This window comes from Coregonus lavaretus (genome assembly GCF_964263955.1).
Source record: "Coregonus lavaretus genome assembly, chromosome: 3".
Lineage (NCBI taxonomy): Eukaryota > Metazoa > Chordata > Actinopteri > Salmoniformes > Salmonidae > Coregonus > Coregonus lavaretus.
The window spans coordinates 382,032-445,336 of NC_139990.1; the positions used below are offsets into that span (position 1 = coordinate 382,032).

General features: G+C 45.9%; 2 protein-coding genes and 1 pseudogene across 3 annotated transcripts; 1 reads left to right on the forward strand and 2 right to left on the reverse strand.

Annotated features, from left to right (window-relative positions):
• Nucleotides 1-978: 978 nt before the first annotated feature.
• tmem200b (transmembrane protein 200B) lies at nt 979-2,307 on the reverse strand (the record flags this gene model as incomplete). Its single annotated transcript, XM_084157151.1, has 1 exon — nt 979-2,307. The coding sequence occupies one exon, from the start codon at nt 2,305-2,307 to the stop codon at nt 979-981; it is 1,329 nt and encodes a 442-aa protein (XP_084013277.1).
• A 14,694-nt stretch (nt 2,308-17,001) lies between these two features.
• Nucleotides 17,002-41,409, reverse strand: LOC311126971 (uncharacterized protein). The gene is made up of 6 exons (XM_084158696.1): nt 41,183-41,409; nt 28,887-29,092; nt 26,737-26,849; nt 23,485-23,702; nt 18,429-18,494; nt 17,002-17,985 (listed from the first exon to the last, which is right to left on the reverse strand). Exons 1-6 carry the CDS (start codon nt 41,287-41,289, stop codon nt 17,463-17,465), a joined length of 1,233 nt encoding a protein of 410 aa, XP_084014822.1. The 5' UTR covers nt 41,290-41,409; the 3' UTR covers nt 17,002-17,462.
• A 15,099-nt stretch (nt 41,410-56,508) lies between these two features.
• LOC311119222 (XK-related protein 8-like) lies at nt 56,509-59,055 on the forward strand (annotated as a pseudogene). Its single transcript has 3 exons — nt 56,509-56,672; nt 57,761-57,948; nt 58,240-59,055. The product of its transcript is annotated as an XK-related protein 8-like (transcript).
• The last annotated feature ends 4,250 nt before the right edge of the window (nt 59,056-63,305 follow it).

The following is a 63,305-nucleotide window of genomic DNA, read 5'->3' on the forward strand; positions in this document are numbered from 1 at the left end:
ATTGTGAGTGAGCCCACTCCCTTGTTAACGAGAGAATCATTGACATGATGTCAGCTGGTCCTTCTGTGGCAGGGCTGAAATGCAGTGGAAATGTTTTTTGGGGATTAAATTCATTTTCATGGCAAAGAGGGACTTTGCAATTAATTGCAATTCATCTGATCACTCTTCATAACATTCTGGAGTATATGCAAATTGCCATCATAAAAACTGAGGCAGAAGACTTTGGGTAAATTAATATTTGTGTAATTCTCAAAACTTTTGACCACTACTGTAGATTACACATGACATCTCTATCAGCATGCGCTTGTTTTGGTCTCTGGGACATATGTTTTATTTTACTAGCTGTTATCAGTAGCACATCTGGGGCTCGCCGGATTCGAGTAGTTTGGTTTTTAAATAGATTACACAGTGAAGACAGTCCCTCATTAGAATGGGTTTCTACCTCCCACATTCGGATGTGCTTGCTGTGTCCTGGAAACAAGTAATGCTTTGGCAACGAAAGACAAATTGATTCCTGCACATTGCTGCCAAGTGCCAAGCCTAACTGCCACCCAGTAAACAAATTGGCAAATTGCTCCAACTCATCTTTGACAGTGTGGAGTATTGTTCCCCTCTTAAAACAGAATGTCTGCCAAACTGATCCAATTCATCTACAGTCCTCCAACACTTGTGTTTATATATCCACACCATGGAAAGTCCGAGAAACAGGATTTCTAAAGGTTTGTATCTTTAGATTGGAAGCTGCTCGACACTGTACTGTGTATCCCAAGTGAGAGGAATTCAGAGTGACACATAGAAAGGTTTCTGTTATAACCTCCTTCAGGAGTCAGTGAAAATAGAGCACAATTATGATCCAACCGAAAAAGCTCCTACTCCCGGTAGTCGATATATCATGAGGATCTTTCTTTATAAGCTGGTTTTTAAAAACAGAGGGCCCTGATATGGGGCCATATTGAGATATGGGGCCTTTACTGGCTCTCACTGGAAAGGCCCTGAACCGAAACTCTTATCCCACAGAGAACACTGCTGCTCCAACTGGTCTAGCAGTCTGTCCACCGAGTCCTCCTTATTGTCCAGCTTCAGGTACCTGCGGGCACAGCCCAGGTCTAACCGGGGCCAGCTGCGGTGCCTCTGCTCCTCTACGGGAGTGAGCTCCGGGGGCTCCACAACTCCACCTCCACACCCAACCATGTTCACACACACCTCCACATGAGCTTGGGCTGCACTATCTGTGGGTCCCCCGGGCCGCATGACCCCTTCCTGTAGACTTATTACAGTCTGGGGCCTGTGAGGGCCGGGGTTAGTCCTGTAGCTAAGACTGTGGGAGCGCCTGGGCAGCATGGCTGTGACCTCCGACCTCTCCCAGTCATCCCCTCCCAGAGTGGACATGGAGCTGGCTGACACCAGGCAGTTGTTGAGTTTAAAGAGGTGAGCGGGCTGGGAGTCTGGGCTGGAGCCCCCTACCCCTGGCTCACCACCACCACCCCACCGCGTGTTGAAGTCCGTCTTGCTGGAGTTGCAGGAGTTGGAGTGGGAGGAGTGGAGGGAAGGGGTGGAGGCTGACTCCTGGTGGTGTAGAGCCTCTGTCTGTAAGGTGGCCTGCTGGTACGTACAGTCAGCTGCCCTGTCCTCCTCCCTGCTGTCTCTGGTCGTCTGCAGCAGGGGCTCTGAGCTGGCCAGCTGCTGCAGATAGAGGATGTTAAGGTGGGCGGCGGGCAGACTGCTCACCCACTGGTAGTGTCTGGCCATGGAGTTGGCTGCTGCCATGTCTGAGAGGTCGGCCGAGGGCACGGCCGCCGACACCGAGCAGATGACGCTCCGCATCTGGGCCAGCAGCATCTGGGTCTCCCTGTCGCGGTTCTCGTACAGCACCGTGTTGGCACAGATGAGGATGAACAGCCCCACGCCCATGATGACCGGTCCCAGGAGCTTCATCCTCTCACTGTGGATCAGACTGGCCGTGGTCAGGAGTCTCCAACCGGATGACTGGGGCTCAGAGACACCCCCACCTCCACCTCCTGCTGCCCCGTCCACAGAACCAGAGCCTTGTTGTCCAAGTCCAAGGAGCTGTGATGATCGGTGGGTCCGGTAGGGCCAGTACCCAGCCACTGCCAGGGCCGTGCCCACCACCACCACAATGACCCCCAGCACCAGGAAGGCTCCTGGCATGGAGCGGATCCGCAGCTTGCCTTGGATAAGGCCCTCCTTCTTCTTCCGGCCCCGCAGGCTGAAACCAGACATCCGTTGGTGTGGGGAGGGAGAGCTTGGCGTTGGGCCCCCTGGGGCCCCGGCCTTCTGGGTCTTCATGGTGCGGCTCGGTTCAGCGGCCTATCGGAACACTGTGGAAGGAGAGCAGGTTAATAGAAGAAGAGACTGCTGAAGTGGCTTCTACTTCCTGTATAGTCTTTCTACTGTGGTAGATATTGTTCACCTCGCTCCCCGTCTTTCTGCTATGTTTTGTTTCTCTTTTTAATGTAAAGTGTGTTGTGACTCCTGTTAAATGCACTTTAAATAAACTTGGGACTTGACACTGCCGAAGCTGCACTGTATCCTGTAAACTATGAACTCCTTAGCCTTGTAGAGGATCATTATCATCTGTTCTGTTCTCACTTTCATACTGTGGATCCTTTGTTGCTCTATTGTTCTACTGTAAAAATAGCTTCTCAGGCTTTTGATGTGCGACATAACCAACTGTTTCCCTGTTGAAATACTTTGTTAAAAATGTTAAAAATGTTTTTATTTAAGAGAGAGATAATAAAGGTATTTCGTTAATGTTTTTATTTCTTTGGAGATAAAACTATTTTTTTTTTTACCACGTTTTGCATACAGTAACTGCACTTTTTTTTTCTATTTTAATCTTCACAGAAAATCATTAAAGTTAGATAACTATTTTTAACGAACCATTCCAAACCTTTCAGGTCGTTGGCGAGCTTGTAAATTCCAAAAGCTACAAACAAAACCTGGGGAAACACTCTCTCACGTGGCGTTCTACTTGAGTGCCCACATGACCACAAACAAGGTGAAACAGCTTCAAACGCTTTACCTGCAATTAAGCTGCTAGGCAACAACCTTTAAAAACCTTGTGTCTCTAGTACCAAGCTGATGACGTAACACTCAAAACACATGAAAGTCAAGTAAATCTTTAAAAACTTTGATTGTCCCGTTCATTGAAGTAAAAATCTTCTGCATCCCAAATGGCACCCTATTCCCTACAGAGTGCACTTCTTTTGGCCAGAGCCCTGTATAGCGAATAGAGAGCAATAGTAATGGTGTCTTTTTGTAGGCACTAACTCCTCCATGGTTCATTGGACAAAGCCTATGGGGAAATTAATGGAGTTTTTGTAGGGTTTTTGGATAAACACCTAAAATAAAGTCTGTGGTAAACACAGGCTTAGGAGATCTTATACGTTTCGTTCTATGAGATCGTCTTCATCAGCTAACGTCACCATTTTGTGAATTTTGAAGCATTTTTGTCATAAAAAAAAAAAGCACATAAAGCAGATAAAGGCTTCATAATTCATAAAGGTAATGTTAACTGACTGATATTACCTCAGAACAAAAACGTTTAAGATCTCCTAAGCCTGTGTTAACCTCAGACCTTATTTTCGATGTTTATCCCAAAACCCTATTCTTTCCTCGTTCATTGTCCCCATAGGAATGGCTAAACAAACAATTTTTTAGGACTACAAGCAGACTATAGGGTGCCATTTGGACGCAGCCTCGTTCTGGTCAGATAACACCAAGAAAAACAGCAACGCTGTACTTAAATGGTGGAACTGGCACATGATGAAGGCATGTCTTATCCACTGTTTGGTAAATATTCATACACAGAGACAGATGGGGGCCACAGGCCACATCCTTTGGCTTGAGTTTATCAAAGCCCCTTTAGATATGGTTTAGAATGAACGATGAAACACGGCCCAGCTTCATGGGCTCCGTACTGGTCTCCCAAAGGACTTCTTTATTCATAAACTGTAAATGAAATGGCAGCGTCTGGTAGCAGCAGTTGTGGTGTTTGTGTAGCATGAACGTATACAGTTGAAGTCAGAAGTTTACATACACCTTAGCCAAATGCATTTAAACTTAGTTTTTCACAATTACTGACATTTAATCCTAGTAATAATTCCCTGTCTTAGGTCAGTTAGGATCACCACTTTATTTTAAGAATGTGAAATGTCAGAATAATAGTAGAGAGAATGATTTATTTCAGCTTTTATTTATTTCATCACATTCCCAGTGGGTCAGAAGTTTACATACACTCAATTAGTATTTGGTAGCATTGCCTTTAAATTGTTAAAATTGGGTCAAACGTTTAGGGTAGCCTTCCACAAGCTTCCCACAATAAGTTGGGTGAATTTTGGCCCATTCCTCCTGACAGAGCTGGTGTAACTGATTCAGGTTTGTAGGCCTCCTTGCTCGCACACACTTTTTCAGTTCTGCCCACACATTTTCTATAGGATTGAGGTCAGGGCTTTGTGATGGCCACTCCAATACCTTGACTTTGTTGTCCTTAAGCCATTTTGCCACAACTAAGGAAGTATGCTTGGGGTCATTGTTCATTTGGAAGACCCATTTGTGAACAAGCTTTAACTTCCTGACTGATGTCTTGAGATGTTGCTTCAATATATCCACATAATTTTCCTTCCTCATGATGCCATCTATTTTGTGAAGTGCACCAGACCCTCCTGCAGCAAAGCACCCCCACAGCATGATGCTGCCACCCCCGTGCTTCACGGTTGGGATGGTGTTCTTCGGCTTGCAAGCAACCCCGATGGTCATTATGGCCAAACAGTTCTATTTTTGTTTCATCAGACCAGAGGACATTTTTCCAAAAAGTACGATATTTGTCCCCATGTGCAGTTGCAAACCATAGTTTGGCTTTTTTATGGCGGTTTTGGAGCAGTGGCTTCTTCCTTGCTGAGCGGCCTTTCAGGTTATGTCGATTTAGGACTCGTTTTACTGTGGATATAGATACTTTTGTACCTGTTTCTTCCAGCATCTTCACAAGGTCCTTTGCTGTTGTTCTGGGATTGATTTGCACTTTTCGCACCAAAGTACGTTCATCTCTAGGAGACAGAACGCGTCTCCTTCTTGAGCGGTATGACAGCTGCGTGGTCTTATGGTGTTTATACTTGCGTACTATTGTTTGTACAGATGAACGTGGTACCTTCAGCCGTTTGGAAATTGCTCCCAAAGATGAACCAGACTTGTGGAGGTCTACCATTTTTTTTCTGAGGTCTTGGTTGACTTCTTTTGATTTTCCCATGATGTCAAGCAAAGAGGCACTGAGTTTGAAGGTAGGCCTTGAAATACATCCACAGGTACACCTCCAATTGACTAAAATGATGTCAATTAGCCTATCAGAAGCTTCTAAAGCCATAACATAATTTTCTGGAATTTTCCAAGCTGTTTAAATGCACGGTCAACTTAGTGTATGTAAACTTCTGACCCACTGGAATTGTGATACAGTGAATTATAAGTGAAATAATCTGTCTGTAAACAATTGTTGGAAAAATTACTTGTGTCATGCACAAAGTAGATGTCCTAACCGACTTGCCAAAACTATAGTTTGTTAACATGAAATTTGTGGAGTGGTTGAAAAAGTAGTTTTATTGACTCCAACCTAAGTGTATGTAAACTTCCGACTTCGACTGTATGTGTGTGTGTGTGTGTGTTTGTCTGTGTATGTCCAGTTCAAGTGTTCAGCAGTCTGATGGGTTGTAGATAGAAACTGTCTCTGAGCCTGTTGGTATCAGACCTCTGACAGTAAGGGAGAGAACAGCTCATGGCTTGGATGTGCGGGGTCCTTGATGATGCTGCTGGCCTTCCTCAGGCACTGTTTCTAGTAGATATCCTGGATGGGTGGGAGCACAGCCCCAGTGATGTCCTGGATGGGTGGGAACACCGGTCCCGGTGATGTCCTGGATGGGTGGGAGCACCGGTCCCGGTGATGTACTGGGCCGTCTTCACCACCCACTGGAGGGCCTTGCAGTCGTGGAAGGAGCAATTCCCATACCAGGCCATGATTCAACCTGTCAGGATGCTCTCGATGGTGCAGTGGTAGTATTTGTAGAGGACCCGGGGCGGCATGCCGAATTTCTTCAGCCGCCTTAGGAAGTAGAGACGCTGTTGCGACCTGTTGACAAGAGTGGTGGTGTTGGTGGTCCATGACAAGTCCTCAGTGAAGTGGACGCCGAGGAACTTAAAACTCGTGACTCTCTCTACTGCAGTCCCGTTGAAAATGGATCGGGGCATGTTCCCTCCTCTGCTTCCTGAAGTCAACAATCAACTCCTTTGTTTTGCTGAAGTTGAGGGAGAGATTTTTGTCATGACACCACAATGCCAGTTCACTTACCTCCTCCCTATAGGCTGACTCATTGTTGTTGGTTATCAGGTCTACAATGTGGCGTCATCAGCAAACTTGATGATGGAGTTGGTGTCGTACAAAGCCACGCAGTCGTGGGTGAACAGGGACTACAGCAGAGGACTGAGGACACACCCCTGGGGGGCCCCTGAGTTAAGAGTCAGTGTGGAGGAGGTGTTGTTTCCCCATCCTCACAGCAAATGGTCTGCCCGTCAGGAAGTCCAGGATCCAGTTGCAGAGGGTGGTGTCCAGACCCAGGGCTCTGAGCTTGGTGTTGAGCTTGAAGGGAACAATAGTGTTGGAACGCTGAACTGTAGTCAATGAAGAGCATTCTCACATACAGAAATCTTGCTTGTTTGTAGGTGACCAAATACTTATTTTCCACCATAATTTGCAAATAAATTCATTAAAAATCCTACAATGTGATTTTCTGGATTTTTTTTTCTCATTTTGTCTGTCATAGTTGACGTGTACCTATGATGAAAATTACAGGCCTCTCTCATCTTTTTAAGTGGGAGAACTTGCACAATTGGTGGCTGACTAAATACTTGTTTTCCCCACTGTAGGTGTTCCTCTTGTCCAGATGTGCTAGGGCCGTGTGAATAGAGATGGAAATGGCATCATCTGTGGATCTGTTGGTGAGGAAGGCACATTGGAATGGGTCCAGTGTGCCTGGCATGCTGACCTTGATGTGGTCCGTGACCAGACTCTCGAAGCACTTCATGATGACTGAGGTGAGCGTGACGAGGCAATAGTCATTTGGGCGTGTCATCTTGTTTTTCTTGGGCACTGGAACAATGGTAGTCTCCTTAAAGCAGGTGGGGACTACAGTCTGGGACAGATTGAAGATGTCCGAGAAGATGCCCGCCAGCTGGTCAGCACACACTCTGAGGACGCAGCCAGGGAAGCCATTTGGCCGGCGGCTTTGTGAGTATTCACTCTTTTGAGAGTTTTCCTCACGTCAGCCTCGGAGAGCGAAAACACCTGGACATCCGGAGTAGCGAGAGTCTTTGTTGAGGGCTCGGTATTGTCTGCCTGGAAGCGAGCATAGAATGTGTTAAGCTGGTCTGGGAGGGAGGCTTCGGTGGGCAGCGCACAGCTGGATTTGCCTTTGTGGTCTGTACTCCAAAGAAAGAGAGGAAATTAAGGTGACTTTTTGCACTGCTTTTAAAGTGTCTCATTGTCTGAACTACATAACCCCCAACCTCAGTCATCACTGATTTGAAGAGAGAGTCAGTGGAATGCTCGCGAGTGGAATCTGGAATTTGGAATGTAAATGTATTCAACTAAACATTTGAACGCCTGGCCACAACGCCCCTGGCCACCATGCTTCTGGTCACCATGCCCCTGGCCATCATTTCCCTGGCCACCATGCTCCTGGCCACCATGCCACTGGCCATCATTCCCTGGCTGCCATGCTCCTGGCCGCCATTCCCCTGGCTGCCATGCTCCTGGCCACCATTCCCCTGGCCACCATGCCACTGACCACCATTCCCCTGGCCACCATGCCCCTGGCCATCATTCCGCTGGCCACCATTCCCCTGGCCACCATTCCCCTGGCCACCATGCCACTGACCACCATTCCCCTGGCCACCATTCCCCTGGCCACCATGCCCCTGGCCACCATTCCCCTGGCCACCATGCCACTGACCACCATTCCCCTGGCCACCATTCCCCTGGCCACCATGCCACTGACCACCATTCCCCTGGCCACCATTCCCCTGGCCACCATTCCCCTGGCCACCATGCCACTGACCACCATTCCCCTGGCCACAATGCCACTGGCCACCATGCCCCTGGCCACCATGCCACTGGCCACCATGCCCCTCTGATGTATTCTCTGGGTTTGAAGAACTTTGAGAAGAGAAAAACTAACAAACCGTCCCCCAGAACTGTGCAGCCGTTTTCATTGACCTGGCCAAGGCTTTCGACTCTGTCAACCACCGCATTCTTATTGGCAGACTAAATAGCCTTGGTTTCTCAAATGACTGCCTCGCCTGGTTCACCAACTACTTCTCAGATAGAGTTCAATGTGTCAAATCGGAGGGCCTGTTGTCTGGACCTATGGCAGTCTCTATGGGGGTGCCACATGGTTCAATTCTTGGGCCGACTCTTTTCTCTGTGTGTATCAATGACGTCGCTCTTGCTGCTGGTGACTCTCAGATCCACCTCTACGCAGACGACACCATATTGTATACATCTGGCCCTTCATTGGACACTGTGTTAACAAACCTCCAAACGAGCTTCAATTCCATACAACACTCCTTCAGTAGCCTCCAACTGCTCTTAAACACTAGTAAAACTAAATGCATGCTCTTCAACCGAACGCTGCTTGCACCCGCCCACCCGACTAGAATCACTACTCTAGACGGGTCTGACCTAGAGTATGTGGACAACTACAAATATCTAGGTGTCTGGTTAGACTGTAAACTCTCCTTCCAGACTCACATTAAGAATCTCCAATCCAAAGTTAAATCTAGAATCGGTTTCCTATTTCGCAACAAAGCCTCCTTCACTCATGCTGCCAAACATGCCCTCGTAAAACTGACTATCCTACCGATCCTTGACTTCGGCGATGTCATTTACAAAATAGCCTCCAACACTCTACTCAGCAAATTGGATGTTGTCTATCACAGTGCCATCCGTTTTGTCTCCAAAGCCCCATATAATACCCACCACTGTGACCTGTACGCTCTTGTTGGCTGGTCCTCACTACATATTCGTCGCCAAACCCACTGGCTCCAGGCCATCTATAAATCACTGCTAGGCAAATCCCCGCCTTATCTTAGCTCATTGGTCACCATAGCAACACCCACCCGTAGTCTGCGCTCCAGCGGGTATATCTCACTGGTCATCCCCAAAGCCAACACCTCCTTTGGCCGCAATTCCTTCCAGTTCTCTGCTGCCAATGACTGGAACAAATTGCAAAAATCTCTGAAGCTGGAGACACTTATCTCCCTCACTAACTTTAAGCATCAGTTGTCAGAGCACCTTACCGATCACTGCACCTGTACACAGCCCATCTGAAATTAGCCCGCCCAACTACCTCATCCCTATATTGTTATTTATTTTGCTCATTTGTACCCCAGTATCTCTATTTGCACATCATCTCTTGCACATCATTCCAGTGTTATTACTAAATTGTAATTATTTTGCACTATAGCCTATTTTATTGCCTTACCTCCATAACTTGCTAAATTTGCACACTGTATATTATATGTATTTCTGTTGTATTTTTGACTTTGTTTTGTTTTACCCCATATGTAACTCTGTGTTGTTGTTTTTATCGCACTGCTTTGCTTTATCTTGGCCAGGTCGCAGTTGTAAATGAGAACTTGTTCTCAACTGGTTTACCTGGTTAAATAAAGGTGAAATAAAAAATAAAATAAAAAGAAGAGGAACGACTAGATGTGTCCAATTCAACTGGTCTGAAATAACAAACTGTACTCTGGCAGGAGTCTCAGAGCCAGGGTCCTCTCTACTCTCAGCCAGGGTCCTCTCTACTCTCAGCCAGGGTCCTCTCTACTCTCAGCCAGGGTCCTCTCTACTCTCAGAGCCAGGGTCCTCTCTACTCTCAGAGCCAGGGTCCTCTCTACTCTCAGAGCCAGGGTCCTCTCTCCTCTCAGAGCCAGGGTCCTCTCTACTCTCAGAGCCAGGGTCCTCTCTACTCTCAGAGCCAGGGTACTCTCTACTCTCAGAGCCAGGGTCCTCTCTACTCTCAGAGCCAGGGTCCTCTCTACTCTCAGAGCCAGGGTCCTCTCTCCTCTCAGAGCCAGGGTCCTCTCTCCTCTCAGAGCCAGGGTCCTCTCTACTCTCAGAGCCAGGGTCCTCTCTACTCTCAGAGCCAGGGTCCTCTCTACTCTCAGAGCCAGGGTCCTCTCTACTCTCAGAGCCAGGGTCCTCTCTACTCTCAGAGCCAGGGTACTCTCTACTCTCAGAGCCAGGGTCCTCTCTACTCTCAGAGCCAGGGTACTCTCTACTCTCAGAGCCAGGGTCCTCTCTACTCTCAGAGCCAGGGTACTCTCTACTCTCAGAGCCAGGGTACTCTCTACTCTCAGAGCCAGGGTCCTCTCTACTCTCAGAGCCAGGGTACTCTCTACTCTCAGAGCCAGGGTACTCTCTACTCTCAGAGCCAGGGTACTCTCTACTGTGGCATGTAATTTACAACACAACTTTGGATCCCGTCCTGATTTGGTTTGGCTTATTTGACCTCAATGGAGATGCAGGGCTGGTTTAGACAGCCACTGTGTCCCAAATGGCACCTCATTCCCTATGCTCTGGTCAAAAGTAGTGCACTATAAAGTGAATAGGGTACCATTTGGGACACAAGAGAGCAATTCAGTTCAGTCAAAGAGATGTTGATCAATTAAGGCCCTGTACACACTCGGGTTGTACAACTGATGCATTTGACACAATGGTTATGATACAACAGAGACTTTGCATGAACCAAGATGTCTACACAATCATTGTTTCCACAATGTTTGTGTAGGGCCTAATCATTTTTTTGCAGAAAAACTCACAAGCATTGTGTCAAATGGGTTGTACTTGTGTCCAGACCAGAGGGATGTAGGTTTGAATGCCTTCTGAGTGATCTGGATAGTTAAAGTTGCACTATGCAGAAATCGCTCCGCCATTTCCTGGTTGCAAAAATTCAAATAGTTCGCCTAATTCCAGTTGATGTGACAAAACAAGCAATATTGTAAATAATCATTGTTCCATCTAAACCACTGTGAAATATTTTTTCCATACCAAAAATATTGTATTTTAGCTGTTTGAAGCTGGTGTACAAAACCGAAAGTAAAAGACGCAAGAGCTAAACTTAAGAACGGGAAGCATAGAATTTATTTTCTTTTTGTACCTTTATTTAACTAGGCAAGTCAGTTAAGAACAAATTCTTATTTATAATGACGGCCTACCCCGGCCAAACCCAGACGACGCTGGGCCAATTGTGCGCCGCCCTATGGGGACTCCCAATCACTGCCGGATTGTGATACGGGGTCTGTAGTGACGCCTCTAGCGCTGAGATGCAGTGCCTTAGACCGCTGCGTCACTCGGGAGCCCAATTTCTCGGGAGAAATAGAGCACATAGAATAGCTGTACCACTTCTTAGACTTGCTTTCAATGAGAATGACAGATCTATAACTAACATTTCTATGTGCATTTGGTCTGGTCGCCCACAAGGTTACTTATTGCAGCTTTAAAAGCTGCTGATACTGAATTACCTCAGCTATCGGCCGAATGAAAGCATTACAGCATGTACTGCTGATAAATTGATCTGAGAATAGTTGCCTGGCTGCCAGGACCAAGAACATTCCCTCTAGATGGCTGGCTGCCTGGAGCAAGAACATTCCCTCTAGATGGCTGGCTGCCAGGACCAAGAACATTCCCTCTAGTTGGCTGGCTGCCAGGAGCAAGAACATTCCCTCTAGATGCCTGGCTGCCAGGAGCAAGAACATTCCCTCTAGATGCCTGGCTGCCAGCAGCAAGAACATTCCCTCTAGTTGGCTGGCTACCTGGAGCAAGAACATTCCCTCTAGATGGCTGGCTGCCTGGAGCAAGAACATTCCCTCTAGATGCCTGGCTGCCAGGACCAAGAACATTCCCTCTAGATGGCTGGCTGCCAGGAGCAAGAACATTCCCTCTAGATGCCTGGCTGCCAGCAGCAAGAACATTCCCTCTAGATGGCTGGCTGCCTGGAGCAAGAACATTCCCTCTAGATGGCTGGCTGCCAGGAGCAAGAACATTCCCTCTAGATGGCTGGCTGCCTGGAGCAAGAACATTCCCTCTAGATGCCTGGCTGCCAGGAGCAAGAACATTCCCTCTAGATGCCTGGCTGCCAGCAGCAAGAACATTCCCTCTAGTTGGCTGGCTACCTGGAGCAAGAACATTCCCTCTAGATGGCTGGCTGCCTGGAGCAAGAACATTCCCTCTAGATGCCTGGCTGCCAGGACCAAGAACATTCCCTCTAGATGGCTGGCTGCCAGGAGCAAGAACATTCCCTCTAGATGCCTGGCTGCCAGCAGCAAGAACATTCCCTCTAGATGGCTGGCTGCCAGGAGCAAGAACATTCCCTCTAGATGGCTGGCTGCCAGGACCACTGCCAGGACCAAGAACATTCCCTCTAGATGGCTGGCTGCCAGGAGCAAGAACTATCCCTATGCTCATATGTCCACTGATCATAAATGAGTGAGGCAAACCAGACCTCACCTTTCATTAGCTAGCTGTTTTTCCCACTCTCACTTTTAATGAGTCAGGAATAAGCAGTACCACATAACAGTGGAATAAGATCAATCTTTTGTTTGAATTCTGTAAGAAATATATGAAGTTATATAAGTATTAGCTAAAGTGCCTTTGGTCCCAAGACAGCCTCTTATAGCAGGGAGAGAATGAGACCGAACCTTTGACAGTCCACTCTCAAAATGCAAGTCACTTGACAGTTTCTGCGTTTTTACTGTTTTACTTAGGGCAATATTCTTCTTCTGAATCCTGTTCCTAGACATGTATGACGCACGGCAAATATTTATTTTGATGATTGCCAAGATCATTGCCTATGCAAAAGAGGTCCACATACTATGTAGGAGTAGAGCCATGCGTCGTGCTTTCAATATCTTTCTGTTATTATATATATATATATATATATATATATTTTAAATCTACACTGATTAGCATACAACTATTGCGTGCAAAACGCTATTATGCGCACTCCAAATTAACTATATCATATTCGACTACTTTATCAATTATCTGTATAATAAATGGAGTATATAATATCCCACCTTGAAGACCCATATTGGGAAAATTTTACAGATATCTAAACCCCCTCGCAAATAACGGTTCTATATCGGTCGCGTCATAGCAGCCTACGGCGGGGGAAAACGATGGAGTGTTGTTACATTCCTTCGGTACATACTGTTTATACATTGCCTAGTCTCATCGTATTTTCATTTCCTCTAAATACAGCTCAAATCTCCCAAATAACCTACAGTTGAAATAGGCTAATAGGTGAGTGGAAACCAGACGGAGACAGCTTCACTGATTGTCCTGAACTTCAGTAGATGCGCGGTGTCAAAATATAATCTCTCTCTTCTGTCCTACCAGAAAAGGCTACAATGTTTCAACGTGAATTGTCTGAAGTTGGCGCTCTCCTACAAAGATTCCGCAACACTGTAACAACAATCTTTCTATAACCGGTTGATAGCCTACTTTTGAATGTTTATACCGGGGAAAGTTATAGCCTACTTGCCTTTGATGCAGAATTCTTCGGTTCTATTCATTGTCCCCCGACACATATTGATACAGTATCGTTTGGTTTGTTCTGTCATGTAGCCTTAAGATCTTGTCGGTGAAGCAATTTAATTTGCCTATAATTTAATCCCAAACCGAAGGATCAAGGATGCGTGTGGTTCTGCTGTTCGCCGTCTCCTATGAGCTCGATCTCTTTATTCAATACGTTTCTGGTTCGTTACTGGGGGGAAAAGACGCATTTTCAAAAGCATTAGGCAAAAATGACGCTACATGTGCCGCCCCCCTCACAACACTGTCCGAACCTTCCCACTGCTACTTTCCTTGGCGCTTCCATTCCTTCAAGAGCAGTGATACTATGCGCACTGCACGTTCATGGAAATGGGGCAGGCCACTGTTGCAGGATTATTCCATATGCGCACTGACTGTTGTCTGACTGACCGACGACCATAATCGTAGCCAACCCTTAGAAGTGGTCTAAAAAAATATTTTAATATGGAAGGCTAAACTCATTTATAACGTAGACTTATAAACAATCTCAGAACTATTCCCATGCTTTTAGTGACATGAAACACCATTAATGGCCTCCACCTAGATAAAATCACTGTAGACTTTTAAATATAATTAATTGGTGGTCAAGTTGTGGTGCCTGGTAACTCTATCAGATAAATATGCCAATGTAATATGGCCCTACTACTCACTGTAATGAGCTTTAATTGCTGCAATTGCTGCGAGTTAATTGTGATAATTAAAACCAAAACATTGGAAGGGAATACATTTTATTCCCATGGTTACTCATCGCTAATTAACATTGACAGTGAGGGCATTTCTGAATACAGGACTGTCAAATTAGTACTGCCATCTTGTGGCTAAGCAGGGGCACATACCCCAAACCTTTATGGTCAACAACAGAGCCACACTGTGGAGGTGTCATAATACCCATAAAACCTAGCGGTCAAACAGGGAAATGGTTCCGATCGTTTTTCCACCATTCATTTTCCCCATAGAGGATTTTAGAAACAGTTAAAATAAGGGCTGTTTCGCGTAGGCTTACCCTGGCGTGACGTTTTGATAACCATGTAAATCTCTCAGACAAGGTGACTTATCAATATATTGGTCTCTATTTACTCAGATTTGAAAATGCTATTTAACATGAAAGTAGACATGATAAACTACAAATCCCTGCGCGTCATCTCTAGCTGACACCTTTGCGAACAGGTATTGTGTCAATTTAAAACTTGCACAAGACAGTCCACAGAATTGTCCATTTAAAGAAATGTAGCCAATTTATTCATTAATACATTTAGCTAACATTAGATAGCTAAGAGATACTTACTTTTGCCTCGATTAGGCAGTATCATCCAGATAATGGCATTTATACACTGCTCAAAAAAATAAAGGGAACACTTAAACAACACAATGTAACTCCAAGTCAATCACACTTCTGTGAAATCAAACTGTCCACTTAGGAAGCAACACTGATTGACAATAAATGTCACATGCTGTTGTGCAAATGGAATAGACAAAAGGTGAAAATTATAGGCAATTAGCAAGACACCCCCAATAAAGGACTGGTTTTGCAGGTGGTGACCACAGACCACTTCTCAGTTCCTATGCTTCCTGGCTGATGTTTTGGTCACTTTTGAATGCTGGCGGTGCTTTCACTCTAGTGGTAGCATGAGACGGAGTCTACAACCCACACAAGTGGCTCAGGTAGTGCAGCTCATCCAGGCGAGCTGTGGCAAGAAGGTTTGCTGTGTCTGTCAGCGTAGTGTCCAGAGCATGGAGGCGCTACCAGGAGACAGGCCAGTACATCAGGAGACATGGAGGAGGCCGTAGGAGGGCAACAACCCAGCAGCAGGACTGCTACCTCCGCCTTTGTGCAAGGAGGAGCAGGAGGAGCACTGCCAGAGCCCTGCAAAATGACCTCCAGCAGGCCACAAATGTGCATGTGTCTGCTCAAACGGTCAGAAACAGACTCCATGAGGGTGGTATGAGGGCCCGACATCCACAGGTGGGGGTTGTGCTTACAGCCCAACACCGTGCAGGACGTTTGGCATTTGCCAGAGAACACCAAGATTGGCAAATTCCCCACTGGCGCCCTGTGCTCTTCACAGATGAAAGCAGGTTCACACTGAGCACGTGACAGACGTGACAGAGTCTGGAGACGCCGTGGAGAACGTTCTGCTGTCTGCAACATCCTCCAGCATGACCGGTTTGGCGGTGGGTCAGTCATGGTGTGGGGTGGCATTTCTTTGGGGGGCCGCACAGCCCTCCATGTGCTCGCCAGAGGTAGCCTGACTGCCATTAGGTACCGAGATGAGATCCTCAGACCTCTTGTGAGACCATATGCTGGTGCGGTTGGCCCTGGGTTCCTCCTAATGCAAGACAATGCTAGACCTCATGTGGCTGGAGTGTGTCAGCAGTTCCTGCAAGAGGAAGGCATTGATGCTATGGACTGGCCCGCCCGTTCCCCAGACCTGAATCCAATTGAGCACATCTGGGACATCATGTCTCGCTCCATCCACCAACGCCACGTTGCACCACAGACTGTCCAGGAGTTGGCGGATGCTTTAGTCCAGGTCTGGGAGGAGATCCCTCAGGAGACCATCCGCCACCTCATCAGGAGCATGCCCAGGCGTTGTAGGGAGGTCATACAGGCACGTGGAGGCCACACACACTACTGAGCCTCATTTTGACTTGTTTTAAGGACATTACATCAAAGTTGGATCAGCCTATAGTGTGGTTTTCCACTTTAATTTTGAGGGAGACTCCAAATCCAGACCTCCATGGGTTGATACATTTGATTTCCATTGATAATGTGTGATTTTGCTGTCAGCACATTCAACTATGTAAAGAAAAAAGTATTTAAGATTATTTCATTCATTCAGATCTAGGATGTGTTATTTTAGTGTTCCCTTTATTTTTTTGAGCAGTGTAGTTCTGTATGATAACCACATTAGCGTTTCAGTTTTTGGTGGGGTAAATACAGGCAAATACATTGAAAAGCCACATTGTCCTAGAGATTTACACTGTTATAAAAACATCATGCCAGGGTAAGCCCACACGAAACACAGCCTTTAAGTGTTTCTACAATCCCCTATGGGAAAAATAAATTGTGGAGAAACAATTGGAACCATTTCCCCCCGTTTGACCGCTAGGTTTTATGGGTATTATGACTCATACTGTGCTACTCTATATGCTGACATTCTTGTTGCCCCTATAGTTGTGTAGGGTTTAGCTCTGGTCCAGGGTGTCACGCTTAAACACACACTCCACCCTGGAGCAGAGACGTTGGTTCCAACAGTACTAACCTCAGCACCAATTTGATCAGTATGCTATGTTCGTGCAACCCAAATTATTTTAGAAACCAAAAAGACAACTCCATTTCGAGATCAGGATTTTTATTTTATTTTTTAAAACTGGTAAAAGGATTTTCCACAAAGTGAAAAGATGCAACAGAATAAAAACAACCCCACCCTGCAACAACATTGACAGCACGGTATGCTTAAGTACGTCATAAAGGTTAACACACTTACTACAGCACTTTTAAAACTTCATTTCTACTTACAAAAATCTATCCAAGCAAATACCCTCGAACTTACATTTTCATATTTTACAAACACCTCAATTAAGAGAGACAACGCTACTGGAAAAATATGCAGAATGACCGACAAGCACTGTATATTTAAAAGAAATGGGGGAGAGTGTGTGAAAGACACCTCGAGCATGAGTGCCTGGAGTTTTCATAAAACTATTACTCAAAAAAAAAAAAAGGGACAGACGCAGGGGTGGAGACAGTGGACGAGAAGAAACAGGGAGGGGAAACACTATGGGTGATGTTGGTATCCCCAGCTCAGGACTGTGATCGAGAACGGGAGCGAGAACGAGACGCGGAGCGAGATTTGGAGCGGGACTCTGAGCGGGAGACGGAGGGGGAACGGGAGCGGGCTTTGGCCGGGGAGGGAGATGGAGATTTGGACTTGGACTTAGACTTTGACTTAGGTTTAGATTCAGTGGGAGTATGGGAGCGAGAGCGGGTACGGGGGGCCGCCTTCTCGGCTGCAGCTCCCTCGTCGTCGCTCTTGGCCGGCTCGCGGCTCTTGGAGCCAGACTTCCTGGAGCGATCCTTGGCTGCTGATCTGGAGCGAGAGCGAGAGCGGGACCTGGACTCATCCTTCCTGTCCCTCTTCCCTTCTTTCTTGATGCTTTTTTTGTTCTTGCTGCGGCTCCTGCTGCGGCTCCTGCTGCGCCCTTCGTCTCGGCCCCCGCGCCCCTCCTTGGCCTTGTGGGCACCGTTGGTGCGCTCCTCCTCTCTGCGGCCCTTGGTCTTGTCCTTCTTGCTGTGGGAGCGACTACGTGAGCGTGAGGCAGCACCCCTGGGGAACAGGAAGGAGCAGACAGACAACCAGTCAACTAAAATGTAATTGAACTGCAGCAATGTAAAAATAGCCACCACCCCTAGCACTAACTGGTCATGCCATCTGTTAGGACATCTGGGTAGAAACAAAAAAAAAAGGGGGCAAAGTCCATACTGAGTCAAGAGCTCTGGGTAAGTGGATATTTACTACACACAGTGACTTAAGAAACGGGTGATACAGATGTCCCTCAGAAAACGACTAAGTATAGTCGCAGTAGATAAGGGCAGAAGTAGAGATATGAATGGCACCCTATTCCCTATATAGTGCACTAATTTTGACCAAAGCCCTGGTCAAAAGTAGTACGCTACATAGGGAATAGGGTGCCATTTGGGACACATTAAAAGAGGTCAGGGGTCACCCTTGCATATGGGTCTAATGAGTCAAACGTTGCCTGGCCTCACCTGGAGCGGCTGCGACTGCTGCTGTCGCTGCGGCTCTTACGGGACCCACGGCTCCTGGAACGGGACCTGGAGACAGAGGAAGGAGAACGTACGTTAAAAAAGGTAAGCCATGTACATGAAAGAAGCTTAGAGTGACGTGCAGACCAATCGAAGAGTGAATCTTAACTGTGAACTGGTGAGAAAGCAATGCATTGAGGGGGGCAACTGAAATAACTAAGAGTCCTTTCAATATATAGGCCGTGTTTTAAACGCATACATTTTGCTCAGTCGATGATTAAAGACCTTCCATCAAATAACTACTCGTTACGATTTATAGATCAATCAGTCTCATAAACACGTTATTGAACTTGTGGCAAAGCAATGCATTGAGGGACACAACTAGCACTGTGGCGGTCATTACTTTCTGTCAGTCGGTTATTGTCACGCAAAAGCTGCCGGTCCCACGGTCATTTACCGTTAATTAACAAACACGTTTAGCGTCGCCAGGAATAAAAGCCGCTGATGGGCGCCGTTGGAACATTTACATAAAAAAAAAAAAAATCAAATAAGTTAATATACACCATTAGAATAAATTCATTATTTTAGTCAGGTCTTAAAAAACATGGTATGAAGAAAATGCATTTCTGAAGAACAGAATAGGAGTTGGCCTACTGTATGTTCCCTGGCTATGCGCCATGCCATAGGCCTGTTCATTTAGCCGACAAGATATGCTTATAAGTCCTGTGCCATTATTCTATAGGATTGTAATACTAAAAACAAGAATATAACTCAACTTAGCTGAATACAATAGAAAGGATATTTTTCCCATTACAGAGCTATGTTGAGCGTAAACGTGATCATTTGAAAACAGGTCCTATACGCTAGATTTAGAGTTACTTGGCAACTTTACTTGTGAATGATAACCATAGAATGACTCAGAAATCAAAACATATGGGCTGCATGGTGTGACTATAGGCTATTGATGATTCGAGAAAGTAGAAGGGGAAAAAAAGCTTGAGCTCTGTTCATTGCCTCCGGCTGCACACGCTGTTCTCTCATCAAGTCATCGTATTTTCACCCATCAGACTATTCTCAATTTAATCTCGTCTTTACTAATACGTAAAATTTGTTTAGCTTTAGGATGGCCCGTTATCAAAATGGGCAGGAACAGGGGCACGGGAGAAAAGACATGTCATCTGTAGGCACTCAAATAGCGAATGGAGGCCGCTTTCCCGCCGTTTTTGTAAGCTACTTTGGTTTTATAGAGGAGCATGTGCTTAATATGAGCAGCTGAGAAAGAACTATAACACTTATTTCACTCCACGGGTCAACCATTGAGGAGCGTGCTCTCGCTGCCCCGACGGGGTCAACCATTGAGGAGCGTGCTCTCGCTGCCCCGACGGGGTCAACCATTGAGGAGCGTGCTCTCGCTGCCCCGACAGGGTCAACCATTGAGGAGCGTGCTCTCGCTGCCCCGACAGGGTCAACCATTGAGGAGCGTGCTCTCGCTGCCCCGACGGGGTCAACCATTGAGGAGCGTGCTCTCGCTGCCCTCCACGGGGTCAACCATTGAGGAGCGTGCTCTCGCTGCCCCGACGGGGTCAACCATTGAGGAGCGTGCTCTCGCTGCCCTGACAGGGGTCAACCATTGAGGAGCGTGCTCTCGCTGCCCCGACGGGGTCAACCATTGAGGAGCGTGCTCTCGCTGCCCCGACGGGGTCAACCATTGAGGAGCGTGCTCTCGCTGCCCCGACAGGGTCAACCATTGAGGAGCGTGCTCTCGCTGCCCCGACGGGGTCAACCATTGAGGAGCGTGCTCTCGCTGCCCCGACGGGGTCAACCATTGAGGAGCGTGCTCTCGCTGCCCCGACAGGGTCAACCATTGAGGAGCGTGCTCTCGCTGCCCCGACGGGGTCAACCATTGAGGAGCGTGCTCTCGCTGCCCTCCACGGGGTCAACCATTGAGGAGCGTGCTCTCGCTGCCCCGACGGGGTCAACCATTGAGGAGCGTGCTCTCGCTGCCCCGACAGGGTCAACCATTGAGGAGCGTGCTCTCGCTGCCCCGACGGGGTCAACCATTGAGGAGCGTGCTCTCGCTGCCCCGACAGGGTCAACCATTGAGGAGCGTGCTCTCGCTGCCCCGACGGGGTCAACCATTGAGGAGCGTGCTCTCGCTGCCCCGACAGGGTCAACCATTGAGGAGCGTGCTCTCGCTGCCCCGACGGGGTCAACCATTGAGGAGCGTGCTCTCGCTGCCCCGACGGGGTCAACCATTGAGGAGCGTGCTCTCGCTGCCCCGACGGGGTCAACCATTGAGGAGCGTGCTCTCGCTGCCCCGACGGGGTCAACCATTGAGGAGCGTGCTCTCGCTGCCCCGACAGGGTCAACCATTGAGGAGCGTGCTCTCGCTGCCCTCCACGGGGTCAACCATTGAGGAGCGTGCTCTCGCTGCCCTCCACGGGGTCAACCATTGAGGAGCGTGCTCTCGCTGCCCCGACGGGGTCAACCATTGAGGAGCGTGCTCTCGCTGCCCCGACGGGGTCAACCATTGAGGAGCGTGCTCTCGCTGCCCCGACGGGGTCAACCATTGAGGAGCGTGCTCTCGCTGCCCCGACAGGGTCAACCATTGAGGAGCGTGCTCTCGCTGCCCCGACAGGGTCAACCATTGAGGAGCGTGCTCTCGCTGCCCCGACAGGGTCAACCATTGAGGAGCGTGCTCTCGCTGCCCCGACAGGGTCAACCATTGAGGAGCGTGCTCTCGCTGCCCCGACGGGGTCAACCATTGAGGAGCGTGCTCTCGCTGCCCCGACAGGGTCAACCATTGAGGAGCGTGCTCTCGCTGCCCCGACAGGGTCAACCATTGAGGAGCGTGCTCTCGCTGCCCCGACAGGGTCAACCATTGAGGAGCGTGCTCTCGCTGCCCCGACGGGGTCAACCATTGAGGAGCGTGCTCTCGCTGCCCCGACGGGGTCAACCATTGAGGAGCGTGCTCTCGCTGCCCCGACAGGTGACATTCCACCCAGACTCTGTGTGTGCCATGGGGCTCTCCAAACTCGTTCCTGCAGCTACCCAGTGCTTCATTTGGGGAAACCAAGTCAAGTATGTTCGGGAACATCGATAGTAACATGTTTTCACTAAACTGGTTGACAGCCCGTCTGTGCGCTGGAGAAAGGAATAAAGGAGCGAGGGGAGATGGAAACGCACGGTGGTGAGATATTATGTAGCTAAAAAGGTAATGTGTCAATTAACTATGAAATTACTAGGCTATTCAAAATCAAATTCACTATAATTGTAGGCTAACTGTAAGCCGCCCTGCACAATCAATGAACCAACAGCATTGGGCTCCCGAGTGGCGCAGCGGTCTAAGGCACCGCATCTCAGTGCTTGAGGCGTCACTAGACCCCCTGGTTCGATTCCAGGCTGTATCACAACCGGCCGTGATTGGGAGTCCCATAGGGCGGCGCACAATTGGCCCAGCGTCGTCCGGGTTTGGCTGGTGTAGGCCGTCATTGTAAATAAGAATTTGTTCTAAACTGACTTGCCTAGTTAAATAAAAGGTAAAATATATATATATTTTTTTTAATGACTAGGGCTATACTAATATATAGAAATGTGGGAGAGTAGCATGATAACCAGTCCATCCAGTATGCAATACAGTCCACACTCAAAGGCAATTACTCTAATTTGTTTAATTTTGGAGTATAGGTTAGACCAATTATGTACCAAAGACAATTTAAATCAGTTATATTTTATGTTTTTCTGCCATGTGTAATATGTGGTAGGCTATGTACTGTATAACGGCTAAATCCATTTTAATTCAGTTTTTATTTTTTCAGAGGCTTGGGCTAATAAGCCTATGCATATGATCTAATATGTGCACAGGTGTTTTGAATGAATCATCACCCTAGAAAACCTGTCCATTTCGATGTGTTAGGCTTTGAAACAACATCCACAACAACCATGTTTTACACCGTTTCAACCTGCTGGTGAACTTTCTTCAAATTGATCATCACAGTGAGGTGAGTTTTAAAAGCAGGATACTGTTTTGATGATAAGTGTTCGATGTGATTTTCGATCGCATTTGCATTGATGTCAGAGTGGTTAGAGGGCCAATAGAGCCCTGAGTACCAGGCCATTAGGACCTGATGGTTAGAGGGACAATAGAGCCCTGAGTACCAGGCCATTAGGACCTGATGGTTAGAGGGACACTAGAGCCCTGAGTACCAGGCCATTAGGACCTGATGGTTAGAGGGACACTAGAGCCCCGAGTACCAGGCCATTAGGACCTGATGGTTAGAGGGACAATAGAGCCCTGAGTACCAGGCCATTAGGACCTGGTGGTTAGAGGGACAATAGAGCCCTGAGTACTAGGCCATTAGGACCTGATGGTCGTTAGCATGTTGGGTAGTACCAAAGCATGTCCAGAGTGCATAACAGGAGATCACCGTGACTCAACGGTCACGTGGAATTTTAATGCGGTCATGACTGCCGGGGTGGCGGTAATACAGTCACCATAACAACAGCCCTAGAAAACTAAAATCACTACGTCCCCTTGAAGATACAGGCCGTGTTTTGAGAGCATCAATTCTGATTGACTGATCGAAAGGTCATTTTGCATCATAAATAACCACTAATCATTTAGATTTAGAGATCAGTCAGTCTCATATACAGCTGAAATCACATCCTCTTCTAGAAGACCTACTACTCCATGTTGGACACGATCAATTAGGCTGTGTTTACACAGCCAATCAACGCTGATATTTCGCCCAATTATGGGCAACAGATCTGATTGGTCAAATGACCAATTAGTGGCAAAGAAAGATCAAAATTGTAAATGCAGCCTTAGCTTCAGTCACTGATCACAGACTAATCAACAAATCTTGCATCATAAAAAACGGAGACTTCTAGCTAAATCAGCATTCTTGGTCCTCTGTAGCTCAGCTGGTAGAGCACGGCGCTTGTAACGCCAAGGTAGTGGGTTCAATCCCCGGGACCACCCATACACAAAAATGTATGCATGCATGACTGTAAGTCGCTTTGGATAAAAGCGTCTGCTAAATGGCATATTATTATTTACCTGGAGCGGCTGCGACTGCGAGAGTAGGAGCGCTTGCTGCGCTTGGCCCCCGGGCGGTCCTCAATCAGCCGGATCTTCCTGCCGTTCACCTCGGTGCCGTCCAGCTTCTCCAGGGCTCTCTTCATGTCAGAGTACAGCCTGAACTCTATCACCCCTTCGTTCCGGCGCCCCTTATTGGTGTCAGCATACGTCACCTCACCCGCCTGCCTCATGTAGTCCTGGTGAAGGAAACGGAAAGGTTGGCATTAGGTGAGCAAACCACAAAGATACAATTGAATTAATATGGTATACGTTATATACACTGTTTCATGTTATATACACTACCGTTCAAAAGTTTGGGGTCACTTAGAAATGTCCTTGTTTTTGAAAGAAAAGCAATTTTCTTGTACATTAAAATATCATCAAATTGATCAGAAATACAGTGTAGACATTGTTAATGTTGTAAATGGCTATTGTAGCTGGAAACGGCAGATTTAATGGAATATCTACATAGGCGTACAGAGGCCCATTTTCAGCAACTATCAGTCCTGTGTTCCAATGGCACGTTGTGTTTGCTAATCCAAGTTTATACATTTAAAAGGCTAATTGATCGTTAGAAAACCCTTTTGTAATTATGTTAGCACAGCTGAAAACGTTGTGCTGATTAAAGAAGCAATAAAACTGGCCTTCTTGAGACTAGTTGAGTATCTGGAGCATCAGCAATTGTTGGTTCGATTACATGCTCAAAATGACCAGAAACAAAATAACTTTCTTCTGAAACTCGTCAGTCTATTCTTGTTCTGAGAACTGAAGGCTATTCCATGCGAGAAATTGGAACAGGACTGATAGGCGTACAGAGGCCCATTATCAGCAACTATATGTAGATATTCCATTAAAAATCAGCCTATCCAGCTACAATAGCCATTTACAACATTAACAATGTCTACACTGTATTTCTGATTAATTTGATGTTATTTTAAAAATGGACAAAATAATTGCTATTCTTTTGAAAACAAGGCCATTTCTAAGTGACCCCAAACCGAACGGTAGTGTATGTACTTTGAGAAGTGCAGGAAATCTCAGATTTATTCAATGGCGAAGGTGCACAAAGATGGCGGAATTCAAATATGATGTCATTGTTTAAGCACTACCCACAGAGGTTTTTAAACTACGGCACGCGACATGGTAAAATGTGCCAATAAATCAGCAAATCTACGGTTGTTTATTTTTATTTTTTTATTGCTGCCATCTTGGGATAACGTATACTGTGATAAATAACATACAAAACAAGAGTCACAGAGAGCAGTACGATAGGGGGTACACAGTAAACAAAGCATTTGTGGTAAGTGCATGGGGGCCGCCATCTTTATGCACCTCCCCTATTGTAAACCATGGGTCTCATAACTAAATATACAGTGAGGGAAAAAAGTATTTGATCCCCTGCTGATTTTGTACGTTTGCCCATTGACAAAGAAATGATCAATCTATAATTTTAATGGTAGGTTTATTTGAACAGTGAGAGACAGAATAACAAACAAAAAAATCCAGAAAAACGCATGTCAAAAATGTTATGAATTGATTTGCATTTTAATGAGGGAAATAAGTATTTGACCCCTCTGCAAAACATGACTTAGTACTTGGTGGCAAAACCCTTGTTGGCAATTACAGAGGTCAGACGTTTCTTGTAGTTGGCCACCAGGTTTGCACACATCTCAGGAGGGATTTTGTCCCACTCCTCTTTGCAGATCTTCTCCAAGTCATTAAGGTTTCGAGGCTGACGTTTGGCTACTCGAACCTTCAGCTCCCTCCACAGATTTTCTATGGGATTAAGGTCTGGAGACTGGCTAGGCCACTCCAGGACCTTAATGTGCTTCTTCTTGAGCCACTCCTTTGTTGCCTTGGCCGTGTGTTTTGGGTCATTGTCATGCTGGAATACCCATCCACGGCCCATTTTCAATGCCCTGGCTGAGGGAAGGAGGTTCTCACCCAAGATTTGACGGTACATGGCCCCGTCCATCGTCCCTTTGATTCGGTGAAGTTGTAATGTCCCCTTAGCAGAAAAACACCCCCGGCGAGTTGAGTTACATTACATTTTAGTCATTTAGCAGACGCGCTTATCCAGAGCGACTTACAGGAGCAATTAGGGTTAAGTGCCTTGCTCAAGGGCACATTTACGTCATTTAGCAGACGCTCTTATCCAGAGCGACTCACAAATTGGTGCATTCACCCTATAGCCAGTGGGATAACCACTTTACAATTTTTTGGGGGGGGGGGGGGGGTAGAAGGATTACTTTATCCTATCCCAGGTATTCCTTAAAGAGGTGGTGAGTTGATGCCAAAGAGCTCGATTTTGGTCTCATCTGACCACAACACTTTCACCCAGTTCTCCTGTGAATCATTCAGATGTTCATTGGCAAACTTCAGACGGCCCTGTATATGTGCATTCTTGAGCAGGGGGACCTTGCGGGCGCTGCAGGATTTCAGTCCTTCACGGCGTAGTGTGTTACCAACTGTTTTCTTGGTGACTATGGTCCCAGCTGCCTTGAGATCATTGACAAGATCCTCCCGTGTAGTTCTGGGCTGATTCCTCACCGTTCTCATGATCATTGCAACTCCACGAGGTGAGATCTTGCATGGAGCCCCAGGCCGAGGGAGATTGACAGTTTCTTCCATTTGCGAATAATCGCACCAACTCGCACCAAGCTGCTTGGCGATGGTCTTGTAGCCCATTCCAGCCTTGTGTAGGTCTACAATCTTGTCGCTGACATCCTTGGAGAGCTCTTTGGTCTTGGCCATGGTGGAGAGTTTGGAATCTGAATGATTGATTGCTTCTGTGGACAGGTGTCTTTTATACAGGTAACAAACAGAGATTAGGAGCACTCCCTTTAAGAGTGTGCTCCTAATCTCAGCTCGTTACCTGTATAAAAGACACCTGGGAGCCAGAAATCTTTCTGATTGAGAGGGGGTCAAATACTTATTTCCCTCATTAAAATACAAATCAATTTATAACATTTTTGACATGCGTTTTTCAGGATTTTTGTTGTTGTTATTCTGTCTCTCACTGTTCAAATAAACCTACCATTAAAATTATAGACTGATCATTTCTTTGTCAGTGGGCAAACGTACAAAATCAGCAGGGGATCAAATACTTTTTTTTCCCTCACTGTACATGCAAAAAGGCTAAAAATGTTTCTCTCCAAACATTAACATGGGATGCCGAAATCATAAAGGAAGAGAGCGTTATCATTGCTGAATAACCCGTCGCCACCATACCTTCAGGTCCTGCCAGCTGCAGCGGCTGGACAGGTTCTCAACAATCAGCCGATAGTCTGTCCTTGCTGGTGGTCCATATCGGTCTCTGCCACCACGCCCATACCCGCCCCCGCCTTCAAGGTAACAAGGATAGAGCAGCAGCAATTAGGGCAGGGGCCACACCTAGAGGACAGCCTCAATACTAAACTCCAAGCTACATTACGTAAACAATGGCCACTTGTAAAATCTGGGAGAAATTAAATAGATAACGGGCTAACCAAAAAAAGGTAATCAAACCTGTGTTTAGCCTATATATTAGCTAGAAAATTGCACATTTCCATCAGGAACACTGACATAGCCTATCCTTAATCTTCAACAGCATCTTAACAACTAAAATCATTAACTGATTCAAGTTTGGGTAGAACTGAATACAAAACTCTACATACAAACTTAAATCAAAATGAAAAGCTAGATAAAAAAAAAACCTCACTGAAGACAGTACTTACGGTGACACTAAAGTTTACGTTTTTTAACTAGCACATCTAAATCTAGAGACATTTCACATTTGTTTCAGGCACCGATAAGAGCTCAACCCACATCTGTTCCTAACCCAATGGCATCCTCACCACCCGGCCTGGGGCTAATGGGACAAGCGGTCTTCATTCACAATGGCTCCCTTTTTTGGTCTGCCCAGGGGCCCAGAATGGTCAAACCACACTCTTGGTTGGAAAGGGGACACCATGGCCAGGCCAGCAATAGGGGCAGGCAGTCAGCAAAGGACTCTTTCAATTAAAACATTGAGGTTCTTTGTTAAATCTTTACCTTTATTATTCAACATTCATTTAATTAAACAAAATAAAAAGAATCCTGAATAAAAACAGTAGATTACACGATTCTCAAATTATTCAAACAAATTAGCTAGTTATTCTATTCAAATCACATTAGATCATTTAATCAGCAAATATTCAACGGTAGTGAATCTCAAGCTAGTTTTCCCCTGACAATTTGAACGAATACAAGTGCATTTGTTTCCCTGTAACAGTTTCAAATCAGGCATACAGGTTCCCAAGATAACGGCATGTCATTTGGTGGCTGTGGTGCATGTAATTTTAATTCCCTCATTCAACTCAAATATAAAACGTGTTCTCTACACCCATTACTCAAACAATTACTGTTAAGTACCATAAAAGGCTTTATTTTGTAGTACTAGCTTGTCCGTGATGTGACTACATCTGCAAGACAATACAAAAATGGTGTCTTAAAAAGGGATACTTTGGGATGTTGGCAACGACACCCTTTATCTAATTCCCCAGAGTCAGGTTAACTCATGGATACCATTTTCATGTCTGTGTCCAGCATGACAGAAGTTGGAGGTATTTTTTTTTTTTGCGAGCCAATGCTAACTAGCATTAACGCAACGCCTGGAAGTCTATGGGTATCTGCTAGAATGCGACACACGTATGCTAATTAGACTTAGGAGTGACCTAATAGGCCGGATTTAGAACAGAACACTGGCAACCCCTTGTCCCAGAAACTAGCTGAAACTACAGCAAATGAGTTAAATGTGTCCTCATAAAAAAAGTCACTGAAAAACAACTTGAGGTGCAATTAATCAATCATAAAAGGGATGGAATCAGTGCGGTGGGACCATGGCGTGAGCAGAGCACAACCCAGATGATGAATGGAGTGTATGACAGTGCCAGCTGTGACCATGGATACCAATATGGTATTGGTGGTACAATTTTCACTGACTACAAGTTACCATCACTACTATCCCCAAGGAAGCAACAAGCGTTTGAACAGAGTCCATCAGATTAAACATAAAACCACTTGGTAAATAAAGGTTTAAAAAAAACGGACATCTGGTGGACACGTCATCACAGGCAGCATTAACAAATAGCTGAAACACAAAGTATGTGTTTTACTAACTAAGATATGTGGCTACCTTACCCAATACCTGAAGTTGAACGCACTGACTAAGTCACTCTGGATAAGAGCGTCTGCGAAATTACCTAAATGTAAAGGAACACAATTATATGAACTACAACCACCAAGGACAAACCTTGAGACGTTATGCAGTAGTCTCCTATCCTACATACTATACACTGCCATGTTGGCCTCCTCAATTACATTTCAACTAATGTTAAAGCACCACTGCATTGTAAACTTACTTCTTCCACCTCCACCACCACCTCCTCCGCCGCCGCCTCCTCCTCCTCCTCCGCCGCCTCCTCCTCCTCCTGAGCCGTAGCTGCCGTCCCGCCGCGGCCCCTTTGTGTGCTCCACAATAACCCTCTCCCCACACAGGTCTTTCCCATTCAGGTCATACACAGCATCATCTGCATCGCGGGGGTCATCAAATTCAACAAACCCATACCTTTGCACAGAGGAGACAAAGCATGTTAGGCCAGAGATTTGGGATCAAATTATTTGACTAAAAACTACAGCCAGACTCAAATGTATATGACCCCTTTCATAAATCACAAAGTAACATTTTGAATCGCTCACACTCAAGACACCTTGTTGATTTAATGTAATAACGGAACCTTTTCTCAATTCCAACATTCCACCTGCAACTAGCGATGGGAGTTGAGAAGACTGATAAGTTCCAAGTTGAGAATTAAGCAGGGGTGAAATTTGAAAGTAATTTTGTATTTCTTCCCAGTACTGGAGCATTTTTTTGTGAAAAACTGTTATGGGCTTAATCATAGAATTCCATATAGACTCCCGTATTCATTTTAACTTTTAAAATACATTACCTTTTAAAAAGGTGGCATAAACCCCATTTAGTCGACTGGTCGATTGGCTGTTGGTCGACCGAGATTTCTGTAGGCGAGCAGTAGCCCCCAAAAAATACAAAATCTCATGGTGTCCGATTCGCGCAGAGTGGACTGATCTAGTGTGGAGGCCGTGGGGATGGCACCGCCCATCAGTCTAAGACACGTGCTACTAAAATTATATATGGTTATATTACATAACAATGGTGCAACACTAATACAAATATTTTATAACAAATGCACTTTCTCCCTCGTTGGATAGCGGCCGCTGTACACGGTTCTGAAACACGTCAGCGCGCTGTTGAATTGGCGCCTTTTCCTAGACCACGTTGCTATGTGCATAATAGAAAAGTTAACCAGCATATTGGTGTTGAGAACAATGTGGCGGAGGCAGCAGTAGAATGAGATGAGAAAACAGCCCTTGACTTATAGTCTAAGAAAAGTGAGGAGAGGAAACCCCAACTTAATTAGGTCTATAATCAATAGCCTAACTGTTAAATGGGCCTGGCTTTATAAAAAAAAAAAGGAACACAATTTATAAATCATATATATATATATATATATAAATAAATAAGACAGATCCTGCTTCTGTGTTTGTTTAATGCCTACTAATTCCGTGAGCACTAAGCCTCACGCAACGACATGTCAAGTAAACAATTTCACAAATTCCGTTTTTTTGCTTTACTGTAGTAAAGGCTTTACACTTTACATTTTTTTTCCGTTAGAACAGCATACCTGGTATTATTTATTTAGTGTTGTTTACACTGTTCCAAATTGTCTGAATTTGCATTTATTATAATAATGCTCCTTTTTCTTGATCTCCTTCTTGTTATTATAATAAGTGATGTCATCATCATTAGTAGTCTTAGTATAGCAGCCTTGTATAACCACCATCGAGCTGTAGGCCTAAGAGCACATCCTGTTTAGTCTTAATACCATAACTTACTTAGGCCTATATTTCAATACATCTATAGGATACTGTATCAATCATTCATTCATGTCATCACAGAGCATACGAGTCATTCATGATTTGAAATGCAATCAAGCATATTAGTTTAAAAAATAAAGCGCGCCTTGAATAATTAGCTTATACAATAAATAAACCGTTCCATTTCGGGAAATTGCATTCACGAATGAATGTGACTGTTTTTAGTCTTTGCTGCAATAAAAGGCGTAACCCAAAAAAAATTTTTTACTCTGGTACGCTTTACATTGTTCCAAACGGTCAGAAAAATCATATTGTTATATAAATTATATTATAAATACAGCACCTGTTTGGCATAATATGCAAGCAGAGCTTGCTCCTTACCTTGTTTTTCTTGATCTCCATTATTTTCCACAACTAGTCACATGTATTCCACACAGCCGACTTTCCCTTTACCTCCTGAGCAACCGGTAAACATTCCCCCGTTTTAGAGTTTATATTTGTCACGTCCTCTGCATCCATTTTGCTGTCACGTGTTACGGTGTTCACAGTTTGTTATAACCAATTTATTGATGTGATGATGCCATAGGTCAGGCCCCTATTGTGCCCCATTGGGACGGGATAAGTTTTACCGGGGGAGGTCAGGTAATTGTAATTATTTGCACGAGCACAAAACACCACATCAGTAATTTTAGTTCTGTCCGAATGTGCCATGGCAGTAATTTTTTATATGGCAGGAGTGTAACAATTCCAGCCAGAATAACCTGTTTTTTGTGGCGAACTCCAAGGTCCTCTGGTAATACTAGTCCCGTGTGAATCGACATTCCTGTGTTTTGAGAGAAATATCTGAGTTTCACAGGTGTTGCTCGTGGTTTGGGCATGAAAACAATAACTGATTCGATAAATTGAAATAAGTGCTGCGCATAAGCTATATATGAATGACCTACATTTATCCTATGAATGCTTTTGTTTATATGTATTATGGCGACACTATAGGAAAGATGGTTTGGTTTAGAAACTTGGGAACCAAGCTGGAGTTGAGTGTGGCCCTATCACCTGGAAATGTTGAAATACTTTATCTTCACACCTCCAGGCTTCCGTCATAACTGTCAAATTTCTAATAAAAAACTGAGTACCAAGGGGTAGTTTTGCTGGCCATGGTGCGATGCATCCATGTGTCACGTAAAGACAGCAAGGGTTGAGGAAATAGGGAATGCTTTTCCTAAACAAATTAGCGATTTCGGGAAACAGAACTTTTCAGTCATAAACCGCTGTAATTATGTTGCAGCTTCCGCAACACGGACACTGATGTTCTGTGGTCACTGCAGCAGGGAGGAGAGAGACAACGGGGCGGCAGGTAGCTTAGTGGTTAAGAGCGTTGTGCCAGTAACCGAAAGGTCGCTGGTTCTAATCCCCGAGCCAACTAGGTGAAAAATCTGTCGATGTGCCCTTGAGCAAGGCACTTAACCCTAATTGCTCATGTAAGTCGCTCTGGATAAGAGCGTCTGCTAAATGACTAAAGATGTAAAAAATGTACTAGTCAGTCACATGCGGTCTTTTTTTTAAACAAAGCGCAGCAGGTCTGAGCCCGGCACAATCAAATAAATTGCTGGTCGGACTCCCTCTAGTCATTTGTGCGTCGTCATTATTTAATCAAACCGTGTGCTTAAAGCGTCAGACAAGCTCAGTGAATATAGTTGATTTGATTAAAAACACATAGGATGTGTCAATATCTGGAAAAATACACGGGTATAAAAAAAATAAAATAAATATTACAATCGGTGGGTCGAAAGACAGACGACTCTTGGTCGACCAATTATTTAATTTTTTGTCGGGGACAGCCCTAGCATAAACACAAACACTCATTATGTTTTTGTCAAAATCACTTCAAGGATTCTGTAAGCCTGGCTACCTGTGCACATCAAATACAAATGTATTTGTCACATGTGCCGAATACAACAGGTTACCGTGAAATGCTTACTTACAAGCCCTTAACAATGCAGTTCAAGAAAGTTACGAAAATATTTACTAAATAAAATAAAAACACAATAAAATAACGAGGCTATAAACATTAGGTACCGGTACCAATGTGCGGGGGTACCCGTTAGTCGAGGTCATTTGCATATGTAGGTAGGGGTAAAGTGACTATGCATGGTAAATAAACAGCGAGTAGCAGCAGTGTAAAAACAAAGGACCATTCATCCACTAAAATAATTCCTGCATCCATAGAGTGCACTGTGCACCTGCAATTTGATGAATTGATAGAGACATTGTTACAAAACACCAAAAGTGTAATGAATGACTTTCGGTGATTGTCAAATAGGCCTAACTGAATTGATGCATTCACAGCTGTCCGCGCACATCTCAGCCAAACATACACTACATGACCAAAAGTATGTGGACAACTGCTCATCGAACATCTCATTCCAAAATCATGGACATTAATATGGAGTTGGTTCCCCCATTGCTGCAGCCTTCACACTTATGGGAAGGCTTTCCACTAGATGTTGGAACATTGCTGGGGGGGGGACTTGCTTCCATTGAGCCACAAGAGCATTCGTGAGGTTGGGCACTGATGTTGGGCGATTGGGCCTGGCTTTGCAGTTGGTGCAGATTTCCCTTCACTGGAACTAAGGGGCCTAGCCCAAACCATGGAAAACAGCCCCAGACCATTATTCCGCCTCCAACAAACTTCACAGTTGGCACTATGCATTCGGGCAGGTAGCGTTCTCCTGGCATCCGCCAAACCCAGATTTGTCTGTTGGACTGCCAGATGGTGAAGGTCCCGACGAACTGTTTTTGTGCTGAAGTTGCTTCCAGAGGTAGTTTGGAACTCGGTAGTGAGTGTTGGAACCGAGGACAGACTATTTTTACGTGCTACGCGGTTCAGCACTCGGTGGTCCTGTTCTGTGAGCTTGTGTGGCCTACCACTTCGCGGCTGAGCCGTTGTTGCTCCTAGACGCTTCCACTTCACTATAACAGCACTTACAGTTGACCGGGGCAGCTCTAGCAGGGCAGAAATTTGACAAACTGACTTCTTGGAAATGTGGCATCCTATGACGGTGCCACGTTGAAAGTCACTGAGCTGTTCAGTACGGGCCATTCTACCGCCAATGTTTGGTTATGGAGATTGCATGGCTGTGCGCTCGATTTTATACGCCTGTCAGCAACGGGTGTGGCTGAAAAATCAGAATCCACAAATTGGAAGGGGTGTCCACCAACACTATACATACAAAAGTATCTGCCATGGCAAAATGTTACCGTTATCGTCGAACCACACCGTATTTGGGAGCGTATTTCCACATGATTAAGTCCATTCGTAAATGTTTCATGCGGTAATGATGTTTTAATTATTGTGATAGGCGTTTTACCAGTACGACATATCCCCACTATTTATTTTGCCGGTACTCTGTGCCGGACTGGTTTACTTACACCTCTGTAGTAAATCGCCATGTAAAGGTCAGTTGAAAAATTGCTGCCGGTGCTTTACACTAGCTAAGGTGTACCGGCTGTATGGGAGCATTCACATATACCATCACAATGTATAGCTACGCTGCTGCCATAGTTGTGATGCTTTGCGTTCGTAACGGTCCTGCCTATGTGTACTAGGGTTGAAGGTCGGGAACCCGGTTACTGAGATTTACAGCCCAAAACCACTCCCCTTCCCCAGGATAAATAACTGAGATTACAATAAATTATTTATATGAACTGGAACTGAAACTACAAGCAATGTCTAAATCTGGCTTCTCTACGGCCTCTGCATGATGAATCATCAACGCTCAGGGTGGGGACAGACAGCTCATCTCAGTATGGAGTGCAGTACACAATGCATGTAGACCGATCGTGGGAACACTTTGTGACAGGTAGGCTTGCATTTGCTGCAGCATTGTCTATGCTACAGTAATAGAAGACAGAACGCGCGTCTAATTTACCCATCTCCGTCTGGCTTTCGGGGGGCAGCTTTTTTTTTTTTTTTAATTGCAAGATATCTTTTTTTTTTATTGCCGCTGCAGAGTTTTAAAAACAGCCCATCACACGAATATTGTTTCTTTAAAATCAGTGCACGGAAGAGAAAAAGCCATATCTCAGACTGCCCATCTTAATCTTTTCTTTTTATTGGTCAGTCTGAGATATGGCTTTTTCTTTGCAACTCTGCCTAGAAGGTCATCATCCAGGAGTCGCCTCTTCACTGTTGACGTTGAGACTGGTGTTTTGCGGGTACTATTTAATGAAACTGCCAGTTGAAGACCTGTGAGGCGTCTGTTTCTCAAACTAGACACTAATGTATTTGTCCTCTTGCTCAGTTGTGCACCGGGGCCTCCCACTCTTTCTATTCTTGTTAGAGACAGTTTGCGCTGTTCTGTGAAGGGAGTAGTACACAGCGTTGTACGAGATCTTCAGTTTCTTGGCAATTTCTCGCATGGAATAGCCTTCATTTCTCAGAACAAGAATAGACTGACGAGTTTCAGAAGAAAGTTATTCGTTTCTGGCCATTTTGAGCCTGTAATCGAACCCACAATTGCTGATGCTCCAGATACTCAACTAGTCTCAAGAAGGCCAGTTTTATTGCTTCTTTAATCAGCACAACGTTTTCAGCTGTGCTAACATAATTGCAAAAGGGTTTTCTAATGATCAATTAGCCTTTTAAAAAGTTAAACTTGGATTAGCAAACACGTGCCATTGGAACACAGGACTGATAGTTGCTGATAATGGGCCTCTGTACACCTATGTAGATATTACATTAAATCAGCCGTTTCCAGCTACAATAGCCATTTACAACATTAACAATGTCTACACTGTATTTCTGATCAATTTGATGTTATTTTAAAATCGACAAAAAACTAGATTTTTCAAAAACAAGGACATTTCTAAGTGACCCCAAACTTTTGAAAGGTAGTGTATATACACACACACACTACCAGTCAGAAGTTGACACACCTACTCATTCAAGGGTTTTGCTTTATTTTTTACTATTTTCTACATTGTAGAATAATAGTGAAGACATCAAAACTATTAGATAACACATATGGAATCATGTAGTAACCAAAAAAGTGTTAAACAAATCAAAATATATTCTTCAAATACCACCCTTTGCCTTGATGACAGCTTTGCACACTCTTGGCATTCACTCTTGGAATCTCAAATATATTTACATTTACATTTTAGTCATTTAGCAGATGCTCTTATCCAGAGCGACTTACAGTTAGTGAGTGCATACATTTTATTTTAAAAAATTCATACTGGCCCCCTGTGGGAATCGAACCTTTTTTGGCTACTACATGATTCCATATGTATTATTTCATAGTTTTGATGTCTTCACTATTATTCTACAATGTACGAAATAGTACAAATAAAGAAAAACCCTTGAATGAGTAGGTGTGTCCAAACTTTTGACTTGTAGTGTTTGTGTGTGTATATATATATATATATATATATATATATATATATATATATATATATATCTATATATACACACATAAATAATGACTTACCCTACCCCTTTCAGGTAATAAATTAAATGCAGTATTAGCCTTATATTTGAACAATTAATTATGGGTTATGCAAAATAAGCGCATAATTTGGCCTATAACCTCAGTCTCTTGCGTATGCATATGTGCTCCGCTGGCCCCTCTCCTTAAAAAACATCCCATAGCTCTTGGAGTCCCATACAGGAAACGCTAGACTAGAATAGCTTGTTGGACATTCTTTTTTGGGTGGTTTCTTCTACCCAACAGACTATTCGAAGAGGGACACAACCTCGTTTGCTGAATGTTAAATACAGCAGCCAATAGAACTCACGGGTAGTTTGAAAGAAGAGTGAATGCGCGATGGCGGTAGTCTATAGCAGTTATTTATTCAGACCCATAACCATTCAATCTTCGTAAAGAGAAGTGAAAGCCTCCTGCATCTAATTCTAGTCCTATATTATTCAAGGATGTCAGAATGATGAAGATAAGGACAACGAAACAAATGTCATTTAACAGTTGAAAGTGAGGAAGGAATGAAGCAACTGTAGAGAAAGGAGGTAGGCTAATAAGAACAGCGCCGGAAGAAGATGGCTGCCGTTTTACAGCCCTCTAACCAATTGTACTATTATGTGTGTTTTTCCGCGTTATTTGTAATTTATTTTGTACATAATGTTTCTGCCATCGTCTCATATAACCAAAGAGAGCTTCTGGATATCAGGACAGCGATTACTCACCTCGCATTGGACGAATATTTTTTCTTCAACGAGGCGTTCGCGAAGGATATCATACAGACACCCGACAAGGCCCAGATCCCCGTCATTCGCGTGAGGAAGAGACGGAGATATCGCGGACGCAGATCCGGGTGCCTCGTAAGGATCCGACGGCGAGCGAGTAAACTGCCTCTCCCATCAATCCTATTAGCCAACGTTCAATCTTTTGAGAATAAAATTGACGATTTAAGATTACGGTTATCCTACCAACGGGACATTAAAAACTGTAATATCTTATGTTTCACGGAGTCGTGGCTGAACGACAACAATGATAACATTCAGCTAGCGGGCTATACGCTACATCGACAGGACAGAACTGCAGACTCTGGTAAGACAAGGGGTGGCGGTCTCTGTATATTTGTAAACAACAGCTGGTGCACAAAATCAAATACCAAGGAAGTCTCGAGGTTTTGCTCGCCTGAGGTAGAGTATCTTATGATAAGCTGTAGACCACACTATTTACCAAGAGAGTTTTCATCTATATTTTTCATAGCTGTCTATTTACCACCACAAACCAATGCTGGCATTAAGATTGCACTGAATGAGTTGTACAAGGCCATTAATCAACAGGAAAACGCTCATCCAGAGGCAGCGCTCCTAGTAGCCGGGGACTTTAATGCAGGGAAACTTAAATCCGTTCTACCTAATTTCTACCAGCATGTTAAATGTGCAACCAGAGGGAAAAAAACTCTAGACCACCTTTACTCCACACACAGAGACGCATACAAAGCTCTCCCTCGCCCTCCATTTGGCAAATCTGACCATAACTCTATCCTCCTGATTCCTGCTTATAAGCAAAAACTGAAGCAGGAAGCACCAGTGATTCGGTTAATAAAAAAGTGGTCAGATGACGCAGATGCTAAGCTACAGGACTGTTTTGCTAGCACAGACTGGAACATGTTCCGGGATTCTTCAGACAGCATTGAGGAGTACACCACATCAGTCACTGGCTTCATCAATAAGTGCATCGATGATGTCGTCCCCACAGTGACCGTACGTACATACCCCAACCAGAAGCCATGGATTACAGGAAACATCCGCACTGAGCTAAAGGGTAGAGCTGCCGCTTTCAAGGAACGGGACTCTAACCCGGACGCTTATAAGAAATCCCGCTATGACCTCCGACGAACCATCAAACATGCAAAGAGTCAATACAGGTCTAAGATTGAATCATACTACACTGGCTCTGACGCTCGTCGGATGTGGCAGGGCTTGAAAACTATTACAGACTACAAAGGGAAGCACAGCCGCGAGCTGCCCAGTGACACAAGCCTACCAGACGAGCTAAACCACTTCTATGCTCGCTTCGAGGCAAGCAACACTGAAGCATGCATGAGAGCACCAGCTGTTCCGGACGACTATGTGATCACGCTCTCCGTAGCCGATGTGAGTAAGACTTTTAAGCAGGTCAACATTCACAAGGCCGCAGGGCCAGACGGATTACCAGGACGTGTACTCCGAGCATGTGCTGACCAACTGGCAAGTGTCTTCACTGACATTTTCAACATGTCCCTGACTGAGTCTGTAATACCAACATGTTTCAAGCAGACCACCATAGTCCCCGTGCCCAAGAACTCTAAAATAACCTGCCTAAATGACTACCGACCCGTAGCACTGACGTCTGTAGCCATGAAGTGCTTTGAAAGACTGGTCATGGCTCACATCAACAGCATAATCCCAGAAACCCTAGACCCACTCCAATTTGCATACCGCCCCAACAGATTCACAGATGATGCGATCTCTATCGCACTCCACACTGCCCTTTCCCACCTGGACAAGAGGAACACCTACGTGAGAATGCTATTCATTGACTACAGCTCAGCATTCAACACCATAGTGCCCTCTAAGCTCATCACTAAGCTAAGGATCCTGGGACTAAACACCTCCCTCTGCAACTGGATCCTGGACTTCCTGACGGGCCGCCCCCAGGTGGTAAGGGTAGGTAACAACACATCTGCCACACTGATCCTCAACACGGGGGCCCCTCAGGGGTGCGTGCTCAGTCCCCTCCTGTACTCTCTGTTCACCCATGACTGCATGGCCAGGCACGACTCCAACACCATCATTAAGTTTGCCGACGACACAACAGTGGTAGGCCTGATCACCGACAACGATGAGACAGCCTATAGGGAGGAGGTCAGAGATCTGGCCGTGTGGTGCCAGGACAACAACCTCTCCCTCAACGTGACCAAGACAAAGGAGATGATTGTGGACTACAGGAAAAAAAAGAGGACTGAGCACGCCCCCATTCTCATCGACGGGGCTGTAGTGGAACAGGTTGAGAGCTTCAAGTTCCTTGGTGTCCACATCACCAACGAACTATCATGGTCCAAACACACCAAGACAGTCGTGAAGAGGGCACGACAAAGCCTATTCCCCCTCAGGAGACTAAAAAGATTTGGCATGGGTCCTCAGATCCTCAAAAAATTCTACAGCTGCACCATCGAGAGCATCCTGACTGGTTGCATCACCGCCTGGTATGGCAACTGCTTGGCCTCTGACCGCAAGGCACTACAGAGGGTAGTGCGTACGGCCCAGTACATCACTGGGGCAAAGCTCCCTGCCATCCAGGACCTCTATACCAGGCGGTGTCAGATGAAGGCCCTCAAAATTGTCAAAGACTCCAGCCACCCTAGTCATAGACTGTTCTCTCTGCTACCGCACGTCAAGCGGTACCGGAGTGCCAAGTCTAGGTCCAAAAGACTTCTCAACAGCTTCTACCCCCAAGCCATAAGACTCCTGAACAGCTAATCATGGCTACCCGGACTATTTGCACTGCCCCCCCACCCCATCCTTTTTACGCTGCTGCTACTCTGTTAAGTATTTATGCATAGTCACTTTAACTCTACCCACATGTACATATTACCTCAACTACCTAAACTAGCCGGTGCCCCCGCACATTGACTCTGCAACGGTACCCCCCTGTATATATAGCCTCCCTACTGTCACTTTATTTTACTGTATATATAGCCTCCCTACTGTCACTTTATTTTACTTCTGCTCTTTTTTTCTCAACACTTTTTTGTTGTTGTTTTATTCTTACTTTTTTTGTTTAAAATAAATGCACTGTTGGTTAAGGGCTGTAAGTAAGCATTTCACTGCAATGTCTGCACCTGTTGTATTCGGCGCATGTGACCAATAAAATTTGATTTGATTTGATTTGATTTTGATAACATTAGGGGAACTATTATGAAAGGTATATAAGCATCAGCCTACTAATTACACCAATAGGCCCTATTATATTTCAAAATGAAAATCTAATTCACTAGCCTGTACTTAACTTTGTAGGCCGCATGTGCTACACCAGAATCGCATTTTCCCTTAATGCTTTACCATGGTTTGAAGGATGTGCATAATTCCAGTCCATATAATACAATAAAAGTTCAGACTCAAAAAATTTGCCTACTGGAGCTAGTTTCATTTATTTATCCAAGAGAGCATAGAGCTAACTACATATGGGCTTTTGTTTTTCTGTCGTGCGTAATGTGCAGTAGCCTATATCATATAGGCTTATGTATTGTATAACGGCACAATCATGTGTGCTTGGCCTCATTAAAATGTCTAATGTAGGTCTCATCTCACGAATCACACGAAAACAACACGAGCATACACGTGGTCCTCTGTAGCTCAGCTGGTAGAGCACGGCGCTTGTAACGCCAAGGTAGTGGGTTCGATCCCCGGGACCACCCATACACAAAAAAAAAATGTATGCACGCATGACTGTAAGTCGCTTTGGATAAAAGCGTCTGCTAAATGGCATATTATATCATTATTATTATTATTATACACGTGCCATCAATGCAGGGTGCTAGAGGGCCACGTTCCATCTGCAAACATGGTGCAGTTTTGCGTACAGTTAACGTTATGAGACGATTTAGACTAGCTATGTCGAAATAATCCGCATTTGGTTTTTGATCCCACGTAATAGTGTTAGTAACTGGCTTTGCAAATGGAGTCTCATCTGATCCACCAGATACCAAATATCACCATTATCGTTGGCTGTACAGCAAGCCAAGTTACAGAAAACGTGTCCACGTCGCCAGCTAGGGGGGTAAGTTAGCTAACTAGCGTAACGTCGTTGTGCAAGTCAAGCAGATAGCTAGCATGCCCAACTGTTATTTTAAGGTTCTTGCTAACGTTATTACCTAGTTAAGATTTGAGCTATAAACATGTAACTACCTTTCTGACACGTGGCTTGCGATTACATGAAAAAGAGGAAACGTCTAGTACTCTGAAAACAAAACAATTAAGTGCTAACGTTAGCTAGGTACTAGTAGCTAGCTAACGATAGTTAAACGAAATTAGTTAGCAAACTTTGGTTGTCTAGCAAACATCTTCAAATTCTAATCCATAGAAATGAATAATACATCAACCAGGTTGCCAAACTCTAACAATGTACGATAATTATCAATAAAAGGCGCTTCAACAGGCTTGGGCCTAGCTACTAGGACTAGGCCACAAACACAACGCGGTAAGCTAGCTAGCGTTAGCTACAGAGCTACGAGAGAGCGGCGTTCATTTTGTTACCCGTTTTTCAGGTCAACTTCAAGTATCTTCCCATAGCCCTTGAAGAACTTCTCGACGTCCTTTTCCCTTGCTCGATAGCTCAATCTTCCAATGTAAACTCTCGACATTTCCCCTGTGATGATTTTGTGTGTCGCTCACACACTCTCAGGAACAAACACACAGTTAGGCGGTAGTGGAAAAGGCACATAAATTATACACGCTCTCCTGAACACTGTAGGATCGCGCGCAAAAGTGGGCGAGCCATGAATAGACTTCTTCTTCTTCTTCTTCAGTGGGGTTTATCGGCGGTTGGCATCCAACGTTATGGTGCATTACCGCCACCTACTGTACTGGAGTGTGGGCCAGAGACAGGGAGAAACTAAATCCTACCTGCCAGTCCCGTTGCTCTTAAAAAAGATAACAAAATATTTGAGACTATATCTAATGACGTTCTACTCAATATACTCTTTAAACTAATTTCCTGTATCCCCTTCTCCCTCATACTAGATCTCATCCTCTCTCTTTCCCTCTGATACTGCCCACACTGTAGCAATACATGCTCCATGGTCACACTTTCCTGTTGGATGCTTTCCTATCACATTTAATGTCTTATTCAACTGGCTGTGTCTCACCCTTAATCTTGTAAAAATAGCCTCCTCTCTTCTGTCCCTTCCTGCCGTCCTCCCCTCCCCGACTTTCCTCTGTACTTGAAATAAATGCCTTCCCTTATTATCTCTATTCCACTGCTCCTGCCATCTCTGCACCATCACTGTATATATCAGTATTTTTGCCTCTGCCTTGCTCATTGAAACTTCAACATCAATAATATAATAATAATATGCCATTTAGCAGACGCTTTTATCCAAAGCGACTTACAGTCATGTGTGCATACATTTTTACGTATGGGTGGTCCCGGGGATCGAACCCACTACCCTGGCGTTACAAGCGCCATGCTCTACCAATTGAGCTACAGAGGACCAGCCCCACTACTAAGTGCTTGTTTAGCCAGTTCATCTACTGCCTCGTTCCCCTTCACCCCAACATGGGCTGGGACCCACGTAAATCGTATCTGTATACCCATCTGTTTAATCCTGCCATGGGTTTGTAGCACCTCATAAAGCAGGTCTTGTCTGCTACGTGAGCCAAAGGACTGGAGACTCATTAACACTGCACATGAATCAGAGCAAATAACTACTCTGTCTTGTTTGACTTTCTCCACCCACTGCAAGGCCAACAGTATGGCCATCAGCTCCTCCGTATATACAGCCAGATGATCTGTAATACGTTTCCTGACTTCCACCCCACATTCCTGCACTACAAATGCTGACCCAGTACGTCCTGTCCTTGGATCTTTTGAACCATCTGTGTAAATAGCCACAAAATCCTGATACACAGTTTCCAGACGTCTATTAAACAAATCAGATGGATCAACCCCCTTCCTATCTCTCTGTAGTCTCTCCAACACTTCTAGATCAACTACTGGAGGCGGGAGTAGCCATGGTGGATTTACAGGAATAACTACCGTTGGACTAAACTCACTTCCATCCAGTCCCATCTCCTTCGCCTTGGTATTACCCACCCAAAGCTCGTGTTCTGTCTTCGCTCATGTTCCCAGCATGCCTGTAAAATCCCTTTCACAGGATGAGACACCCCATGTCCTTGTAGGTTGACCCAATAATTCATTGCCAGCTGCTGTCTCCTAATCTGCAATGGCATATCCCCCATCTCCACCTGTAATGCAGCCACTGGGGACGTCTGAAACGCCCCACTACATATTCTGAGTCCTTGCCCCTGTATGACATCTAGCCTTTCCAGTGAGGTCCGGGCTGCCGAGCCATATGCTATACTGCCATAGTCTATTACAGATCGGATCAATGCAACATACATGGTCTTCATTTAGGAACGCCCAGCCCCCCACTCCTTCCCCGTCAGACAGTGCATCACATTTAGCACCTTCTTACACTTTCCCACCACTCTCTCAATGTGTTCTGCCCAGGTCAGTCTAGTGTCAAAGTATACCCCAAGGAACCTGAAGGCCCCCACCCTCTCCAAGTTTCTCCCATATAACCTCAAGCATACCTCATCTCCCACCTTCCTCCTGGTAAAGAACACTGTTTGAGTTTTCTCTACAGAGAACCTGAATCCCCACATTAATGCCCACCGCTCTACCTCATCAATTGCTTCCTGTACCTTCCTGACTATGTATGGCACATTTCTTCCCCTCTTCCATAAGGCACCATCATCTGCAAATAACCACCTCCCTATATCCGGCTGTACCTGAGAGTAAACATCATTGATCATGATTGAGAACAACAGAGGACTAATCACGCTCCCCTGTGGTGTACCGTTATCCACCAGGTAGCTGCCTGATAAAGACTTCCCCACCCTCACCTGGATAGACCTTCCAAACAGGAAATCCTTTATCCAGTTGTACGTTCTTCCTCCTACCCCAATAATATCAAGCTTGATTAACAACCCCTCCTTCCACATTATATCATACGCCTTCTCCACATAAAAAAAGACAGCTACAACAGTCTCCTTGTTCACCTGAGCCTTCATGACCTCTGCTGGATCCATAGTTGCCGTACCCTTCCTGAACCCACTCTGATGTGGCGATACTTTCCCTCTGCTCTCCAGGAAGTAAGTTAGCCTCTCCGTAATCATACATTCTATAATCTTACATACAGTCGTGGTCAAAAGTTTTGAGAATGACACAAATATGAATTTTCACAAAGTCTGCTGCCTCAGTTTTTATGATGGCAATTTGCATATACTCCAGAATGTTATGAAGAGTGATCAGATGAATTGCAATTAATTGCAAAGTCCCTCTTTGCCATGAAAATGAACTTAATCCCCAAAAAACATTTCCACTGCATTTCAGCCCTGCCACAAAAGGACTAGCTGCCATCATGTAAGTGATTCTCTCGTTAACACAGGTGAGAGTGTTGATGAGGACAAGGTTGGAGATCACTCTGTCATGCTGATTGAGTTTGAATAACAGACTGGAAGCTTTAAAAGGAGGGTGGTGCTTGAAATCATTGTTCTTGTTCTGTTAACCATGGTTACCTGCAAGGAAACACGTGCCGTCTGTCACGATCGTCGTTAGATGCAGCGGACCAAGGCGCAGCGTACATTCTTTTATTGTAGTACACAACACGAACCAAAACAACAAAACAAACGATACGTGAAGTCCTAGGTTAACACCAAAACAAACCTTACGGAACAAGATCCCACAATAAACAGTGCCAAACAGGCTGCCTAAGTATGGTCCCCAATCAGAGACAACAAGCTACAGCTGCCTCTGATTGGGAACCACCCTGGCCAACATAGAAATACACGAACTAGAACAAAACATAGAAAATAACACATAGAAAATCCACACCCTGGCTCAACATATAAGAGTCCCCAGAGCCAGGGCGTGACAGTACCCCCCCCCCAAAGGCACGGACTGCGACCGCGCCAACCAAACACAAGAGGGTAGGGGCCGGGTGGGCATTCCGCCTCGGAGGCGGATCCGGCTCCGGGCGTGACCACCACTCTCTCTCTACCCCCCCGTAGCGCCCCTGGTCTGGTCTGGCCCCGCTGGCCGGAGCTGGACTGGACATCGGTGGAGCGGATTGCTCTGGCTCCGGTGTGGAGCAGCTGACCGGTGCCGGACCAGGCACCGGTGGAACAGGCACGGACCGTGCCGGACTGATGACGCGCACCACTGGCTTGGTGCGGGGAGCAGGAACGGGCCGGACCGGGCTGACGACGCGCACCACTGGCTTGGTGCGGGGAGCAGGAACAGGCCGGACCGGGCTGGCGACGCGCACCACAGGCTTGGTGCGGGGGACAGGAACGGGCCGGACCGGGCTGACGACGCGCACCACAGGCTTGGTGCGGGGGACAGGAACGGGCCGGACCGGGCTGACGACGCGCACCACTGGTTTGGTACGAGGGACAGGAACAGGCCGGACCGGGCTGGCGACGCGCACCACAGGCTTGGTGCGAGGGACAGGAACAGGCCGGGCTGGACTGTGGAGACGGACTGGAGGTCTGGAACGGAGAGCTGACACAACCCGTCCTGGCTGAATGCCTATTTCCACACACTCTGTGTGAGGCATCAGCACAGGACGTACAGGGCTGTGCACTCGTACTGACACTACAGCACGTGGCACTGGCGCAGGATATCCGGGACCGAGGAGGGGTACTGGAGGCCACGAGCGTTGAGCCGGCACACTCCGTCCTGGCTGCATGCCCACCTTAGCACGACACGTGCGTGGTGCTAGCACAGGACGTACAGGACTGTGCCGGAACACTCGCGGCACAGTACGTAGCTCCGCATAACTCGGAACCTGCCCAGTCTCACGCTGCCTAGCCTGAGTACGGGGAGTTGGCTCTGCTCTACCTCTAGGCTCCGCCAACCACCCTTCCAGCCCCCCAAACCTGGTGGCCTCCTCTCCTAAATCGCCGATGCGCCCTGTAGCTGCCTCCAGCAGCCCTGTCATCCATGCCGTGTGCCCCCCCCCAAATTTTTTTATTGTGGTTGCCTCTCGCGTGTCCGTCGTCGACACGGTTGGTGCCGTTTCTCCTCTCTTGCCATGGCCTGTACCTTTGCCCAGGGCCCTCTGCCCGCGAATATGTCCTCCCATGACCACCATTCGCCCACCTGAGCCATCGCCAGCTTCTCCTCCTGGGCACGCTGCTTGGTCCTTTTATGGTGGGATCTTCTGTCACGATCGTCGTTAGATGCAGCGGACCAAGGCGCAGCGTGATATGCGTACATTCTTTTATTGCAGTACACAACACGAACCAAAACAACAAAACAAACGATATGTGAAGTCCTAGGTTAACACCAAAACAAACCTTACGGAACAAGATCCCACAATAAACAGTGCCAAACAGGCTGCCTAAGTATGGCCCCCAATCAGAGACAACAAGCTACAGCTGCCTCTGATTGGGAACCACCCTGGCCAACATAGAAATACACGAACTAGAACAAAACATAGAAAAGAACACATAGAAAATCCACACCCTGGCTCAACATATAAGAGTCCCCAGAGCCAGGGCGTGACACCGTCATCATTGCTTTGCACAAGAAGGGCTTCACAGGCAAGGATATTGCTGCTAGTAAGATTGCACCTAAATCAACCATTTATCGGATCATCAAGAACTTCAAGGAGAGAGGTTCAATTGTTGTGAAGAAGGCATCAGGGCGCCCAAGAAAGTCCAGCAAGCGCCAGGACCGTCTCCTAAAGTTGATTCAGCTGCGGGATCGGGGCACCACCAGTGCAGAGCTTGCTCAGGAATGGCAGCAGGCAGGTGTGAGTGCATCTGCACGCACAGTGAGGCGAATACTTTTGGAGGATGGCCTGGTGTCAAGAAAGGCAGCGAGGAAGCCCCTTCTCTCCAGGAAAAACATCAGGGACAGACTGATATTCTGCAAAAGGTACAGGGATTGGACTGCTGAGGACTGGGGTAAAGTCATTTTCTCTGATGAATCCCCTTTGCGATTGTTTGGGGCATCCGAAAAAAAGCTTGTCCGGAGAAGACAAGGTGAGCGCTACCATCAGTCCTGTGTCATGCCAACAGTAAAGCATCCTGAGACCATTCATGTGTGGGGTTGCTTCTCAGCCAAGGGAGTGGGCTCACTTACAATTTTGACTAAGAACACAGCCATGAATAAAGACTGGTACCAACACATCCTCCAAGAGCAACTTCTCCCAACCATCCAAGAACAGTTTGGTGACGAACAATGCCTTTTCCAGCATGATGGAGCACCTTGCCATAAGGCAAAAGTGATAACTAAGTGGCTCAGGGAACAAAACATCGACATTTTGGGTGCATGGCCAGGAAACTCCCCAGACCTTAATCCCATTGAGAACTTGTGGTCAATCCTCAAGAGGCGGGTGGACAAACAAAAACCCACAAATTCTGACAAACTCCAAGCATTGATTATGCAAGAATGGGCTGCCATCAGTCAGGATGTGGCCCAGAAGTTAATTGACAGCATGCCAGGGCGGATTGCAGAGGTCTTGAAAAAGAAGGGTCAACACTGCAAATATTGACTCTTTGCATAAACTTAATGTAATTGTCAATAAAATCATTTGACACTTATGGAATGCTTGTAATTATACTTCAGTATACCATAGTAACATCTGACAAAAATATCTAAAAACACTGAAGCAGCAAACTTTGTGAAGACCAATACTTGTGTCATTCTCAAAACTTTTGACCACGACTGTACATGTTGTTACGGATATAGGTCTGACCTGTCTCTCATGGTGTGACAGTTGGCTAGGTAGAGGGTCTGACCTGTCTCTCATGGTGTGACAGTTGGCTAGGTAGAGGGTCTGACCTGTCTCTCATGGTGTGACAGTTGGCTAGGTAGAGGGTCTGACCTGTCTCATGGTGTGACAGTTGGCTAGGTAGAGGGTCTGACCTGTCTCATGGTGTGACAGTTGGCTAGGTAGAGTCTCTGACCTGTCTCTCAGGGTGTGACAGTTGGCTAGGTAGAGGACCTGTCTCTCATGGTGTGACAGTTGGCTAGGTAGAGGGTCTGACCTGTCTCTCATGGTGTGACAGTTGGCTAGGTAGAGGGTCTGACCTGTCTCTCATGGTGTGACAGTTGGCTAGGTAGAGGATCTGACCTGTCTCTCATGGTGTGACAGTTGGCTAGGTAGCGGGTTTGACCTGTCTCATGGTGTGACAGTTGGCTAGGTAGAGGATCTGACCTGTCTCTCATGGTGTGATAGTTGGCTAGGTAGAGGACCTGTCTCTCATGGTGTGACAGTTGGCTAGGTAGAGAGCCTGACCTGTCTCTCATGGTGTGACAGTTGGCTAGGTAGAGGGTCTGACCTGTCTCTCATGGTGTGACAGTTGGCTAGGTAGAGGGTCTGACCTGTCTCTCATGGTGACAGTTGGCTAGGTAGAGGGTCTGACCTGTCTCTCATGGTGTGACAGTTGGCTAGGTAGAGGGTCTGACCTGTCTCTCAGGGTGTGACAGTTGGCTAGGTAGAGGGTCTGACCTGTCTCTCATGGTGTGACAGTTGGCTAGGTAGAGGGTCTGACCTGTCTCTCATGGTGTGACAGTTGGCTAGGTAGAGGGTCTGACCTGTCTCTCATGGTGTGACAGTTGGCTAGGTAGAGGGTCTGACCTGTCTCATGGTGTGACAGTTGGCTAGGTGGAGGGTCTGACCTGTCTCTCATGGTGTGACAGTTGGCTAGGTAGAGGGTCTGACCTGTCTCTCATGGTGTGACAGTTGGCTAGGTAGAGGGTCTGACCTGTCTCTCATGGTGTGACAGTTGGCTAGGTAGAGGGTCTGACCTGTCTCTCATGGTGTGACAGTTGGCTAGGTAGAGGGTCTGACCTGTCTCTCAGGGTGTGACAGTTGGCTAGGTAGAGGACCTGTCTCTCATGGTGTGACAGTTGGCTAGGTAGAGGGTCTGACCTGTCTCTCATGGTGTGACAGTTGGCTAGGTAGAGGGTCTGACCTGTCTCTCATGGTGTGACAGTTGGCTAGGTAGAGGGTCTGACCTGTCTCTCATGGTGTGACAGTTGGCTAGGTAGAGGGTCTGACCTGTCTCTCATGGTGTGACAGTTGGCTAGGTAGAGGGTCTGACCTGTCTCTCATGGTGTGACAGTTGGCTAGGTAGAGGGTCTGACCTGTCTCTCATGGTGTGACAGTTGGCTAGGTAGAGGGTCTGACCTGTCTCATGGTGTGACAGTTGGCTAGGTAGAGGGTCTGACCTGTCTCTCAGGGTGTGACAGTTGGCTAGGTAGAGGGTCTGACCTGTCTCTCATGGTGTGACAGTTGGCTAGGTAGAGGGTCTGACCTGTCTCTCATGGTGTGACAGTTGGCTAGGTAGAGGGTCTGACCTGTCTCTCATGGTGTGACAGTTGGCTAGGTAGAGTCTCTGACCTGTCTCTCATGGTGTGACAGTTGGCTAGGTAGAGGATCTGACCTGTCTCTCAGGGTGTGACAGTTGGCTAGGTAGAGGGTCTGACCTGTCTCTCATGGTGTGACAGTTGGCTAGGTAGAGGGTCTGACCTGTCTCTCATGGTGTGACAGTTGGCTAGGTAGAGTCTCTGACCTGTCTCTCATGGTGTGACAGTTGGCTAGGTAGAGGGTCTGACCTGTCTCTCATGGTGTGACAGTTGGCTAGGTAGAGTCTCTGACCTGTCTCTCATGGTGTGACAGTTGGCTAGGTAGAGGGTCTGACCTGTCTCTCATGGTGTGACAGTTGGCTAGGTAGAGGGTCTGACCTGTCTCTCATGGTGTGACAGTTGGCTAGGTAGAGGGTCTGACCTGTCTCTCATGGTGTGACAGTTGGCTAGGTAGAGGGTCTGACCTGTCTCTCATGGTGTGACAGTTGGCTAGGCAGAGGGTCTGACCTGTCTCTCATGGTGTGACAGTTGGCTAGGTAGAGGGTCTGACCTGTCTCTCAGGGTGTGACAGTTGGCTAGGTAGAGGACCTGTCTCTCATGGTGTGACAGTTGGCTAGGTAGAGGGTCTGACCTGTCTCTCATGGTGTGACAGTTGGCTAGGTAGAGGGTCTGACCTGTCTCTCATGGTGTGACAGTTGGCTAGGTAGAGGGTCTGACCTGTCTCTCATTGTGTGACAGTTGGCTAGGTAGAGGGTCTGACCTGTCTCTCATGGTGTGACAGTTGGCTAGGTAGAGGGTCTGACCTGTCTCTCATGGTGTGACAGTTGGCTAGGTAGAGGGTCTGACCTGTCTCTCATGGTGTGACAGTTGGCTAGGTAGAGGGTCTGACCTGTCTCATGGTGTGACAGTTGGCTAGGTAGAGGGTCTGACCTGTCTCTCAGGGTGTGACAGTTGGCTAGGTAGAGGGTCTGACCTGTCTCTCATGGTGTGACAGTTGGCTAGGTAGAGGGTCTGACCTGTCTCTCATGGTGTGACAGTTGGCTAGGTAGAGGGTCTGACCTGTCTCTCATGGTGTGACAGTTGGCTAGGTAGAGTCTCTGACCTGTCTCTCATGGTGTGACAGTTGGCTAGGTAGAGGGTCTGACCTGTCTCTCAGGGTGTGACAGTTGGCTAGGTAGAGGGTCTGACCTGTCTCTCATGGTGTGACAGTTGGCTAGGTAGAGGGTCTGACCTGTCTCTCATGGTGTGACAGTTGGCTAGGTAGAGTCTCTGACCTGTCTCTCATGGTGTGACAGTTGGCTAGGTAGAGGGTCTGACCTGTCTCTCATGGTGTGACAGTTGGCTAGGTAGAGTCTCTGACCTGTCTCTCATGGTGTGACAGTTGGCTAGGTAGAGGGTCTGACCTGTCTCTCATGGTGTGACAGTTGGCTAGGTAGAGGGTCTGACCTGTCTCTCATGGTGTGACAGTTGGCTAGGTAGAGGGTCTGACCTGTCTCTCATGGTGTGACAGTTGGCTAGGTAGAGGGTCTGACCTGTCTCTCATGGTGTGACAGTTGGCTAGGCAGAGGGTCTGACCTGTCTCTCATGGTGTGACAGTTGGCTAGGTAGAAGACCTGTCTCTCATGGTGTGACAGTTGGCTAGGTAGAGGGCCTGACCTGTCTCTCATGGTGTGACAGTTGGCTATGTAGAGGGTCTGACCTGTCTCTCATGGTGTGACAGTTGGCTAGGTAGAGTCTCTGACCTGTCTCTCATGGTGTGACAGTTGGCTAGGTAGAGGGTCTGACCTGTCTCTCATGGTGTGACAGTTGGCTAGGTAGAGGGTCTGACCTGTCTCTCATGGTGTGACAGTTGGCAAGGTAGAGGGCCTGACCTGTCTCATGGTGTGACAGTTGGCTAGGTAGAGGGTCTGACCTGTCTCATGGTGTGACAGTTGGCTAGGTAGAGGGTCTGACCTGTCTCTCATGGTGTGACAGTTGGCTAGGTAGAGGGTCTGACCTGTCTCTCATGGTGTGACAGTTGGCTAGGTAGAGGGTCTGACCTGTCTCTCATGGTGTGACAGTTGGCTAGGTAGAGGGTCTGACCTGTCTCTCATGGTGTGATAGTTGGCTAGGTAGAGGGTCTGACCTGTCTCTCATGGTGTGACAGTTGGCTAGGTAGAGGGTCTGACCTGTCTCTCATGGTGTGACAGTTGGCTAGGTAGAGGGTCTGACCTGTCTCTCATGGTGTGACAGTTGGCTAGGTAGAGGGTCTGACCTGTCTCTCATGGTGTGACAGTTGGCTAGGTAGAGGGTCTGACCTGTCTCTCATGGTGTGACAGTTGGCTAGGTAGAGGGTCTGACCTGTCTCTCATGGTGTGACAGTTGGCTAGGCAGAGGGTCTGACCTGTCTCTCATGGTGTGACAGTTGGCTAGGTAGAAGACCTGTCTCTCATGGTGTGACAGTTGGCTAGGTAGAGGGCCTGACCTGTCTCTCATGGTGTGACAGTTGGCTATGTAGAGGGTCTGACCTGTCTCTCATGGTGTGACAGTTGGCTAGGTAGAGTCTCTGACCTGTCTCTCATGGTGTGACAGTTGGCTAGGTAGAGGGTCTGACCTGTCTCTCATGGTGTGACAGTTGGCTAGGTAGAGGGTCTGACCTGTCTCTCATGGTGTGTGTTACGGATATAGGTATCCTGTATGTGTATTTGTTTTTCCTCTCCTTCAGCCCTAATCACAGGTGTCCCTTGTGTTCCTGATTGGTGGTCGTTGGGGTGTCCCACCTGTCCGACATCCGTTCGTCTGCTGATTGCTGAGGTGGACCAATCAGTGGACATTCCTCCGTATTGCACCGCCTGTTTCTGGTTTTACATTACCATATCAAATCCCCTGGTTTTAAAAGCCAGTCAGTTGTGTTTTCTGACAGAGACTCTTTTTTCTTTGTGAGTATGGATACTGTGGTGTCTTGTTTTTGTGTACTCACGTGTTTGCTGTCTATACCATATTGTACCTATGTTGTTTGTTTGTGCCTGGGAAAAGGGGGATTTAGCAAGTCACTACCCGTAGGAAAACCTTGTCTAAACACACTAGTTAGACCTGAGCGGACCACCCACTGTGTTTTTGTATGGTTAGCAGTAAGTTTAGCGGTTCTTGAGGCAGGCAAGATCAGTTTAGGGGTGTTTGACTTTATTGTTTCATTCCTTGGGTCCAGCTCAGCCCCTTTTCCCCAAACCATTTACTGTGTGTTTATAATAAGCATTTTGTGTTTGAAGGTAGCTTATGGTTGTCTGTGTATTTTGTTCTCTCTGTTCCGTGTCAATATTCTAATTCGCATGAGTTATGTTACGGGTCTCTTTTCTATCCACCCATGACTGTTAAAGCCACGGGGTTCGTAACACGTGATGTTAAAGCTATTGGCCGATAGCTTGTTGGCCTCGTTGGATCCTTCCCGGGCTTCCGGATTGGTACCACTACTGCCTCCTTCCAACTGCCTGGTAGTTTCCCCTCCTCCCACACTCTGTTGTACAACACCAATACCTTATCCAGTGCCTCATCACTATGATGGGTCAACATAACATAGCACACCTCATCTTTCCCAGGTGAAGTTAACCCAGCCTTACCTATTGCTCTTTTCCCCTCTGCCATGGTAAATGGTGCATTCAACGCATCATTTACATCCTCCCTCCTCTCCAGCACTCCAGGATGTTCCTCTCTCTGCCCCTCTGACAAATTTGCGGAGCTATGCACTTGGACAAATGCTTTGGCCATCATCTCTGCTTTCTCCTCATCTGTTACTGCCACATCCTCCCCACTCGTCAACACCGGATAATCCCACTCCCTTCTGACCCCACGCATCCTCTTAATCACCCCCCCACACTTCTCCCACAGGTGTCTCCCTTCCAATGGTGTCACAGAACCGATGCCAACATGACCTCTTTGCCTGACGGATAGTTCTCCTCACCAGGGCCTGGGCCTGCTTATACTGAATCAGATGTTGGAAGTTATGCGTCCTTTTCAGTCCTCTAAATGCCCTGTTCCTACTCCTCACCATTGCCCCTCATTCCTCCGTCCGCCATGGGACTGCTTTCCTCCTCCTCCTCCCTGAACTCTTAGGTATAGCCTCAGTAGCTGCCCCCACTAACGCTGTTCTCACCCAGTTATTCATACTATCCACATCCCCTCTCATATCCACCCGAGCCATCACCTGCTCACTCAGCTCCTGAAACTGATCCCACTTTGCCCTTCCAAACACCCACCTGCCTACTCCATCCGTTGACACCTCCTCCTCCCTACTGTGCATACTATGGGGTAATGATCACTCCCTACTGTCGACTCCTCCCATACCTCCCACTCCCATATTCCTGCCATCGCACTAGATACCAGAGTGAGGTCCGTAGGCCATTATTCAGGCACACCAGATCTTTCTTTTCTATCAAATGTTCCATCACTTGGCCATTTCCATCCATCCGTTCCCCCCCAAAGCGTGTTGTGGGCATTAAAATCGCCACATTACCTTACTTCTTTCCTGGCCCTCCACCCTCTCCAGCACTTCCATGTCCAATATCTGACACGGATTATAGTAGTTCACTACCTCTTGCACCTCCACTGCCTTCTTCATAGCCTCACACCCACTATATGCCACACTATGAGCACCCCCACAGTTGCAGCACTTTGGTTGTCCACCATCCCCACACTTCCCATACTCATGCTCTCCTCCACACCTGGCACACCTCTTTCTCTTTACAGACTGTTGCCACATGCCCAAACCTCTGGCAGTTATAACATCTTAAAGGCGTCGGTACATAAGCCCTCACATAATAACTCATATATCCTATTGTTACTTTATTTGGCAGTACCCGGTCCTTGAAGTGTAACAGAATAGACGTGCTATCTACTCTATCTCCACCCCTTGTTGCTAGCAATCTTTTAACATTCACTAGAACGCCTCCTCTCAAATTGTCCCTTATCGCTTTAGTGCTACCACTCACAGGCACTCCTGTCATCACCCCTTTAATCCACTGCTTCCCTGCTTGATAAATCCAGCTGCTCGACTCCACTTTACACTTCCCTGTTTGCTTCACTCCGATAGCTTTTTCCCTCTGCGCCATGTCCTTACAGCACACCAACAAGCTCCCATCTCTTAACACTTTAGCATTGACAACTTCCCCAATGAACTCCTTTATCACAGCTGTGTCAAAGTTGCGTCAATTCAAATCTGGTATTAGGAACAAAAGAGGTCAACACGACTTCTAAGATATACTAGTTATTTTAATTAATGCAAAAACCTTCAATGGTAAATATGATGTTTCGTATATAGGGGCTCTTTGAAATACCTCGCAGGGCACTTCAGAGAACTAATCCATTGTTCTAGGTTCTTGCTCAAATACTCTGACAGAGAGAGTTTCCCACCTCTCTGCTGGCCAATCAGAGTAGAGACTTGAGCGTGGTTTAGACTTACTCAGCCTATCCATTGGCACACCGGCTGTTCCCCGCCTCTTCTGTTACCAGGCATACGTTTATCATAACAACCTGTCATAGTGAGAAGAGCCAGCTCCCTTAGACACCATTCCTACGTCCAAGGAAGGTTCACAGATCACAAAGAACCAGTATATTCTAGCATTTGGAGACACAAATCCTTATCTCATTTTACCCCCTAAAACAGCTCTTCACATTAATTACAGCTTGCCAGGTGACACAACCTACATTAGCACAGTCCAGAATGCATTCTTTCTAAGTTAGTCATCCCATCAATTATGAGAATAATAAATCTCTCACAGCTGTCAACCTTATCGGACTCATCGCCCCAACTCCCCCTTCCTCCCTAAACTTCAGAATAACTTTATGCTCCTCCTCACCTCCATGTTCCTCTCGTGTCTTATCTTGCCCTTCCTCGGCACTTTCTACATCCAAACTTCCGCTAGCGTTGGAAGCTAGGTTGCTCTCCTCAGACTTCCTTTTCTGCCTCCATAGACCCCTCGCTCCCGTTCAAACTCCTTCTCCCTTTCTCTCCCGCTTTATTTTTTTCTTTCTTACTCCCTCCTTTATTTGTACCACTATGTTCCATACTTGCTTCACTTTCTTCTCCATCACTATCTCCTACCATCTCTGACCCATTCACAGCACGGCCGTGCCGAACCGCCGCCACAGCGAGTAAGGTTTGTTCGTTTTTCAACGATTTATCCCACCTACTCCTCTATCCTTCCGCCAAAACAAACTGATTTGACTCAAACAACACTACAAGCTGTTCCCCATCAATAGAAGTCGTTCCATGGTTCTTTATACTGTAGCTCAAAGAGTGCAACTGGTTCCAAGAACTGTTCAAATTTAGCAAGTTTGTTCTGTCTTTTGGGGGGAATAGTGTAGTTCATTCACATTCCAATGTTCATTCCATATATAACAGCGTTCCATTGTTCATTCAACAGTGAATGTCATGGACATCTTTTTTTTTAGGCCAGATTGATTGGATCTTTTGTATGTCAACGGTCTTTACATGAATCCCAGTTTAATTTCATAACATCAGAATGACCTTAAAATGTAAATGAAATAACTGTGTGAATAAACAAGGTAAAGTTGACTTGTCTGCCTAGTAGTATCAATGATTTATAAATCATTGAGTAGTATAGAAGATTATATATGTTTGCTTAATGCATAGTTGTTCACGCATGTGGATTTGTTCATAGCACATGTGAATAATCTTATATGGGATGGTCAATACAAAGATAGTTTTCTTTCATTTGTACCACTGAAGTCATCAATCTTCTCTGACCACTAACTGGCACATCGGATGTTTGAAAAAAAATTATAAAAATGTATGCACTCTGGATAAGAGCGTCTGCTAAATGACTAAAATGTCAAATGTAATGTTTCCGACGTGTTGTTCTGGAAGGGGCTTCTATACATTTGGATGCTGATCGTTGTGTGGGACATATGTCACTGGCATCAATTCAAACTGGGCTGCGTTCAGTACGAAGAAACGTAATGCAACATTAAATTAAACGGAAACGGTGCTGTTCTGAACGACCAGTTCAAAACGGGGAATGGTTGAATTGTGTGTTGGGGAACGCTGTCAGCATGGCCGCTGCCCTTAAATTACTTCACGCTTTGCTTCATGCCACACCCACCAACCGGAGCAAATGTACCTCCAAGTCTGTTCAAGAACGTTGAAGAACCTTTTGGGGAAACTTGTCGTCCAGTACAAACCGTTACGCAACGTAGCAAACGTTCAATCGAATTGAACGCACCTCTTGAGATCAACTTTACAATGGAGATGTGATCGCTAGCTACAATGTCTGACAGCTAACGGAAAAACTTTAGAGAGCGGCCGGACAGGTGATATTTAGCTATGGCTAGCCCAATGTTTTCGAAGTATTCATGGCTCGATTTTCTTTTCTCGGTAGTCGGTGTGTGTACCTTCTTGTTTGACGTGGGATCCGATATTTGGGTCGCTACGGAGTTCTACTCGAGTGGGGATTTCTTCTGGTTCGGAGTGTTGATCGGCCTTATGGTCCTGTCTTCGGTCGTGGTCCAGATGTTTAGCTGGTTCTGGTTCAAATACGACCGCGAGCTTGAGGGATTCGATGAGCAAACTGCCAAGCATGTCCTCTTTGGAGGCTGTGTCAAACTTTCATTCCTGCTACATGTACTTCAGCTCGGATTCTTTTGCAGGTACTGTAGCTAGATTTTTATTTTGACACTTGGATTGCATGCACTTGATTCTCATGTGGACCATCTTTGTTAACTACACCTGGTTTATCACAATGTACTAGACAAAGCAGTCTAAAAACACAATCTACATTGATTGGGAAATACATTGTCATTGATTTATTCTATGGCTACAGTGTAGTTCATAATTCTTTATTATAATTTGGTCAATATTATAATAATAGCTATAATTTCCTCTGAAGTTTTTATGTAGCCTATGAAATTGATTTCCTAAGCCATCTATCCAAAAAAAGAGAAATACATGTCAGGGAGTTCACAATAAGACATGATGTGCTGCATGCTATTTGTGAAATGTATAATTTCCTCTTAGTCTTGTTAATACTGAGGCTCACGGAGCAGCTCGTGGACAGCTAATAACATTTGACTTAGGTAACTTGATGGGTTCTACATAACTGACAGTTGTGTCAGCAAGAAAAGCCAGTCATTGGGCTGCACATATAATGTAATAAGTGCATAATAACACACATGATAGTTCATTGGGAATTCAAACTATTTGGGCGAAGTACAAGAATGATCCTTACAGCTCATGATGCTCATATTTGTATAATTTTCTCTTTGTGGTGTGAACACTGAGGCTCACGGAGCAGCTCATGCGCAGCTAATAACATTTGACTTGTGTGGAAACCATCAAGTTACCACTCGGGGTGTGTCAGGTATGTAAACATAGCCAGGAGGCTCTGTCTTGACAAGCTCACTCCCCACCTACACAGATAAGTGGATTTTTATTTATTTTTATGGCGTAAATAGACCTATGTCTGCATCCGGTTCTCTGACAATGATCGGTGTCTTCTGGTTTATTGCTGCTTAGTAACACAAGATGGGAATTCAAACTATTTCGGTGGTACAAGGACCATTCAGCTCATGATAGTGCTCTGTTTCGCCAGCTTTACTCCCGACCTACACAGATGATAAGTTAGCTAAGTGGAATATTTTTTTTTTTTGAATGATGTCCATGTCTGCATGTTCTATTGTCCTTGGCAGGTGTTTCCTGTTTAATGCTGCTCCGACTAACAGACCGTGTTTGTCCACAGAAACATCTCAGCCATATGGCAGGGCTTCCGTGTGTTGTGGCGGTGGGAGCAGTGCTCGGGGTACGCCGTGTACCTGACCTATGACCTGAGAATGCTGCGCCTCATCGAGACCTTCTGTGAGAGCGCACCGCAGCTCACCCTCATGACCCACACCATGCTGCACACCAACAAGGCTAGCACTGTGCAGTGTGAGTTGCTGTCACCTCGACACCTGGGGTTCGTTACAAAAATGGCACCCTTTACTTTAATAAAAAAAAAAAGGTGCCATCTAGAACCTTAAAGGGTTCTTCGGCTGTCCTCATAGGAGAACCTTTTGAAGAACCCTTTTTGGTTGCAGGTACAACCCTTTTGGTTCCAGGTAGAACCCTTTTGGGTAACATGTATAACCCTTTCTACAGACTTCAAAAAGCATCGCCCAGCACTTCTATGTGTTCAACGATCTTTGGCCTGTCAACTTCCTCTTGTCATCTCTTTTGTAGGTGTGAGTGTCATGGCGTCAACTACTTCTATAGCCTGGATGGTGGTGGACTACCACCGCTCCCTGCGTTCCTTCCTCCCAGACAAGGCCAAGCAAGGCTGGGGTTCCGCCTTGGTCTACTTCCGCTCCCTGCGTTCCTTCCTCCCAGACAAGGCCAAGCAAGGCTGGGGTTCCGCCTTGGTCTACTTCCTGTGGAACCTGCTTCTCATCGCCCCGCGCGTGGCATCAGTCGCCCTCTTCGCCACAGTCCTGCCCTCCTACGTGGCCGCCCACTTCCTGCTTATCTGGCCAGTGCTGGTGTTCTGGGTGTGGAGGCAGGAGACGGACTTCATGGACAGCGCCAGCGGAGAATGGCTCTACCGGGCCACCGTAGGTCTCATCTGGTACTTCAGCTGGTTCAACGTGGCGGAGGGAGGGACCAGAGGGAGGAGCATCATCTATCACTCCTTCATGGCCACGGACGGAGGGATCCTGCTGGTCACATGGTGGTTCTACAGAGACCCGGTCCTGACGCAGTCCTACGCCCCCATCCTGCTGGCCACTCTGCCCCTCACCTACCTGATGGGGGTCCTGTTTAAAACCCTCTACTACTGCTGTTTTCACCCCACGCTGTGGAGCCCCCCCGTCAGGGAGATAAGAGTTAGAAGAGGGGCTGCCTGATGGTCAGGAGATGGTGTTCAGAACCATCGGCCCCCAAACTGGCACTCCCCGGTTCCGTAACAAGAGGATGGCAAGCCATGCCACTCACTTCTACTCCGAGGAGGACACCAGACAGCCCAGTAGGACAACCGGGCCCAAGGCCAACACTGTTGTCTGACTGGATGTGCTTGAACTAGACTTTACATGCGATGACCGAGTGATGATGGAATGTCTTCTGTCTTTTTCTAGACCGTCCTGTTTTTCATGCTGTATTTCTGTAGAAATCAGGTGCTGCACAACTCATTGTAAATCAGAGTTGATTTTCAAATTAGCATATTTTGGGAAACAGTGATAAGCTCACTCTGAAGTTTCGTCCCAAATGGCACCCTATTCCCTATATAGTGCACTACTTTTGGCCAGGGCCCATTGGGATATACTTTTCTATTTGGTCAATATTAAAGGGTTACTTTGGGATTTTGGCAATGAGGCTGTTTATCTACTTCCCCAGACTTAGATGCGGATATCATTTTTATGTCTGTATGTCCAGTATGAAGGAAGTTAGATGTAGCGTCGTCAGCCAATGCTAACTAGCGTTAGCGCAATGACTGGGAGTCAATGGGTATCTTAGTTAGCAATTGCAGTAGAGCTAGTTAGCAACTTCCTTCAAACTACACATGGAGACATAAAAATGGTATCTACGAGTTCATCTGACTCTGGGGGAGTAGCTAAAGGGACTCATTGCCAAAATCCCAAAGGATCCCTTTAAAGGGCACTTCATTTAATATAACAGGCTTGTAAAATTCAATATTGGTGCACAATTTCTACTTAAAATATCAAAAGGAACTAATTTTGTGAAACGACCCTGCTACCGTTCATGCTGCCAAAGGTAATTAGAAGAAGTAGTAATGGTACTATTTTATCCGTTTTTATTATTGTGTGAAAATATATATATATTTTTACCTATCTATAGCATTCTGAAAGTTAATTGACATTTTGTTTACTATTTTTGGAAGTACAATGAATGTAGGATGGACTATCACGTTCCTCGCTTTCCCGTTGTAACTATTGTGTTATTTTTTATTCCTTGTCTGTATCTGTGCAGACAGTGCACCCACTAATGACTGGGACGGTCACTCATCCACCAGCTTCAGTAGTCTTTTTTTTGTATATATCAAATCTATGTAGGCCACACTGTACGTACACATGGAGGGAACTTCAATACAGTTACTTTTTAATCACACTGTATGGCCCAAATGGCACCCGATTCCCGCTATAGTGCACTACTTTTGACCAGAGCCCAATGGGCCCAATGTTTTGGACAATGTTCTGTCTCTATAGCCATTCCTGTGGCCTTGTGAAGTTATGTTCCTAGAATGTTAAGATTTCTGTGTGTAACATTATTGGATACTGCAGAATGGAACCCAATATTCCATATTTTAACTGTCATCTCATTCGTTCTTGCACATGATTGTTGTCACACAATGTGTTGTGTGAACCTTTTCCCCTGAAGGTCAACACTTCAACCTTTCTCTTACCTCATCATTTAAAGGGCATGTAATGCCGGGCTATTAAAATCATAAGACAATCACAGAGTTATGTAGTTATGCCTTATCTTTTGTGTCGTTTATATCTGTGGTTTCAATGTTATTTTCTTAAAAGTTCCTCAAGTGTTCTTCCAGGGCTGCACATATTGACAGCGTCAATACATTAGTATAATATCATCTCATATGAGTAATGCTCACATATCTGTCTTCAAACATGATGTACAGTGGGGAAGAAAAGTATTTAGTCTGCCACCAATTGTGCAAGTTCTCCACTTAAAAAGTTGAGAGAGGCCTGTAATTTTCATCATAGGTACACGTCAACTATGACAGACAAATTGAGATTTTTTTTCTCCAGAAAATCACATTGTAGGATTTTTAATGAATTTATTTGCAAATTATGGTAGAAAATAAGTATTTGGTCACCTACAAACAAGCAAGATTTCTGGCTCTCACAGACCTGTAACTTCTTCTTTAAGAGGCTCCTCTGCCCTCCACTCGTTACCTGTATTAATGGCACCTGTTTGAACTTGTTATCAGTATAAAAGACACCTGTCCACAACCTCAAACAGTCACACTCCAAGCTCCACTATGGCCAAGACCAAAGAGCTGTCAAAGGACACCAGAAACAAAATTGTAGACCTGCACCAGGCTGGGAAGACTGAATCTGCAATAGGTAAGCAGCTTGGTTTGAAGAAATCAACTGTGGGAGCAATTATTGGGAAATGGAAGACATACAAGACCACTGATAATCTCCCTCGATCGGGGGCTCCACGCAAGATCTCACCCCGTGGGGTCAAAATGATCACAAGAACGGTGAGCAAAAATCCCAGAACCACACGGGGGACCTAGTGAATGACCTGCAGAGAGCTGGGACCAAAGTAACAAAGCCTACCATCAGTAACACACTACGCCGCCAGGGACTCAAATCCTGCAGTGCCAGACGTGTCCCCCTGCTTAAGCCAGTACATGTCCAGGCCCGTCTGAAGTTTGCTAGAGTGCATTTGGATGATCCAGAAGAGGATTGGGAGAATGTCATATGGTCAGATGAAACCAAAATAGAACTTTTTGGTAAAAACTCAACTCGTCGTGTTTGGAGGACAAAGAATGCTGAGTTGCATCCAAAGAACACCATACCTACTGTGAAGCATGGCGGTGGAAACATCATGCTTTGGGGCTGTTTTTCTGCAAAGGGACCAGGACGACTGATCCGTGTAAAGGAAAGAATGAATTGGGCCATGTATCGTGAGATTTTGAGTGAAAACCTCCTTCCATCAGCAAGGGCATTGAAGATGAAACGTGGCTGGGTCTTTCAGCATGACAATGATCCCAAACACACCGCCCAGGCAACGAAGGAGTGGCTTCGTAAGAAGCATTTCAAGGTCCTGGAGTGGCCTAGCCAGTCTCCATATCTCAACCCCATAGAAAATCTTTGGAGGGAGTTGAAAGTCTGTGTTGCCCAGCGACAGCCCCAAAACATCACTGCTCTAGAGGAGATCTGCATGGAGGAATGGGCCAAAATACCAGCAACAGTGTGTGAAAACCTTGTGAAGACTTACAGAAAACGTTTGACCTGTGTCATTGCCAACAAATGGTATATAACAAAGTATTGAGAAACTTTTGTTATTGATCAAATACTTATTTTCCACCATCATTTGCAAATAAATTCATTAAAAATCCTACAATGTGATTTTTTGGAAATAAAATTCTCATTTTGTCTGTCATAGTTGACGTGTACCTATGATGAAAATTACAGGCCTCTCTCATCTTTTTTAAGTGGGAGAACTTGCACAATTGGTGGCTGACTAAATACTTTTTTCTCCACTGTAAGTTGAAGTGTACTAGCTAGTATTGCATTGTTGTACTTTAACTTTTTCTACCTGAGGACCCATTAGTGATTTCAGTAACTTTATCTACCTGAGGACCCATAGTGACTTCAGGAACTTTGTTAATTTGCTTGTCTTTAATTGTTTCTTTACAAATCAAATCAAAGTTTATTGGTTGTCTACACAGATTTGCAGATGTTATCGCAGGTGCAGCAAAATGCTTGTGTTTCTAGCTCCAATAGTGCAGTAATACCTAACAATACACACATAATCCAAAAAGTAAAAATAAAGAAATTAAGAAATATCAGATCGAGCAATGTCAGTCCGGACTATACAGTATATTTATATATATACACTGTATACACTACCGGTCAAAAGTTTTAGAACACCTACTCATTCAAAGGTTTTTCTTAATTTTTACTATTTTCTACATTGTAGAATAATAGTGACGACATCAAAACTATGAAATAAATAACACATGAATCATGTAGTAACCAAAAAAGTGTTAAACAAATAAAAATATATTTGAGATTCTTCAAATAGCCACCCTTTGCCTTGATGACAGCTTTGCACATTCTTGGCATTCTCTCAACCAGCTTCGTGAGGTAGTCACCTGGAATGCATTTCAATTAACAGGTGTGCCTTCTTAAAAGTTAATGTGTGGAATTTATTTCCTTCTTAATGAGTTTGAGCCAATCAGTTGTGTTGTGACAAGGTAGGGGGGTATACAGAAGATAGAATCATTTGGTAAAAGACCAAGTCCATATTATGGCAAGAACAGCTCCAATAAGCAAAGAGAACCGACAGTCCATCATTACTTTAAGACATGAAGGTCAGTCAATACGGAACATTTCAAGAACTTTGAAAGTTTCTTCAAGTGCAGTCGCAAAAACCATCAAGCGCTATGTTGAAACTGGCTCTCATGAGGACCGCCACAGGAATGGAAGACCCAGAGTTACCTCTGCTGCAGAGGATAAGTTCATTAGAGTTACCAGCCTCAGAAATTTCAGCCCAAATAAATGCTTCACAAAGTTCAAGTAACAGACACATCTCAACATCAA

What these genes read in the sequence shown, in the direction of transcription:
- LOC311126971 (XM_084158696.1), bottom strand. Translation starts at nt 41,289, where the DNA reads ATGTCGAGAGTTTACATTGGAAGATTGAGCTATCGAGCAAGGGAAAAG. An exon ending in GAAGTTGACCTGAAAAACGG is followed by an intron (nt 29,093 to 41,182) that starts GTAACAAAATGA and finishes CTCTGTGCAAAG; the next exon opens with GTATGGGTTTGTTGAATTTG. An exon ending in AGCAGTCGCAGCCGCTCCAG is followed by an intron (nt 17,986 to 18,428) that starts GTGAGGCCAGGC and finishes CCTGTTCCCCAG; the next exon opens with GGGTGCTGCCTCACGCTCAC.